At 46.9% G+C, this 72,089-nt stretch overlaps 2 protein-coding genes across 2 annotated transcripts in view; one reads left to right on the top strand and one right to left on the bottom strand.

The window, feature by feature from the left end:
- The first annotated feature begins 1,213 nt into the window (after window positions 1–1,213).
- Window positions 1,214–37,778, top strand: SFTPC (surfactant protein C). Its single transcript, XM_069617745.1, has 6 exons — window positions 1,214–1,348; window positions 3,793–3,945; window positions 17,977–18,117; window positions 24,190–24,300; window positions 27,575–27,719; window positions 37,390–37,778. The coding sequence occupies exons 1-5, from the start codon at window positions 1,307–1,309 to the stop codon at window positions 27,710–27,712; spliced, it is 585 nt and encodes a 194-aa protein (XP_069473846.1). The 5' UTR covers window positions 1,214–1,306; the 3' UTR covers window positions 27,713–27,719; window positions 37,390–37,778.
- Window positions 37,779–57,040: 19,262 nt separating this feature from the next.
- Window positions 57,041–72,089, bottom strand: part of LOC138491306 (collagen alpha-6(VI) chain-like) — a 253,249-nt gene continuing 238,200 nt past the window's right edge. Inside the window, exon 7 of the mRNA XM_069617747.1 lies at window positions 57,041–60,444. Within this exon, the coding sequence (XP_069473848.1) occupies window positions 60,263–60,444 (182 nt within the window). The 3' untranslated portion in view covers window positions 57,041–60,262. The remainder of the gene's footprint in view (window positions 60,445–72,089) is intronic.

A 72,089-nucleotide genomic window follows, 5' to 3' on the forward strand; every position in this document is an offset into this window, starting at 1 on the left:
TAAAAGCTTTATAAAACAACCTAACTCCCTGGTTGACGACCAATGCAACTTTCCTGAAGGTATCTGGTCATTTCATCTAAAGCATTACCATCGAATGCCATTCCATCGACAAAACTGCATCGAAAAAATATGCATCGAATGCATGTTTTCTTAAGGTAAAGGATTTAGTGTTATTTATAAATGGTTTTAAAGTGTAGAAAACTGGGTGTTGGGCGGGACCCCCCTTAAAAAAAAAGGAAAAAACATGCATTCGATGGTCATTTTTTCGATGCATTATTTTAGATGGAATGGTCGTTCGATGGTAAAAATTCGATGGAATGGCCATAAACCCTTCCTGAGCAGTGCCAGTATCCCTTCTGGGGGTTTATTGTCTATTCCTTGCGCTGCTTGAATGTTGATTGTTGATATGTTGCTTTGCTAAACAGGAACATGTCTGCCTAACCTTCATGCGGTTTCACTGGGCTTCCTGACCTATACCTCACATACCCTGGGTGCAGATACCATTGTTTTGCATAGGTACAACTATATACCAATGTATGTGTTGATGCACATCCTCAGCCGTGACCTCCCATACAGCTCGGGGTAGGATCCATTGGTTCTTTTGTAACCTATCTCCTAGAAGTTCAGGCAGTTTAGCGCATGATGCCCTTTACTTGGCATAGATGCCCAGCAGGGATGTTGCTAGGTCTGGAAAAGGTCCGGGGCTACGCTAATGTCGGGGCTGACGGGACTCAGGGCTAGCTATAGCCTTTTGGTTGTAGCCCCTTAGCTTCTATCCAGGGCTATAGCCAAAAGAACTGGGGCTATAGCCCCCCATACCCCAGATCTCCCCCAGCGACATCCCTGTTGCCCAGCCTCGGTCTACGCAAGCAGATGTGGATGACCATAGGGAATTGGAAAGACTTCCCAATAGGCAGGTGGGGGGCCTCTGTAGCCACCCCTGAAAATTGCACAAGTGATCCCAAAGTGTCCTTGAGATTGCAGTGGGTGAGAGTGGCCAGAGCCAAGCCGTGAAGTGTACCTGGAGGGTTCCTGAGAGGCCAGGTGTTTGGGCACAGGAGAAGCCTGCAAACACTCCCGCTCATCACACACACTTCACCGGCAGCAGAACCACTTATGGTCAGGAGGACTTTGAAGTTCTGCCGAAGGACACAAGGAAGCCCCAGGTGGCTGGCGGATTAGGGAGGGCCAGCAAACACCTGACCAGCTCCATGCGCCCTGAGCCCTGCGCTATAAAAGGCACGCTCTGGTGAGGAGTGGCACAGAGCGCGGGCACCCACAGGATCGAAAGAACGTTGGACGCACGATGGGGAACGGCGGCAAAGAAGCCCTGATGGACAGTCCTCCGGTGAGTGCAGACCTCCTCTCTAGGAAGGAAAACCGTTGCACTACTTTCGCTCAAAATATATATACCTATAGTACGTCAGGCACAAAATAGGCCTCTGATCGAGGGATGTGTTGTGCCTGAAGGACAATTTGACACTCCATGGGGAACTTCTGTACTTGAACCTATGTTGCAACTCGGAAGATTATTGGTGTGAGTCGGCCTGAAATAATATTACGCTTCAGTAAGCACCATGTCTTAATTTGAACGTTAAACGTCGCCCCCTTGCTGCTGCTTTTGCCAGTCACTTGGCTGCATGGAGGAGCAACAGCTGCGACATCACACACAATGCCCTCGTGTTGCCTGACAACAAAGGCCAATGCCCTTTGCACGTGCGATGCATTCAAACATCCTAAGGCATTGCGAACATCCGGCAATTCATTATGATTTACAATGCAGCCGAGCACATGTTGCCCGGGCACCTCCGAACTGCGCATAGCTTCCGTTTCCCTCGCCCCACTATTCCAACCCACTCCCTTCTCCCTGGCCCGCCAAAGCGCCTTAGGACGGTCCTAGTGGCATCAGTGAGCTACACAAATCCCAGTAACGTACGTTAATTTAGTGGGATGCTGTGCTTGCTGCAGAAATGGGAGCGTACTTAAAAAAGGCAACGTTGCATTTAAAATAAGGCATATTACCTCAAACCAAATATATATATATATATATACATATATATATATATATATTTAAAGATTGTCTTCGGTAGCACATTTAACGGTGAAGGAAGCAATACCCGCTGTTGTTTCTCATCCCTGGAGATGTGCAGTGAGGCCCGAGAGGCAGAAGCCCTTGACTATAAAGAGTGTAACATTGCATGTTTTCAGCATAGGTAACCTTTAGCTTTGCCCCGCCCTGCGCTTTCCTAAGCAGTGACTCATTTCATATAAATGAATGAGCGTGGTTTGGCTGATTGTGAAGAGCGATTGATTACCCTCTCCCCCAAATCCCCAAAATATTGCAACCTTCTTAACAAAAGCCGTGTCCAACACATTGACGCAGGATGAGCTCTCTTGTCCCCTGTCCTATGTTCAACACCTCTAATTCCAACTCATATAATTTAATAATTGCCTGTATTTCAAATACGACGCTTTTACCATTGCCACCATGCTCACGCGGCCAATGCACAGGAGAAAATGGTGATGCATTGCCCTCTTGCGGCGAAGTGGAGTTATTGAATGTTCCAAGATATTTAGTGCATTCAATATTATACAACACAACTTCCGCTAATGTTCCCGTGTGCTCTTTAACAGTCGAATATCAGGAAGTAACATTTGTTTTGGCACCTGATTGAAATCTCACATTGAAGATGCCTACCTTCCTTTAACTGATTAGTCGCTAATATATCTATTTAATTATCGATTACACTTTCTTTAGCATTCCAGAAACCGCATAAATACGAGGACATGTCCAAAGTGTACCGCTCATTTTGTTAAACAACGCAATTGCCCGGAGGGGGCCGCTTACGTTTGCACTTAGGTCCGCCCTGTGTAATTTTCATCTTTGCAGAGACAGCAAAAGCCTATTTACAGTTGTCCGCCGTGCAAATGGAGTAAACAGCGCCTGCCATATATGCATGGCAGGCAGCATTTACAATGGATCCAGAGTGATCCCCGACATTTGCATGGGCAAGTTACATTCTGCCCCGGCCTCCTCTCTATATTTAGAGGTCTGGGAGGGGAATTTGACAGATTTTTTTAAGCTGGGGAAGTCTGGCGAGAATGTGGCAGAGGGTCATTTATCAGGTGAGAAGCCAGTAATTCTACTGCATGTAGGCAAAGCGATGCAACCCATTGACCATGAAAGATCAGCATCACGTGGATCCGGGAGCAGCCAGATGCATGTCTGCCCGGTGTCTGACATGGCACTGACCCTGCCCAGCTATACTGGCCTCTTATAGACCCTGACCTCTTGGGATCCCTCCCAGTTTCTGATCGTTTATACCCACCTTCCTTCCTTCCTTTTTAAAAAAATGTTTTTATTTTTTTATTTTTTTATTTTTTATTTTATTAGCATATAGCTTCAAGAGAAGCTTTTTACAATTTACACAAAAACATTTTTTTTTATTCAGTGACAGTAAAAGCACATAATACAACCGTTTCAACCAATAAGAAAAGAAAAAAATAAAGAAAAAAATAAAAGGGAAAATAAGAAAAGCTTCAAGGAGAAAAAAAAACACAAGCCAAGGAGAGTTAACTGCTCTTACCGTCCCAGACTCAGTACACTACATGAAAATGTAATCATTTGTCCAACTAAATCCACTTCTTTCCTTCCGGCTTTTGGAAAATGATTGATACGATCTCTAGCAAAGCAAAAGTTACAGATAACCTTGAACCCTGCAGCAATTGAAGCCAAATATCTTGAGTTCGATTGTTCACAAAAAATGGGCCTAATTTGCCTTCCTTCCACAGCTCTACGCAGATTTCCCAGTGCCCAAGATCCCCTGCTGCCCCATCCACTTCAAGAAGCTGCTCTGCATCGTCCTGGTCGTCGTGTTCATCGTGATCGTCATCGTGGTGGCCATCCTGATGGGGCTCTTCATGACCCAGAAGCACACCGAGAGCGTGAGTATGGGCAGGGGTGGGCTGGCCCACAGGGAGCTCTGAATATGTGGGGAGGCTGGTCTTCTGGTCCTCTGACCATCTCTCTCCTAGAGCCCACAGCCCCTTCCTTCCAGGGGTGGACTGGCCCACAGGGAGCTCTGGATATGTGGGATGGCTGGTCTTCTGGTCATCTGACCATCTCTCTCCTAGAGCCCACAGCCCCTTCCTTCCAGGGGTGGACTGGCCCACAGGGAGCTCTGGATATGTGGGGAGGCTGGTCTTCTGGTCCTCTGACCATCTCTCTCCTAGAGCCCACAGCCCCTTCCTTCCAGGGGTGGACTGGCCCACAGGGAGCTCTGAATATGCGGGGAGGCTGGTCTTCCGGTCCTCTGACCATCTCTCTCCTAGACCTCACAGCCCCTTCCTTCCAGGGGTGGACTGGCCCACAGGGAGCTCTGGATATGCGGGGAGGCTGGTCTTCTGGTCCTCTGACCATCTCTCTCCTAGACCTCACAGCCCCTTCCTTCCAGGGGTGGACTGGCCCACAGGGAGCTCTGGATATGCGGGGAGGCTGGTCTTCTGGTCATCTGACCATCTGGCGGCTGGTCTTCTGGTCCTCTGACCATCTCTCTCCTAGACCTCACAGCCCCTTCCTTCCAGGGGTGGACTGGCCCACAGGGAGCTCTGGATATGTGGGGAGGCTGGTCTTCTGGTCCTCTGACCATCTCTCTCCTAGACCTCACAGCCCCTTCCTTCCAGGGGTGGACTGGCCCACAGGGAGCTCTGACTATGTGGGGAGGCTGGTCTTCTGGTCCTCTGACCATCTCTCTCCTAGAGCCCACAGCCCCTTCCTTCCAGGGGTGGACTGGCCCACAGGGAGCTCTGAATATGCGGGGAGGCTGGTCTTCTGGTCCTCTGACCATCTCTCTCCTAGACCTCACAGCCCCTTCCTTCCAGGGGTGGACTGGCCCACAGGGAGCTCTGAATATGTGGGGAGGCTGGTCTTCTGGTCCTCTGACCATCTCTCTCCTAGTCCTCACAGCCCCTTCCTTCCAGGGGTGGACTGGCCCACAGGGAGCTCTGGATATGTGGGATGGCTGGTCTTCTGGTCATCTGACCATCTCTCTCCTAGAGCCCACAGCCCCTTCCTTCCAGGGGTGGACTGGCCCACAGGGAGCTCTGGATATGTGTGGAGGCTGGTCTTCTGGTCCTCTGACCATCTCTCTCCTAGACCTCACAGCCCCTTCCTTCCAGGGGTGGACTGGCCCACAGGGAGCTCTGAATATGTGGGGAGGCTGGTCTTCTGGTCCTCTGACCATCTCTCTCCTAGACCTCACAGCCCCTTCCTTCCAGGGGTGGACTGGCCCACAGGGAGCTCTGGATATGTGTGGAGGCTGGTCTTCTGGTCCTCTGACCATCTCTCTCCTAGAGCCCACAGCCCCTTCCTTCCAGGGGTGGACTGGCCCACAGGGAGCTCTGAATATGCGGGGAGGCTGGTCTTCTGGTCCTCTGACCATCTCTCTCCTAGACCTCACAGCCCCTTCCTTCCAGGGGTGGACTGGCCCACAGGGAGCTCTGAATATGCGGGGAGGCTGGTCTTCTGGTCCTCTGACCATCTCTCTCCTAGACCTCACAGCCCCTTCCTTCCAGGGGTGGACTGGCCCACAGGGAGCTCTGAATATGCGGGGAGGCTGGTCTTCTGGTCCTCTGACCATCTCTCTCCTAGACCTCACAGCCCCTTCCTTCCAGGGGTGGACTGGCCCACAGGGAGCTCTGACTATGTGGGGAGGCTGGTCTTTTGGTCCTCTGACCATCTCTCTCCTAGACCTCACAGCCCCTTCCTTCCAGGGGTGGACTGGCCCACAGGGAGCTCTGGATATGTGGGGAGGCTGGTCTTCTGGTCCTCTGACCATCTCTCTCCTAGACCTCACAGCCCCTTCCTTCCAGGGGTGGACTGGCCCACAGGGAGCTCTGGATATGTGTGGAGGCTGGTCTTCTGGTCCTCTGACCATCTCTCTCCTAGACCTCACAGCCCCTTCCTTCCAGGGGTGGACTGGCCCACAGGGAGCTCTGGATATGTGTGGAGGCTGGTCTTCTGGTCCTCTGACCATCTCTCTCCTAGACCTCACAGCCCCTTCCTTCCAGGGGTGCTCTGCCCTATAGGGTACTCTGGAGATTTCCCAGTAGGCCTCTGCACCCTGAGCCTCTTTTGTTGGATATTTCCAAATGTTCTCATAGGAAAAGGGTTGGGCTTTCTGAAAATGTGTAATGTGGGGCCACTTTGAACATTATTTACAGGGCCTCTTTTGGTTCCCAGTCCACCCTTGCTTCCTTCCAACTCTCCACATCACCCACTTGACCCATGTGAAGCCGAGAATTCATTGTAGATGTACTGTGCCCGATTCTTTCTATGTGTACCTACGTTTCTATCTCTATGTAGAGATAAACATGCTTTAGAATATATTATTTGGGCCCATCTTTCCAAGTGTTCTAGCGAGGAGAACCCACCCAATCCTACTTGGAGGACCAGCGTGCCCTCTAACGCGCTAGTGTGGTGTATTTGGGGTAACTTTGAAAAACGTCTCCAGAGCCACTTTTGGTTCCCAATGCATGGAGACCAGTGGCATAAGGGCCATGCATGGGTGGGGGGGCGTGATGTGGTCCTCAAGCGTGGAGTCACTTAGAAAGTCCCTGTAAACCTTTGCCTTCCCTTTTCCATTGGAAGCCTGAAGGCCAGAATTCTGCCTTTGTGGCCCAACCTCAGACATGCCAAGTGGGACCCGCTAGATTGGGGGAGGCGTGTGAGGGGGGAGGGATTTGTAAACTTTAGGACTCAACAGGTCAAAGCTCAGCAGAGCCCTATCTGTGATTATTATTAGTTTTATTATTATTAATAGGGCCCAATAGAGAGGAAACAGAATCCTGGAGTCCATGTTAAGATATGCTTTATTTACCGCTGGTTCGCCAGCACATAGAAAGTAAGTAGATAAGGTAAGTCCGGGAAACAACCACTGGCCCATACACACCCAGCCAGAGTCCAGATCTAACTGTCATCAACGCAGCACTCACTCAGCCCACTCACTTGCACTCCAATACAACACTGTATACTGACATCACAGGCCCCGCAAGCATCAGTCCAAAAGACACAGACAGCCAACTACTACACCTCTCTCCGCGTGATGCCATCAACAACGAGGAAGTTTCATGGAGGGATAAAACCACAGCTGACCAACAAGGTAAGAGCCCGCCAGATAACACAACCCGAACACCGGTGACAGGAAGAAAACAATATACAACCCTCCAAGCACTACCAACCACAAGCAATGGAACACGCCAGCATCAGGAAAGACACGAGCAACGTGAAGAACCCTCACGCTGCTTTCTGACACATCCCACAAAGAAGAACATACGGTCCCCACCACAGCTCACTTCAACTACACAAGGAAATCCCAAAACTGCGTGCTGTAACACAACCACAAAGGTAATACAATCAAAGTTAATGCCAGGCACTGAGAGAACACATCAACCAGAAGGCAAGCAACATGTAATGTACAAAGTACAGTGCAAATGATCAAATGCATGCCTGTACTGAACACACACTAATAAAAACCCCTCCAACACCACAACAATTAAACAAAACACCTACCCGGGGCATGTTGGCCAGAACCAGAAGACTCAAAAGCACTTCTGTGCACTACGCCATAACCTAAACCCTGCTGCACACCACTACGGGTGATTGATGGGGCAGACTGTTGCATTCTAAATAACACCACATATCCACCACTGGGGGTGATCCATGAAGCATGCTGCAACACCCTAATGAAAACCATGCAGCACACCACCAAAGGTGATACCTGTGGCATGCTGCCGCATCCTAAGCAAAATCATGCAGCACAACACTGCAGGTGATACCGAGGGCATGCTGCAACATCCTAAAGAGAACCATGCAGCACACCACTGCAGGTGATACCTGGGGAATGCTACCACATCCTAAGCAAAATCATGCAGCACACCACTGCAGGTGATAGCTGGTGCATGCTGCCGCATCCTAAGGGAAACCATGCAGCACACCACTGCAGGCGATACCTGTTGTACTCATACGTCGACTAATGACATTATAAGCTACAGAGAAGGTTTATTCAGGAATTAAGTAGGCCATTAGTGGAATTGGGACTTTGTACCTGGAATACCATAGGACTCGTAATCAACTTAATTTTGGTCGCTATTTCACAAGTAGACACTACAAAAGTCTGCAATCATATGCACATTCTCCATCTGCAAAGCCTTTGTCAAGAAAAACAATATCCTGTGAGAACCTCTCACGGAGACCCAACAGCTGGTGGCCTCCATGGTGCACTCCTGCCTGAGGTGTTTCATTGCACTAGTGAATAAGTGTTCAGTGCTAGGGCTTCTGTTATTCCCACCACTCATTTCTGGAACTGAAATTCCTGCCACATTGTATTAGTTTTGCAAACAAATCCCCATATCCATCCCGCACATTCTGGATGACAGCTTTGAGAGCGGATTCTGCGTAGTTCCGGTCGGATTTACTTTAAATATGACATTACCAGCGTGTTTAGCCCCCAAGGGAAAGTGGACAGAGTCCAGTGCTTTTGGCAAATGTGGTGCTTGAACAGGTTGTTGTCGCCAATTTCTATGACAGTCCCCCTGATATTAGTTGCAATGGCATTGACTGCACCGCCAGGGACGTCATTTCACCAAAATGCCAGGGGTAGCGGAAGTGACATCACACGACCCTTGACCCCCTGGTGACATCACAGGACGTGATGTCATTTGATCCCACCCCAAAGTGATATCACGGGATGCGATGGAACGCAACCTTTCACCCGTTGACCAAACAGGAAGTGCTATTGCATAGCATTGTACACTACAATAAATATGGTTACGCTATCACTATAATGTGATGTACATTTCATACAAGAATGGATCGCCATATGTATCGTTAAGATCAGTGTGTATAGGTCCATATTACCAAATTACTGTGAATGCAAGCACCATGACCAAATGATGATGTGTTGTTATGTAGCACTTACGCTTAAAAGCTTTATATAGAAAAAATATACACCCAATATCACCCAACCTGTGTTGGTACTCATGTATCGACCTCAGAAGGATGAAAGGCTGATTTGAGGCATTTAAGAACAGACTAAATCAGTGACTCACCCCCTGAAGTGTGCCTGAAATAAACCTTTAATGAGTATCAATTATTGTATAGAATTCCAGAAAGACACTTTATTTGGTATTCCTAATCTTTCTTATTTAGGGTCAGTGCTGAAAGTGTTAGACTTGTGTCACTCCTTTTCTTCTTTTTCTTCTTTTTTTAAGGGGCTTTAACAAGAAAGCCAGCCACTCCAGAAGTACAGTGCCACATGGTGCTGGCCACAGCCCATGAGCTTGCATTACAACAAAAAAAAATTCAAAAAAAAAATTCAAAAAAATCTTTTTTTTTTCATTTTTTTTCTAGAGGTCGCAAGGGTGACCACAGAGGTCGCAAGGGAGACCTCAGAGGTCGCAGTTGCGACCTCTGGCGACCCCCAAATGACGTCCCTGCGCAAGACCATCGTAAAAGGAAAGCTAGTGTGCTGTGAGAACCTGCCACTGTGACCAGAGTGTGTGCTCAAGCATCTCGCGCTACCTCCTTCCTGTTTGCTTTACAGCACGGGACAGGTGTTCTTTGCCTGGATTGCTGTCATTCCAGAAATATCTGCACATCTGTTTCGGGAGCAAGGATTCGCGCTGCCTTCTTTTACTGCTTCAGATCTATGTAAATAAACAGTTGCACCCATCCCACATACATGCGCCATGATTAGCGAAATGGACGTTCTCCCTAGACGTCTGCTGCACTGGCGTAACTGGGCCCCTGCGGTGCGGGGGGCCACAACAGCACCTGTTCTGGGAGGGGGTCCCACTCCCACTTGGAGAACAAAAAAAAGAAAAAAACCACACACACACACACACACTTTTTTTTTTAATTCTTTTTGATTTCACTCTGCTTTCATAAAGAAATTATTTCTGTAACAGAAATCATTTCTTTATGAAGGCAGAGTGACTACAAAAAGAAACTTTCTTTTTGAAGTCAGGGATCCCTCCACCCCATGTCATGGAAGGCCCTAGGCTGGAGGCCTCCATGTCATAGGGTGGGAGGAGCCTATTAGCTTAAAAAAGAAACAGTTTATTTTTTAAGTCACTCTCCATTCATAAGGAAAATTATTTCCGTTATGGATCGGTCCTTAACGGAAATAATTTCTTTATGAAGTCAGAGTGACTTCAAAAAGAAACAATTTCTTTTTGAAGTAATAGGGCTCCCCTCAACCCCATGACGTGTGTGTGTGTGTGTAAGTTATGGTGAAAGGGTGCACACTTAAATGTACGGGTGACTGCCTGCGTGTGCCTGCATGGTGAAAGGGTGCACACTTAAATGTATAGGTGGCTGCCTGTGTGAGTGTATGGTGAAAGGGCGTGCACTTAAATGTATGGGTAGGTGCCTGGGTATTTGTGCCTGTATGGTGTAAGGGTGCACACTTAAATGTACGGGTGGCTGCCTGTGTGTGCCTGTATGGCTGCCTGTGTGTGCCCATAGGGAGGCACCTGCAGAGGAGAGAGATCTACCCCCACCCCCACTCGCCTGGAGAAGATTCTAATCCTTAGAGAGTTGGAGGTACCTGAGCGAAGGGCTTGAGAAGGAAGGTATTTTGGAAGAGACCATTGGATGTAGTGTAGGCCCGCACACAGAAAGCTTTGTGGACAATGAAAAAGGTCTTGAACTTAATCCTTGCAGCAACCGGGAGCCAGTGGAGGGATTTCAGGGCTGGAGTGATACGATCCCTGGGCTTGAGGCCAAGGATACGTCTCGCAGTCCTGTTCTGGATTAGTTGCAGAGGGTGGAGAGTAGAGGAAGGCAGGTTGAGAAAGAGGCTGTTGCAATAGTCCAGCCTAGCGAGAACCAGGGCTCTGGAGACAGTGAGCTTCTGGGGGAAAGTGAGAAAGGGAATAGTCCCTTTGATGAGGAGCAGCGGATAGACGGACAGGAATAAGAGAGAGAGGAGAGGAGTCTGAGGGAAGCCTGAAGGGAAAGCTGAGTGTCATCCTCATAAGAGGAGAAGGTAGAGATCAGGTGGGCCAAAGGGGCCAAGGAGAGGTTGAAAAATATTGGTGAGAGGATGGAGCCCTGGGGAATGCCACAGGTACAGAGAAGAGAGATGTGGCAGAGAGAAAGGAACCAAGTTGCACCTGGGAGGTGCGGTCCAAGAGGAAGGAGATCAGCCACTCAAGGACCTGATCCTTGATGCCCAGGTTCTCATGGAGTCGATTGATAAGGATGGCGTGGTTGACTGTGTCAAAAGTAGAGGAAATATCAAGAAGGATGAGGACAGACGGAATGCTGTAATGAAGGTTAGAGAGCAGATGTTCACGGGTGTCAGGGGAGCAGTTTACGTGTCTCTGGCAGCTCTCAAGCCAGACTGATGGTCATGGAGACAACCAACAGTTTAAGTGTGGAGAGTAAGCTGGGAGATGGCCACTTTTTTCCAACAGTTTGCCCAGGAAAGGGCTGATGGAGATTGGGCGATAGTTTGCCAGGCAGGCAGGAAAGGCAGATGGTTTCTTGAGGAGTGGGTGCACAAGGGAGTGCTTAAGGGGAGAGGGGAACCTTCCAGTGGTGAAAGAGTGATTACAGAAATCGGCCAAGGCTGGAGCGAGGGTGTCAATATGGTCCTTGATGGTTCTAGAGGAGCACCTGTTTGGACAACACTTTCATAGATCGGACTTGTCTAGAAACCTCATCAGGTATTGTTAGAGAAAAAGAGGAGAAAGGAGGAAGAGAAGTAGAGATGGCCAAAGTGGGACCAGGAGAGGAAGAGGAGATGGAGGACAGGATGTTCTGAGTTTTAGCGGAGAAGTGAGTGAACAGAGCCATACAGAGGGCCTGGGAGGGAACAGGAGAGGTAAAGCCTGCAACAGGATTGACCAGTTACTTGCAGATTTTAAAGAGTTTGGCCGTGTTGTTAGAGGCCATGGAGATGCAGGCTTGAATGTGTGTTCTCTTCTTGATGAGTGTTATTGCTTCGACTGGCATTTTGGTGCAACCAGTCTAGGTGTGTCTAAATGTGGCCTGGCATGCTTTACTGTAATGTTATTACGTGTCTACACTAGTCTACATTGTGCAGACAGTTGGACATGTTTTCATTGTGGCATGGCATTTTTAATAGCAAAGCATTAATGTTCCTGTGAACTGTTGGTGACTTGCATGTATTGGATTGGTGTTACCCTACAAAACCATTGCAAACACTATGGGCCTCATCACGAGTTTGGCGGTAGCCCTTAAATGCGGCGCTAGCGCTTTTACTGACGCATTTAAGGGTCTGCCAAATCATGGCTTCAGCTGATTTCCTCCCAGCTTTGAGCTGGGGGGAAATCCGCCGAAAATGTGCTGATTTTCAGTGCGTTTGCTGCTGGCAGGAAATCTGCCGGTGGTAAAAGCGCTAAATTTCCCCATTGAGCCCAATGGGGAATTCCCAAATGGGCTCAATGGGGAATGGGCAATAACCGTTCTGCCAAACCCATGATCCGGCGCTAATAGCGCCGGTGGGTTTGGCGGTAGGGCTAATAACACCAGCGCTATTTGCGCCGGCGTTACCGCCCAACTCGTGATGAGGCCCAATGGCTTTTTAGCCAATTTTTCTCAGAAAGTGTGCTGTATATGTATATCTTTCTCTTAGTGCAGTGTGCAGTATGCCCATTCAACAGCACATTTGTGCATATTGTGCAAGCGTGATAATCTAGACCGGCCCAGAGTGTGGCACGACCTGTGATTTGTTGCTGAGTTGGGGGAGGGGCCCTCAGCATGGCTCGCAGGGGGGCCCCCACAATTTGTGTTATGCGCCTGTGCACATGTATGCAGGCATGATGGGGCAAATAAATGAAGTTACTCAAGACGACCTTCCATTGGTGCTCTGATATCGTCACCACTCCAGCAAGAAATAAGAACTAATATTTTTCTATAAATTAGCCAATGTTGGTCACAAACTAATGCTGCCTTCTGCTTTCCTTGTACTGTGTTGGCACCCTGCACATACTTGCCAACCCTACAGATTTAGGCAGTAGGCTACTGCTTTTGAAGCAGCCCTACTGCCTACAGATTTCAGTGACAGATCCTACTGCTTTTTTACAGTGGCAAGTAATTTGTGTGATTCTAAGGCATGCTCCAGGACAGAGCATGCAACACATTAATCTGTCTATACAGTGGACTGGTAGGTGATTACTATGATTGCTAATAGTCTAATAGTTTATTAGGTATACATATAACAAAACAAATGTTTTATATACCGAGATTACACATTATTACAGTATTAAAATACAAGATTATATACCAATTTACTAATAACTCACATTAAAAAACACATTTGATTTCATACGACAGTCTTGAGGTACCCTACATAATTATACAATACAATGTAATATCAATACAATTTTCTTATAAAATGTCACCATAAAATAAATTAGATTAATGTCATTACCACTCATAAACAATGGCCACAGTGTCTCAATTTCGTCAGGATTAATGGTATTATTATATGACTTCATATGTTTGTATCGCAATGCATACAGACTATCACATACAATTAGCAAGTGGTGTAGTGTCTCTGTGACATTATGGCCGCACAGTCGACAGAAACGCATGTCACGAGGAATACCCATTTGTGTTCCATGTGTTTCCAATGCCTCAGAAATATTAAATTTTAGTAACAAATATTGCCGCACCGTTTGAGGGCTCGGGTATGCATTAATATAACTAGGGAGTTTGCAACGTGATGAGCGCTCATTATAATAGATTCCACTAAATGTTTTTGTGGATAGGTTTATCATCTGCTGTTCATAGCAGACTTCCTTCAGTACATGCTTTAATTTTAACTTCATGAGGGGCATACTCATCAATCTATATGGGGAATTCTGGCAATCCCATTTGCTATGAAGTTTTTGTAGTTTGCCCATTATTCCAAATTTAGAGTTCTGCACTAGGCGCAAGTAGGCAACCATATATACACCAATGATTGTGTCTATCTGGAGACGTTTCAGCTTCTCAAAGTTAATAACGCAATGGTTAACAAATACATAGGAGATTGCCACCAGATCAAGTTCAAGGTATATGTGTTCCGCACTTACACATTTGGGTAATCGAAGCAGCTTCCTAAGCAAACAAACTTCGAATTTTTCAACAAGTTTGATTAAATTATGGCCCCATATAACAATAGCATACAATAGGACTGCTCTTGTCTTTGCAATATAAATTGTCAGTACTGCAGATACTGAATAGCCACTATTACTTCCGATGAAAATGCTCAGCGCATTGGTAGATACCATGCACCGAGCTTGAAGCATAGACCAGTGTGCCTTCCAAGTTAAGCGGTCATCTACAGTGATGCCAAGATATTTATAGGTATTTACTTGTTCTAAGATTTCACCATTCAGTGACCACACATATTTTTTAGGACACCTTTTTTTTGTGAAGACCATCACTTTACTTTTGTCTAGATTGATCTGTAAGCCGTTGTCGATACAATAACTGCTTAGAGCATCTAGCATCAACTGAAGACCAGCCGGTGTATAATCAAGCAGAATTAGGTCGTCGGCATATGCCAACCATCCAAGAATCACCTCAGTGATCTTCACTGGGTTAGCTGCTGCTATACAGAAAGCTTTTCCCATGTCTGCAAGATACAAATTAAACAGTGTCGCTGCGACCATACACCCTTGTTTGACACCGCTAAAAGTCATCATAGAAGCTGACAATTTCCCCGCTGCATTCAAACGAATACGCACTGAAGTGTCAGAATGCAACAACATTAGCATCCTCAAGAGGCCAGGTGGAATGCCCCAATCAGACAGCTTTTTCCACAGTCTATTTCTCAGCACCGTATCGAACGCAGCAGAAAAATCAATAAATACACAATATACGTCAAGGTTGCGACGACTCCATGAATGTTCAACTGCGGTAGTTAACAACAACTGCCCGTGCAAGGTGCCCGACTTAGCTCGAAATCCAATTTGATTGGGTGGAAGGATATTACATTCCGCAATCCACACAGTCAATTCTTGCAGAATAACCTTTGCAAATATTTTTGAAGACGTATCAAGCATTGCAAGCATCCTAAAATTGCTTGGGCAGTCCCATGCCCCTTTCTTATGGATAGTCAATATATGACTTGTCTGCCATGACTGAGGCACTACACCTGACACACCTATTTGGGTAAATAGGCGGTGTAATGCCATGGCCCAAAGCTCAGGCTGTTGTTTTAACAATATATTGCATACCCCATCGGGCCCTGCAGCTCTGGAATTTTTAAGCTTAGATATAATCAACATTATATCCAATATACTTGCATTACATACCCAAGGTTCGCCAGGGATAGCCAAAACCGTAACATGAGGGATCACCCTACCTAGGGTTTTGGCTATATGACATTGCCATTGTTCTTCCGATATACAATTAATAGATAATGGACGTTGTTTTGCATGATGGAGGAGTTGCCATATGCCAACAGAGTCATTCGACCTTGCCTTCTCAGCTATCTGTTGCCATAATCGGGCTCCACATAACAATTTATGGTTAGATAGCCATTTCTTAAATTTCTTTTTGGCATTTCTAATTTGGATCGAGATGCCCTCTGGATTGGGCTGAGCAGCATTATCCAATAGAGCTGCTTGGATTTCATTTCGCATCACTGTCTTAGCCTTACTAATTGCAACATCAAAACCCACCCGACACCTGACTTGCATATTAGATTTTTCACTCATGCCAACGTAACTGCGTCTAGCAGCCACTTTATTTTTAATTGTTGACATGGTATTAGAAAAATCGGACAGCATGTCAGCGGTGATGTTATCTCCTTCATACTTTGTTTGAATGAATCGCGGCAAAAGCATGGACACTACATCATTTGCCTTATCAATATTCCGTGGATGCCAATTAATGCGATTACCACCTTCATTAATCGTCAGCTGACCATTTTCATCATATTCACTTGCATTTACGGTCGAATCAGGTAACTTTAGTAGCCAGCACATAGGGACAGGGTCACTTTCATATCTAACTACAATGCTCATGTCTTTTATGTAGGTGATCCCGCTGATATTAGTAAGGGCATAATCGATAGTAGATGCAGAACGGCCCTCGACTCTGGTGAAAGCCATATGACGATCACCAGGTGTAATACCATTCAGTTTCACTATCCCATGTGCAGCAAGCATAGAATGCCATTTAGAACCCTGCCGGTTTGACTTCGGCACGGGCCCCACTGATGCTTTGAAGTTCCGATTATCATCATTTATCATAGGGAGATTGCCAATAAGTCCATTAAAATCACCAACAATCCAAACAGGGGAAACCTGATTGTATTGTAATAATACATTGTTGACATTCCCTATATTCGCGAGAGACATAGACATATTTGGTGGATCATATACATTAATTAGTATTATATCTAGTGTAGGTCTAGAAATACGAGTAACCAAAATGGAATCAGAGGACTGTATTAATTTTTCAATCCGCCATGGCGGTGTAACCGACACCAAGAGACCACCTTTCGGGCGGCCCAAAGGACCTTTAGTAGCCCTCTGATGGACTGTACTTCTACCATCTAATTGTACTTCGGCAAGCAGCCAAGTTTCCTGTAGAGCGACCACACCAAATATATCTATCTTGCTCAGCAACCCATCATTTACAAATAGGTGGGTATGCCCTCTGGTATTCCAAGAGAAGAGCATATCCACCTTGCTATATCACTCGCGCACAGCACCAAAATGAGGCTTAAATGCCACGGGTAGCCATTGCCAGTAACCATCTAGACATTGATTGTTTTCTATTGTTATTGGTGGATCAGTGGTTCCCGGTGGTATGACCCTCGGCACAATTGAGAACCCGACAGGTCTATCATCAATTGTCCTATTAGTTACACTAATGGGATCAATAATCTCTTCTTTTTTAGAGTTAGTCGAGCTTTGTTGGATGCTAATACAAGCCTTAGAGGGGCCAGGATTGGGATTACGATTTATCGGAATTTCTACTTGGAGGATAATATATCCTAGTCGAAGAAAGTCAGCCTCAACACTCAAAACATACTTTAAAGAAGCATCCGTTTCAAACCAGATATTTGAGATAAACTGATTCATAGCCTCGACTTGATCGACTATGCGAATGTCATTGGATGTGATAGCCCTCAATGGAACTATAGATTTAAATATGCACAATACCGCAGTGCGATTCAGAGGAGTTGGAATGGGATCTTGGTACAGTTGGACCAGTTGAAGGGCAGATACCATCTTGCTTTGCACATTGGTACTATTTCCATTTTTAAGTGTATCAAATTCAGCTAAGGTACTCTTAGGCTGTGCCCAAACTGCCGGAAGAGTCGGTTGATTGTAGGCATCATTTTTATCACATGCAACTTGCTTGGCTACTTTTTTTGAGACTTTTTTTCTTTTGGGTTTTCGATTTACTAATTGCATTAACAGCAGCTGGATTAAGAGGAATCACAATATCCGCTATTACAGGAGTTTCAATTATTACCAGTGATTTTTCGTGTGATTGCACTCGAACCAATCTACTGACCAGACAACTGCGTGACTCTGTCCTGCACTCTTGCCGGGGCAACCCTTAGGTGAACCACCAGTGAAAACCAGTGGCAGAGTGTAACACTATCTCACAACATCTGCTGACAATTTGGTGTTAGCATTCAGAATTATACATTTTTAACATTTCAACATCTTTCCATGTAAAGCTGTTTGTATGTTTTGTATTTTCCTGTCATGTCATTGTTATGAGAATTATTATTTTTCAAACTTGAAAAATCCTACATCTTTTTGGTCACAGAATGCTGGCAAGTATGCCTGCACCACTGATTAAACCCTGTGCCTCGTGCCTCCGATGTCTTCAGGCCATATCATGTGCATCTCGGCTCTCTGGTGCCTCACATGGCCTCTTCTGTAGGGGGTTGGCTTCTCGCAGAATCACTCTCTGACCTGCCTGTCTTGCAGATTTTCCAGATGTCCCTCTCTGGCCCGGATGGGAAGGACTCGCAGATGAGGCTGCCCACAGACCGGAAGGAAGGCGTCGCCACGTTCTACATCCGCAGTGGAGTCAACAGCTCGGCCACGGTGGTGTACGACTATAACAATGTAAGCGGCTCTGACATGGATTGAAAGCAATATTATTGCGGCGGCGGCGCCGCCTTCATTTGCTTACTATAGCATTGAATGAATATAGTAAGCAAAAAGAAGGCTACAACAACCGAGTTTACCTTTTTGACAGGCGGGCGGGGCGTGTTGGTGGAGTCTTGTGTGGCTGTGGGCGGGGCATACATCTCAGGAATTTTGATTTTCAAATGTAGGCAGGTATGGCTGTGGGTCACAAGAATACGTCGTGCCATTGACGCGACTTGTTCTTCTGGAGCTGTGAGTGCTTACATGTGCAGGTCGCATATAGTTAGCATTACATGCTCTTAACTTCATAGATGGGAATTTTGGCTGTCACGTTTGGTTCTGTATATTTAGTGTGTGTAGATCCTAGATGTCAACAGTTGTTCCGTGCATATGTCATGTGCGGAAGTCACTTTGTCACTTGGCATTCTGTGTGTGTGTGGTGATGTGTCACATGTTGTTCCTTGTGTGTCATTGTGAAAAAAACCTCGCCTAATTGTGCAATGTCTGGTTTCTTCGGCTCTGCGAGGGTCGGCTAAACGCAGCTTCTCACAGAATTGGAGCCATGGCTTGTAAGAAGCAAACTGGGAGATCTAGCACTAGCACACCCAGATGAGTCCCCACAACCCTCTATCAAGCTGATTAGAAACAAAGGTAGGACAAACAATTCCTTGATTTCCCTTTCACAAGACGAGGCCTAAACTGAATTCTTTCTGTCAGATGAGCACTCATGGTGGGGAAAAGGTGCATTTATAAACTTGTAGCCACAGACATGAGGGTGATAAAGGGATAGGAAAGGGCTGTCCTCATGATCTCAAATGGATATTTCATGAAGCCACTGGGGAAGGTGCGGTATGGGGCCTCAGTGGTTCTCCATTCAAGTAAGTGGGACCTAGACCTCAGGAACCCACGCACTGAGGGGTCCCCCCAGTATTTTTAAGGTGATCAGAAGTTCAATATACTTCAGGACACATGGGGGCTGCTTTGCCGGTCAGGAACCAGGTTTTAGATCATACTACCCATGTCATTCGAGATGTCGCCACTGTCTCGCCTGGCAGCTCCAGTTCTTAACAAATGGACTGACCGAGAGCCCACGCAGTAGACGGCTGGTACCGGTGAATGGTTCTGGAGGGAGATGGAGAGCCCTAGAGATCAAAGATGGACTTATGTCACCTGGGAACTCACAATGGGAGCTTCCAATGGTTCTCTGGGTGTGAGGGACTTCTGAAGTCTTGGGCTTACAGTAGATGCCTCATGGGCGGCTTCTGATAAGGATCCCAGAGAGTTGGGGACCGGGGAATGTGGTGGCAGCACGGACAGTATTCTTATAACCAAGCGGGCCCCAGACATGAGCATCGTTGAAGAAGGCTGCAGTGAAAGCAATGTTGTGATACTGCAACATTTTAGCTGCAAAAGTGAGGCTTATTTTTATAGCAGGAAAAATGCCCAGGGATTCAGGGTAGCAATATTTGTATTTATTTGTATTTATTTTATTTATAAAGCGCGGCCAGGCCCAGGGGCATACGGGCGCATAAGTTAGATCTGGTTACAGTTGCAATTGAAAGCAGTCAATAAGGGTTCCGTTACATTGCAGTTACAGGTGGGTACAAACTTTGTCATGCAAATGCATATATACATAGTCTAGTATAAGTACATTAATTACAAAAGTGTACCAGTGACAGTCGATCATGCTGGGATCAGGCAGTTAGGCTGTCATAGAGTCCATGTTGTGAAGCCAACACTTCGTGTTATGTTTAAATAGGTTAAATGAAGGTTCTGCTCACAAAAGCGCAGGTATTGTGTTCCATAATTTGGAGGCTTGTACAGGGAAGCTAGCACCACCCGAGTTATGAAGTTTAAATCTCGGTATGGACATAGTGTTAGCTTGTGCTGCTCTAAGTGGTCTTGAAGAAGTGTGAGGTGTAAGTTGGTTGGTGAGGTAGGCTGGTGCAAGGTTGGCCCTGGCTTTATGTGTAAGGGCCAGAGTTTTAAGGGATATTCTGTGCTTGACTGGAAGCCAACGTAGTTTGCGTCTGGTCTCCGAGATGTGCATTTTCTTTGGGATGTTGAGGGCAGCTCTGATGGCATTATTTTGAATTACTTGCAGTTTGTTGATATTTTTGTAGCTAGTGCCTAAGTAAAGGGCATTACAATAGTCTATCTTGGATAGGACTAATGCTCTAGCAAGAGTAATGCAATTGGGTGAGGAGATGAACGGCCTACATGCAGTGATTAGCTTGCAGGTGTAAGCGGCTGATGATGCTACTGCATTAGTTTGTTTGGAGAAGGATAAGGTGGCATCGATGTAAACCCCAAGGGTTTTGGTGTTATTTGACACGGGGATGAGATTGCCATCTATGGTGAAGGATTTGAATGCGGGATTGAGATTTTTGAGTTTGGCGTGAGTGCCAAGGATGATCAGCTCGGTTTTTTCGTCATTGAGACAGAGTCCATGGTGTGCCAGCCATGCTTGAATTACTGAGTAGATTTCGTTAAGGGTTTTGCTGTCTGTTTCATAGTTCCCCGAGATAGGAATGAGTATCTGGGTGTCGTCCGCGTAATTGGTATACGTGACACCCAGATAGTCAAGGATATCAAAGAGGGGCTTTGTGAATATATTATAGAGTGTCGGGGACACGCAAGAGCCTTGCGGGAGTCCGCAGGGTACTGGTGAAGGAACAGCAGAATCAGTGGGAGAGAAGATCCTCATGGTTCTGTTCTCCAAGAAGGAGCTGATCCAGGCTGTGGCTGTGTCTGAGAAGTGTGCTGCAGTTTTCAAGTGGTGACAGAGTGTTTGATGGTTGACCAGGTCAAAAGCTGCTGACAGATCAAGCAATAAGAGGAGTGCAAGTTTACCATTGTCTTTCAGGATTTGGATCTGGGTAGTGAGATTTATTAATGCAGTTTCCGTACCGTGTCTCGGTCGGAAACCTGACTGCCTAAGTCCTAGGAGATTGTTTGATTCTAAGTAGGCCTGTATTTGTAAGTAAGCTGCTCTATCCAATATTTTTAATAAGAAAGGTACAGTTGTTATTGGTCTATAGTTAGACGGGTTGGCTGGATCAAGAGTAGGTTTTTTAAGGAGTGGGATGACCCACGCATCTTTTAGGTTATCAGGCACTACTCCAGTTTTGAAGGAGGCATTGATGAGGTTGGTTATGAATGGTGCCAGGTCGTGCGCAGCAGCTTTGATGATCGGGGCAGGGCAGGCATCACCTTAGCAATTTGATGGCTTAAGTTTCCTGATGATGTTTTCTACTTCCCAGATTGAGAGGGGTGAGAACCTCTGCCACATTTCACTTTAAACAAGTGCCCTGCTCTCAGCCCCTCCCCCTCCCTAAAACATGCACTGTGCACTCTGCAGAGCCAACACCGAACCACTAATCCTGCAATACTTGGCATGCCAGAATACAGACATGTGAGCGGGCCAAACAGGGAGTCGCTGAGCGTTTGATGTGTTTTACTTGGAAGGCTCTCCACCTGCAATGGTAACTTACTAGGTGTTGTTTTTTGGTTTGAAAAGCATAGTGTGTTCTTAACATAATTATTATTTTGTTTTAATACCTCACAATGCAGTGTCTCTACAGAAAAAGACTCCCCCTTGAAGCAGGTCAATATTCAAGATTTTGTTAGTAGGTTTTACCTTGAATGCTGCTTGGGTTAGAGAGAATATGAACCAGGCAAATCACAGGGAGTGACCCCTTTCAAACTGGGAAGCTAGTGATGGAGAAAGGGGAGCCATCGTCATGGTGGGCGATAAAGCCTAGCTACAGTCCCCGGAGCCTACAACTTGAAAAAGATGATTGTGTGTTGTGTTTGATTGTCTTGTTTATGTCTGTTCAGTGAGCTTGCACCTCTGTATATTACATGTGGGTTGAATGTTATGGGGAAAACTGTGTGTGTTGCTGACTGTCAAGTAAGTGTCACTGGAGTACTAGAAGTGGGTATCTTATTTATTTATATATACTCACAGCTGGAATGGCTTTGTATATACACCAAAATACATGTTAAAAACACACAGACATAAGGCAATGGTTAAAACAGAATTTACACTCCTAAAATACATCAGTCATAACAATCATAAAATCAGAGGTCACAAGAGCTAAAATATGTCAATCATAGTACTATTAAATATCAGTTAAATGAGCATCAAAGCCATAATGGTTTCAGTATTTCGGCCCATTTCCAATAACATTTCACCTTATAAAAAATCAAGTTATGCTCATTCCCCTCCAGAAATCTCGACCAAGCAAAGGGTTCCATGCAATAATGTCCATGCAAAAATGTCTCCCGCTGAGACATTATTACATTGAACAAGCGGGGGACACCCCCGCAAATCCCAAATTATTTTTTGTTTTTACAAGGGCAGAAGGGGACATCCCTGCAACCTGTCCCCATACATAATGTCACGATATATAATGTCGCCAATGGCTTTTCCCGGGGTCATTATGTATGGGGACATCATTACCTGATACCGAGCGAAAGACATGTCAGAGCAATTAATAGTGTTGTCATAAGACATCATAACACTTAATCTGATTTGTTGAAGGCTCTCACATTCAGTCATTAGGTGGACCAAGGTTTCAAGAACAGATGTGCTGCAAAAACGACATCTGTTAGCTCGAGCAATCCCATGAAAAACACCTTTCATTACAAAAGCTTCACTAATGTTGAACTTGAGTAACAGGTATTGTCTCACAATAGCACTGTTGGGATAGGCAAAGATGTAAGTAGGTTTGGTTGAGCAAGCAATTCTATGCTCACAATAGCTACCGCTGTTCTTTTGTGTACAGGTTCATTAGCTATTGTTCATGGATGTGGCTAGTTAGTACATGTTTCAGTCGACTTTTCACAAGGTACACATCCCCCAGCCTAGATTGATTAAGAAAGCCTACATTCCACTTAACATACAATGTGAAACTCGCGCCCACAGTTCCTATAGATCGACAATATCCAAGTTCCAAGAATGCACGTAAAAAGCTCACTATCCTAGTTCCATTATGTAGGGCACGCAGATGCTCATACGACATGACGACCTTAGATATAAAGTCGTATGTTATACCATTGAGCTCAAAGAATTGGGTACCCCGACTGCAAAATGTCGGCAATGTCATCAAGGAGATGATTTTTTTTCCTGAGCCCTAAAATACTTTCCCCAAACATTTTAGGAGGAGTGTAATTTACTATTGTAAACTCCAATCCTAGAATATTTAGGGAAAGTGTTTGAGTTTAGTTAGGGTGCAAATTTGTGGATATGTCGTCCCGTGGCAACATTTTGCTTAACGAGATTTTCACTGGATATCCCTCTCACTGATCCGCTGAAGATCGTTTGGTCATCAGGCACCTGCCATGTTATGCAATGGTAATTTTTCTGCTAATTATCATTCTTATAGTGATGGAGAGAAGGGAACTGGAAACACATCAGTGTTTTGATGTGTGTTGCTTTCATTGCATTCCGCCTCATGTGAGCCGCTTTACTGAAGTCTCTTCCTGTAATTAAATCTCATTAGAAGAAAGCACTCCAGTAACTGCAATTTCATGATGCACACGTGCCTTCCCGGTCAACGTAAGGAAAGAGAATTCCGATCTCCCAAACTGCTCCTTGTTGCTGCTGTGTCCCTCCACCTCCTGGGAATTGGCCTCCCATGCAAACAGCAACAGTCAAACATATTGACATTGACATGTCAATGCTTCTTTTTTCTGTTTACATATTTTTATTAATATCATACATGACATTCCAATGCTTCTTTTTAGGTATTTTTGGCAATTTCTTACATCAGATACTGTGGGTGATATAATGGAAGTTATTCTGTGAAGCAAATGTTTCCCCTCCAAAGCTTAGAAGAATTATACACAAATCTAGCTGTCCCTACATGTGTTGGTAGCTACAGTGGAGTTTTAGCGCTATGCAATACCCCAGGCTAACATAACATGCGGGTGGGTCACTGTAACTTCTGAAACATGGACACGCTGTAGAAGCAGAGACTAATTAGGGCTGGACCGCAAAGCACATCAGTTAAGTGTGTGTTATACAACTATTTCCCACCACAGCTCGTGACCTGCTACCGACCCTGGCCTGGACGGGCGTGCTACATCAGCAAAATGGACGAGGACGACATCCCCAGCCTGGAGGCCATCACCAAGGAATTTCAGAACATGGAGGTAAGATGCAGTGCCACAGGACACATGACAACACACTGTGTTTTAATGCAAGACTTCTGTGACTTGCAGAGGTCTTCACCCCAGCTGCCTCCCGGGTGCAGTAAAGATATTACTGGACCAGGGCTGCAGACAGCAGATCACAGCACTTAGCAATGCCTGGCAGTGCAGAGCTATCTCTTGGATGACACATATCTATCAAGCCCAAGGTTGAAACAGCGGAACTATCCCTTAGGTTGCACAGTGCCCTGGCTCGACCCCTTCCTAAAAACTCAGGTCTTGCCGTGGAGGCTCTTTACAACTATTGCTCTACCCTTGATTTGCGCTTGCCAGGGACCATTTTGGAGAAGCTAGTATTCACCCATTGGGAAATGCTTTCTTCCTGTATGCCTTTTGTTCTGGCTTCAGAGCCACCCACGAGATGGCCGTGTGCATAGACAGTATTCCAATCCATGTTATGTTAGACATGTCAGCCGCCTTCAACACCATTGACCATGGCATGGCGCTGACCCACTTTCTGGAGCTTACGGGAACTCAGGGAGCCATTCTCGGAAGTATCTCCTCCTTCCTGCAGGCCAGGCCTCATGTGAGAACAGAGTCTTGTATCTTGGCAGCAGCGCGTCGTATCGCCTCCGTCCTTTCACCATTATTGGTCACAGTGTGTGCCGGGCCCCTGGGAAGCAGCATCTGGAGGCACGGCCTGAAGTCCCACCTGACAACACTCAGATCTGGGTCTCCTTTCAAGTGAGCCCTGAGATGGCGCTGATGCCCTTGACAAGGTATATGACTGACCTTGTCCACGAGGATGGAGGACAACTGGATACATTGGACCCAGACAAGATGACAGTAATGATTTTTTTTTTTATTACGGGTTTAGGAAAGGCAACTAAGTTTAAGTTAGGGAGAGTGTGAGCTGCTGTTTCTTGCTGACATATAACGCCCCGCCCCCTGCATCTCTGTATCTGATGAATGAAATCTCAAAAGCCCTAAAATGAGTGCACAGGTTCCTCAGTATCTAGGGATGGGGATGTTTATCTCAGAGCAGTCAGGGGCTCATTTTCAGCCTGGCACGCCGTTCATTCAAAGAGTAAAAGTCTTGTGCCCCATTTTCTTTCATTTGTATGGCGGAGAGGACGGGCGGAACTCAACTTGCGTTCCCGATGCTCTCGTCCCCTCTGCCATACAAATCCTCCAGCATTTGCACCTGCATTCATTTTCATGCCGCAGTGAAAATGATGGGGAGACCTATGCGATCCGCCTGCTTTATCTGCCAACAAAAAGCTGTAGGATCCCATAGGGATCCATTGTAAACTCTGTCTGCCACGCATACATGGCAGGCAAGTTAATTTCATTTGCACAGGGAATGCAAAAGGTGATGGCAAGAGGCGGCGTGCATACTTGCACGCCGCCTTTTGCCCTCCCCTTTTTTACTTCGTTGTGCCAATAATGAACATTTGGCAGCGGGGAACTTTTTACGTTGATGTGTCAGTGTAACAGCTCTCCGCTGTCAAATTACGAGCTTCAATAAAGTCAGCTCCAAAGAAACTGTGAGAAGTGACTGAAGAAATGTCGAGTAAGAGTAACAAGAAGGCTCCATTTAGCACAGCGTGTTGGTGGAATCTTAAAATGGCCTCCGCGCCTCTACAGCTCATTGGCTGAGGGACAAATGGCTGAAAGCTGATAAAGACCACACAAAGCAACGCAGTGTTTCTTTTACTGCTATTAAACTGAGACCGAGGATTCCCAGCCTGACGATGGGGAATTGTCAAACCATGTGAGTTGGCGGAAGATGCATTGCTGCAGAAAACAGCTACAGCATGTGCCACGTCCACTCTATGGATGCCCAGGTGTGGTATGGCTGTAGAAGTGTAAGCCCACCTTCCCCCCAAACAAGTACAGCATGGGCACCTGCAGTGCAGTTGCCTCCTCCAACCGTGCCTGCCCCAAATCCGGCACCGCATGTAGCAGCGCAGTGCAAGCCCTGCCCCCTCTTCCCGCAGAAAGGATACAGCATGGGCTCTAGCGCCGCCTCTATGTGTATGTTTGGATCTTATATAGCGCAACCCCAGCTAGCAAGCAACAGACTGCTGTACAAGACAGGAGAGAATGCAGCGAGAGAAGGGAGAGTCGTGCATGGGGCAAGGCACCTGTCAGGGCTTCCTTGAAGAGAAGGGCGCCGCCAGTTTATCATCATGGTTGCCTGGGCAATTTCCGAAGTTCAGCTCTGCTGCCACACTGCACCTGTGAGTCAAAGAAGCGGGGGAGGAAAGGGCAAGATCATCCATGCCATGTGGTGTTAGCAGTCGCACGCTGCAGGGTACCGCCGCACACTAGAGTGCAGGAACACTGCTAGCAGGACCTCCTGTGTTCAACACGGCTAGTACCGTCCTTGTCTAGTCTGGGCCCCATTAGTGTGGTTCGGCATTGGGGAGGCATGGCCCGAGCAGAGGCAGGCGTGGAGAAGCCCAAGGACCTGGAAAAAGTCTGTGCTTGCATTGGTGAATCCAGGAGTGGGCTGTAGGTGGGCTCCAGTCAATGAGCTTCCTCTGCCACGCCCTGCCCATCTCCTGGCTCCTTAGTGGTTAACAAAAGCAGTGCCCCAGGTAGGCCCATTCTGCTGCCAAGGATATGGCTCAACTGTACATGTGCCGCAGAGGCACATACGAATGTCGTACCTATGACTTATGGACGGTTGTCACCTGACTGATCGGGTGTATGTCGTACTCAGCCATCCTAATTGGTTATTATTTGGTTATTTATAGCATGCTTAATACCCAGAGGTTTCTAAGCGTGGACTCGATTGTGTTGCTCCATGTCGTCTTGCTCCCAAGACGAGCATGTTGCCCCTGAGCTATCCTCCCGAGACTAATTATTAGGACAAGTCTTAGGTATGGGCATAATACCACAATCCCTTTCGTTGCACTGTTGTTTATTGTGTTTACTGTGATGTTTCCTTTTTGTTACAGTGAACCAGTTTGGTAGGAAGCCGCCATGCTGGCAATAGAAAAGCACACAAAGATCAGTGATGGAAAGGGGGCATTGATATCCGAACTTCTTTCACCGCCCTTGGCACACAAAGAAGAACCTGGAGCTCCAGGATTAGCCAGTTCAAACATTGGAAATACCATTTGCCTTCTGGAACTGTCCCTTTTCCATTAGGCTTAAGGAGGAGTGGGTGGGTGACAGGAGTGGGTGAGGTTCTCGAAATGCAACCAGAAGCTATTCTACTACTGCGAGTTTGGACAACCCTTCACCTTCTCTTTTACCACCTTTCCAGAGTAAGCCCCAAAGAGAGCGAGGCCACCCCGGTCACCACGCCTTGCCAGACCAAGAGAATACCGCCAGGATGGGAGACTCACTCTTGGGCACTACAGTCCGCGTCCTTTGCAGTGGCCTGCCCCTCATCTGGGCCTAGTGAGCAGGTGAGTTCTAACGTCTAGTGCTACCCAGAGAGCTGCAGGCTCCCTCTGAGCACAAGTGCATACTCGCACCCACACACACGCGTGCACGCACACACCCAGGACTGATATCAACCGGCCACAAAGGGGAACAAGTTGGGTCACTTGGCCATGCAACATCATTCTTTATACATTGGGCACTGGAAAGAGGGTAGTGTTACTAACCAACCTGGTCAACTAGCAATTCAGCAAAATAATTTCTAAAGCACTTCACCTTTTTGCATACCCAGAATGCATTGCTCATGTGGCTCTGGCCTGGAAGTGAACTTCGAGTGGTGGCTTCTTTAACTTTAACATTGAACCTAGAAAGTTGGCAATTTACTCGGCCAACCCAAGTCACTTGGCTATGCAGCGAAATACTGCATTAAATGAGCACTAAAAGACAGCAATTTGATTGGCCAAGACGTGTGAGTTGTGTATGGTACACAATCCTTTTAAAAATGAGTTCTGGAAAATAGATCACTCTGATTGGACAAGCTAGGGTCACCTGGTCATGGAACACACTCCTCAAGCAAGCATTAGAAAAGCCAATCGTTTTGTCTTTTGTAATGTAATCTAATTTGTAAAGTGGTCTTTTACTGTAAACCTCTGCAATTTTGCAGTCTCTTGAGGGAATAAAACAAGGGGTATCAGGAGGGAGTGTTAGTTGCGGTAGAGGGAGAGGCAGGTGAGAAAACAAAGGTGTTGGCGGGTAAATGGTAACTACCCAAGTACTGTGCTGGAAGGATTTGATGTGGTTTGTGGCTGTGACACTTTGGTGCGTGTTTCCTCCGGAGGGGAGAACGCAATGGCGATTGGCTGTCAGTGTTGGAGAGAATTGTCTGGTATTGGGGGGTGGGGGTAGTTTATAGGACTGAAGATGTTGCAGACTGTGCAGTCAGCCCTGAATGGCTCTTCAGTGCTTCATTTGGTGATGTAGGTGCTAGCATGCATAAGGCAGCGAGGGTTGGCATACACACTGTGGAGGAGATAGTAGACTGGAAGGTAAGAAGTCTAGTTGGGAGTGGTAGTTATGGAGTCTCTTGAGGAGCCCTATTCATTGAGTATATAGGCTTCACTGATCCATATGGTGTCAGTCTGCCATCAGAAAGGGTACTGAAGTTGTGGGTAGTAGTCACAACAGCAGGGTTCTTTCTGTTTTCGGGTCTGAGTTTATGATGATTGTTGTGTGATGTGTGACAACATCCCTTGCAAGGGTGACAACAGTGCGTGCATCCTAGGGGCCCTCCAGGATGGCATTTGGGGGATACAGTGGAACGTCACACTGAATCCTGCTCACTAAGCAGATGAGTGTCACAAGATAACTACCCATCCCACAATTCCCCTGTTTCCAGGACAACACATACACATTTCCAAAACACCTACTTTAATTTCCTAGGGTCCGAACCCCTTTAGATTTAGGATTAGAGAAACTGAAGCATACATCCATGTCCCTCCGAAAATGTGTCTTTGGCCCTTTAAACCTGGAATACATGAATGAGGACACAACAATCCCCTGGAGGAAAACCCTTCAGCCACATGGGTCTGTCTGTGCCACAGAACTCCGTAAACCAGCTCCCGCACCAGAGCATTTTCCATCAGAGAAACCTCAAACACTGGATCCACGAACATCGGAGGCCACCCATGGCCTCCGAATGCCCCAGGGAGACGTTTCAGAGTTCCAAGAGATCTACAGACACACTTATCCATTCAACTTAGTCTAAGGGCATGCAACATGCAAACATAGAGGACAAACCAGACGAGCTCAGTAGAATCCAGGATGCCTGCCCCTTTCTTATAGCTTCAATTTCACTAGGCAGGCTCATGGAGGAGCTACTAGAGATCAACCATTCATCATCAAGCCCATTACCCCCTACTATTGATGCGCGAGCCAATGGCCAGAAAGCCAACCAAGGGGAGGGGCCAAGACACTTTAAAAAGCCAGACCAGGTAACCCAGTTTGTGGGTTGTTGCAGTTGAAAAAGTACAACATTTGGAGGGAGTTTGCGAGCAGAAGGAGGAAGAGCATCAGAGGCTGGAAGAGGAGATTGGGTGAGCAGAGTGTGGTGGAGGCTGAAAGGCGAGGAGCTAGAAGTGGAGAAGGTCCTAGAAAAGGCTAACCATGGTCACGGTCAGGAGTAGGAGATTGGGAAACACCAGGAGGAGGACTCTTGAGAGTTATTAGGAGAGGTTGGGAAACATCAAGAATAGAACACTAGAACAGCCTTGAAGAAAGTGAGGAAATATCAGAAGGAGAATACTAGAAAGTAATGTATCAGAGAAATTGGGAAATATCAGAAGTGGAAGACTAGAAAGGTTTCAGGAGAAGGTTTGGAAATATCTCAAGGAGAAGTCTGGAGAGTTGTTGAGGAACTGTTAGAGAAGGTGGGAGGTTCTTTAGAGGAGGTCACAGAGGGATATCTTGAGGAAATAGGTAATCTACCAGAGGGAATTGGGGAGTTGACAGAGAAGGTCGAGGAAGATCAGGTGTACATAGTTGGACTAAAGGTACAGAGGGAGCTCAGGACTGAAAGAGGCAGCAGAAGGACAACTGGAAGACCCAGGACGAGGAAAGAGGGGGAGTAGCACAGGCAGCCATAGGACAAGAAAGGAGCCTAGAGAACAGGGTCAGGTTAAGTAATAGGCCCTTGATCTGAAGAGGAGGAGCCCACAGTAGGGGGTGAGGTACGAGAGTATAGTGTGGCAGTGAGAAGTGTGTGACCATCTAGGAGACAAGGAGGGTTTATAGGGACCCCTAGAACTGGACCCAGTAGACCTAAGCACACTTTACTGTACCAGATAAATTATATTCCACTCTGAAGCCAAACTATTCTGACAACTCTTGAGAAGGAAATACTGGCAGCAGATCCCCGAATCATTCAGAAGGAGATTTACCCTATGGAGTGCTACCCTGGAACTGAGTAGGTGCTCCACCCAGGTTTTGTAAACTACACCAGAAGAACACTATACAGGGATTCAGACCTCCCCTCGGTAATCCCCATGAGAGAATTTCAGAAGAGGCAGAGACTGTTCCCCACCACAGAATCGGTGGGATATCTTGAGGAACATAGACCCTTAATTCATTTGTCTGCAGTCATTTTGATTCATGGTTTTTCACTGATGCCAAGGAACCCTCTACTCCTTTGTCATTACTTAATTAAATGCCTAGATCTTGAGAATTGATATACTGTTTGCCTGGTATTCCTGGTGGCCATCCTGGTAGATGGTAGTAGGTGATGTCCCATGTTTGGGACGAGGAAGAGTTAGAGCGACAGATTCAATTGTGCTCGGTCTCAAGAGAGGTCTTGATTTAAGCATTGAGCACCAGTGTGTGTGAATGAATGGGCCAGACGTATTTGATTGAGTCCAGTGTCTAGTGCAGTTTTGCTTGTGAAGTTTGATTGGACCTTCAGGTCCAAGTCTGTGATGGCTAGTAAGTTGTACTGACAAAAATGTGTCCTTTCTTTGGAGGGTGTGCATTCCTCCTGTTGTCTGTGATTGTGTCATGAGCGGCCAGTTATGGGGAGATTTCCTAAAGCCAGGTGGCCTCCCACTGCATATTGTCACTGGAGCATGGCGTTCCATCGATTGGTTGCGAGGAATGAGATTGAGGAGCCTCTGTGGCATGTCTTCTTAGGTGAAACTACTTGGTACGTGTTACTGGATTGAAGTGTTCTTACAGATGTGTTGTGGATAACCTTTTCTGGGCCCATGTGGTGTAAGGTGCGGCATGCAATGGATAGGGTTCTGAATTGAGTTCTGGTTTAAAAGGGAGCCACTGGAGTGTTTGGAAATCCGGTGTGATGTGTTCCCTACTTTCCAGTCTTAGGAGGTGTCTAGATGCGCGCTGCGTTTCGAGCTCTATCTTGACAGTTCAGCAAATATTCAGGGAGTTAAAGGTAGAAACGTGTGGCACAATCTGATCTCGAGAGGACTAGGGAAATGACTGCCATGGGTCTGTGTGAGAATGTCATTTGTGACGTGACGATGGATCTGAGTCAAAAGAACAGCCTTTTATGATGGCCTTGAGTTACGCTTTGAATGTAAGAGAGCTATCTGTGATGTTTCCGGTTGCTGTTGACGGGGGCAGAATTGCCAATAATTCAAGCCAGGGAATGGTTGTGTGGTGAGTTGTTTATGGTATCACACATCAAAGGTTTCGTTTTATTTGGGTCTAATCTTAATAGATTTGTTGTCATCCATGAGTCCATATGTGAGAGGCAGGTGCCAAGGTCCAGTTGACATGGGGGTGAGGTTTGGGCAAGTTCGTAGATAATTGAAATATCATCCAAATAGTTGTGGCATGCTTTACTCAAGTTGCTAATGAGCTCCGATAGGTAGGATCATGTAGCTGTTGAAAAGAAGTGTTGATCGGCTGAATCCCTGTGGGGGATGACTCAAAGGGACAAATGTAGGTAATCCTCGTCCTGTCAGAGAGGGAGGAAGTCATCCAACATAGCACTGTCACCACTAGTCTTATGATCATGATTCTTTTTAGGATGATTTTGTGGCTGGTAGTGCTAAAGGGCGCCAAAAGGTCCAGGAGTATCAGGTATCAGTGTGCTTTGTATGTTTGTCACAGCATTGGTTTCTTTTGTCTGCCCCATATGAAGCCTGTTATGATTCATGCATGGTGTTGTTGTTTTCCACGTGGTCCTGGAGTTGTTGGTAGATGATATTTTGAAGTATTTCTCCATAAAAGGTGTGTTAGAGATGGGGTGGAAGCTCACAGTCTTTGGGCTTAGCTGTTATTATCTTTTTAGGAGTTTGACAAGTGATTGTGAAGACATGTAGGATGGCACCTTGTTCTCTTAATAAGTTGAGGACTGATTGGTAGAGAGGGTGAGCCCAGATTCTTAGCCTAGGGCCTTTTAGTTGTTAAGAGTTCAAGGGTGTTCAGGTGTTGACTGTGCTTATGAATTCTTTCACTGAGAAGGGCGGAAGGCTCGCAGCTTCTGTATGGTAATTATGGTGGGTTCTGTTCCTTTAATTGGTTAGGTAGTCTATTTCTGTCTTTTTTGCCCAGGAGTACCTAGATCTATAGAATTGTGATGTTGAAGTGTGCACAGATTGAGTCGTAGAGTTGTGGTGATTTAGTCGGTGTGATGTCACAGGCTGAAGATATTTTGGCTTTGATGTATTTTGAACATTTCCTTCAGGGTGCATTAAGTGTACTCTGAGATGTGCATAACAGGCCTTAACTAACAATTTCAGCCCTGTGAATCCAGAGCTGTCAGTAATGTGCAGTTTTGTATGCTTCCAGGTAGATTTTCCAGATTTGCTCTAGTCCTCTGTTCTTTTCCATGATGTGGATGATGTGGGCGGTCAACTATCTAGTGGCTTGCATTTTTGGGGAGTGTTTGAAGGGCCCGTAAGATACACTTGTGCAGGCAGTGGAGTTGTTCATCTGGTGTTCCTGGTTGGTTTGTTGAGGAGAGTTGGTTTTTTAGAGGCTTTCCGTTTTCTGAGGAGCTTCTGTAGCTGACTGTCCATCCATGGTCTGATTATTGTTGATGAAGCCTTGGTATATTTTGATAGAGATGAAGACGAGAAGGATACGGTGAACAAAATAGCGATGTGTTTACCCCAAGGAAAGGTGAGTGGAGTTGCACAAGTAGATCTATCCAAAGAATGCCTGGCTGTGTGGGCGGGTCTTCTGCTGATTGATTAAGGTGGAGGGAATTCAGAGTTGCTGCAAGGCCTTACTCCAGACACAGGCTGAAATCAACCAGTGTGGTAAAATGATGTCGTCGACCGTGAGACCGTGAGGTTGTCTACCGCTTCTGAGGAGGTGTCCAAAAACGAAGGGTGTATGAAGGATGCCCACAGATTAAGAGGCAGGTGGGTGTAGATGTGTGTGTGGTCATGCAGTGTAGCTGGAGTGATTCACAATACACAATTGTGTCTGAAGATGATGCGTATGCATCGTTGGAGACTAGGGCAATTCCACCTCCACCCTGCAAGTGCATTTGGCGAATTCAATCTTTCAATAAGAGGTATGGGCTTGTGTGTGATTGCAGAGTAGTCTTTTGTTCACCATGTTTCTGTGATGGAGAGATGGAGAGGAGATCTGTGCTACCCTCACAGACCAAGTCATAGATGCCTCAGTTTGAGGTATGTTGGTAAGTTAATCATGTGACTGCTTCATGTTTTTAGATACGTGTCTGTTGTGCATGGATTGTTGAGTTTGAGTTCTGTGTTAGATTATCCTTGATGATGGGCTTTGCATGTCTTTCTTTGGCAAGATTTTCCATTTAGGAAATGAGTTTGTGTGATAGAGGTGTGTTTGCCGCTGATTGTTTCTGGCATCTTGGTAGGTATCTTGAGATATTAGAGGTTAGGGGTTTTGGAGGAGGGTTCTTTGCACCCTACTGTGGGTTGAGGCTTCTAGGAATGGAACCTGCCTGTGCTGAGCTTCAATTGCATTTTGATTGTGAGTTTGGCAAGATCACAGGAGCGTTTTTTTTGGGGTTTAGCCTGAGCCCCAGTTTGGTAGATAAGAAAAAGAGGTTTTTTTGCTCCCGGCTATCTTGTTTAAAGATCCGAAAATTATATTCATAACACTCTGGTTAGTACGAAATGATTTGTTTATTTATGATAATTGTCTTGAGTGGTTCATTCCATAGATATTTTTTGTGTTTTGAGAAACACTGTTAGAAACTTGCACACCAAGTTTCTAACAGTGTTTCTGAAAACACAAAAAATATCTATGGAATGAACCACTCAAGAAAATTATCATAAATAAACGAATCATTTCGTACTAACCAGAGTGTTATGAATATAATTTTCGGACCTTTAAACAAGATAGCCGGGAGCAAAAAAAACTCTTTTTCTTTGCACCCTAGTTGGAGTTTCTTGTATAGTGGTTTGTCGCTGTCTGTTGCCTCAATACGGAGGGTTCACTTCTTCAGCCTCTCTGCATCTTTGGTAACGCTGTCTTCACATCGATGTGCCATGTGATATAGGCTGCTGGTGAGGTTGTCATGGCTGGCAAGTAGAGTTGGTCTGAAAGTTAAAGTTGAAGAGGGTAGAGATGCTAGGTGCTCTGACGCTGGTTGTTTGACCCTGATAACCTTTAGGAGGTGTGCCAGGAGGGCAGGATCAGGCCAATGACCTTTGTGGAAGAGCGCGTATAGTAATGCGAATGGGATGGAGCAATTATTACTGAGCTGTCAGCAGGGAGCAGATATTACAGTGGAGGTCTGATTCTGAGCTCCATCTAAAAGAAGAAAAGTGTAATTCCATGAAGGAACAGCACGTTTCTTCATCTCCATAACACATGCCTATACCTATAGAGATCCATAATATGGAGAAAATAGGAAAAGTGTTGTTCATTTCGACAATGTCACTTTTTCCAATTTACGTGGAGCTCAGTTGCAGGCCTTCAGTGGGCAAAATGGCTAGCAAGCCACAGTCGGCCTTTCCAAAAGGCATGTATCACAGTGGGCCACACCCGGAGGCAGAACACCACAAGCAGGCTGGCAGGGAGCCAGGGATATCCATAGTGGGTTGTAACTGGTGCAGAATCCATGGGCTGCACCATGGCTCAAGTCGTGGGTACACATGGGTGGATGGAGACCACCCACTTTTTTCAGAGGGTGGCCTCATCCTCCCCAGCTAAAAGGAGGAACATTGAAAGTCTTCTTTGAATGTATGAATTACAAGGATGAAACCGCAGTCGTCAGGTGGTTTGCTGGCTGGACACTACTCCACTGCTCTATATAACCTGAAGAAGAATAACAAACAACTAAAGGTGAAATGGCCCATTTCGGTTCTGCATGTTCCAGGGAAAACCAAAACATGCACACCTTTTAACGTTTTCAAAAACACTATTAGAAGAAGATATCCTGTCTTGGTTTTGTGTGTGTGTCTTGATTTTATGAAAGGCAAACGCCATTCGTCCTGTGCAATTTGGGGGATTATGCAAAGCCAATTTAATGAAATGTACATATTTCACCTTGATATTTTAATTTCTGGCGACGACACATCCCATTGCGTTTGTCGATGAGTCCACACTTCAATTTTTAAGACTTGACCCCTGGGCTGCACCTAGTTGCAAAATCACAGAGGGAGCTTTATCCAGGAGAACAAATCCAGTGGGCTGTTCCTGGGAACAAAATCAGTGGGAGACGAACATAGTGGGATGCACTGCCCAGGACCAACATCAAAGCGGGCACATAACACAGTTGGATGTATCGAGGGGAAAACTCACAGTGGGCAAATGGCATAGTGGGATTTACACAAGAGCATGTTTATTGAAATTATGTATCTATTGATAGACAGTAGCCCAATAAAAAATCAAGCTACCACTTACGGTTTCTACATCAACCATTATGGTGCCACCACCACAGAATCATCGTAAGACCACCATAACTCGGTCACTGGCAGGCACTGCCCATGAGATGTCTCCCTATGGTAATTATCCCGGGAATTTGGTATATTTAATTTGTGTAGATGTTAAGGTGTATTTTTGTGTTGTACATCACATGAAATGTAAACGGACCATAACGGGTTTTTTTCTTGGCCCTCACAAGAAATATAAAAAAAACAGAGGCCTCTTTCCTTTTTGTTGCTTATGTCCTTATCATTGTTGAAGTCCAATTCAAAGATTGGTTATCACATACATGTCATTTGCATGAGCATATGGGGCAAATCATGAGCAGTGCATGGCAGTAGCAGTGGCAAGTAAAACCTTGTCTACTGAATTGCAATGGTCTTAAATGATATACAAACTATAACTCTATGTCCTGCCAGGCATGGCCAGTAGCAATGTCCAGTGGCCCTTCGCCCATCAGGATAGCCTATTGCAAGCCAGATCAGCACAGTGCCACCAAGACAAATATACGAGGGATGGGAGAGATGAATGGCATGATTGGCATCCTAAAAGCAGCTCGTATTAAACAATGTTGGCACATAAGTACGGATGGTAGAACGTCGGTATTACCCAAATTGACCTTTCACAATTGACCTTTTGTCCTAATTGACTCAATTATAGTGGTCCTAATTGACCTTCTGCACAATTGACCTTTATATTATTTTAGTTATTTTATATATGTATTGGGTTGGTTTTGGATTATAGATAATATAAGGGGATTGGGTCGGGGATTGATTGCAGGGGGGGTTGGATTGGGTGGGGCTTGCGGGGGGTTTCCCCCACAAATATGTCCTAATTGACCTTTTAAATTAGGCACATTCTCCTGATGTCAATTCTCCCGAGGTCAATTGTGAAAAGGTCAATTAGTATACATCCAGAACGTCAGAGCACGTTGCAACTACTAAAACCCTTTATCCCACACCTTCTTGTTCACGCTAGATGCCATGGCAGCGGGCTATATATGAATCCAGTAGGGAAGAGAAGGGATAGCACAGTGGAATCGAGGGCGCTAACCTGATGACAGTCCTGGATGAACTGCTAGAGATTACAACAGAGGCTTTTCTTGTTATTAGAATCCTATCCCCAATGAAAATCTATAGCATGATTCTAAGAGCTGCAAACCTCATTGCCTATGAAGCCTGTTAGAAATGAGTAGAGGCCAATCTGATCTCTCTTAAGTGCATCTGCCTGGTAATGAAGGGGTGGCGTCACTGGCAGGTCATTCTACACTGAGCCAGCTGTCTACAGAGTGGACCCTAATTCTTCCTTTTCATCTTTCAGGTACATGTTGTGGTACATTGTAGAGGGTCTCGTGTCCATCACACTCTGCCTGCTGATGCCCATGAAGTGTCCGCTACTTACAGCTACGCCACAGCACCTTGAGCTGCTATAAGACGGGGGCGGGTGCCTTCTGCCTTACGGCTTTTACACTGGGGTCCTGTATATGCAGCAACTGTAATTGCAATGTGGCTTATTTGCACGGCTCCTCTTCACACATTCACTAAGGAGGGGTTGTTGATAAATATAATCAACGAGGAGCTGTCTGTCTGTCTGGTCATTGCTTCTGTGTCTCTGCAGTACCTCAGCATTAAAGATCACAAGTGATTGCTAGGGAATTGAGCAGTTTACAAACATATTTCTGTTTGAATAAAGTAATCATTTTGCTGTGACTAAGAGTGCCATTTCCCTGCCGTTTGGGTGCCAGAGAGGGCTGCGATCAGACCTCCTGGAAATGTGTGCATGGTGTCACAGTGAGTGCCGAGTGAGTACCCATCACAGATCAATGCTATAAGGCATAACAGGATCTCAATTGGTGGTTCAGATAGAAGCGAGTAGTGGAAGTGGCAACAGATGCCCTTGTGAAGAAAACAACTAAAGGACCCTTCTGTTCAACAAAGGGAAATGTTCCCAAGCTTTTCCCACTCTTCCGCCAAGCAGGACCGAGAGGAACTCAAGCGAGATAAAGTAGAATCTTTCTCTGAAGCAGTCTAGGAAAAACAACAGGCCACTGTGTCTACATCCAGTTGTGCTGAAATAAAGGAAAGGTCTTGCACGGTTTTTGGGTTGGCTCTTGATTGCCCTAACCTACAATACATTGGATCACCCGTGTTTTTGTCTTCAAGGTACAGGTTTTTAGGGTTCCCTGACCGTCTTCTTGTGGCTGTGCGGGAACGTCCATTGACAGTCCAGACAACTGCCAGGATGGCCACTAACATCAGCAGACACAATTGACACAAATGGGTACATACAAAAACACTAAAGATTTGGAGAACGAAAAGGGTAAAGCAAGAATTCCTAAATGAGTCAACCGAGCGGTAATCTGTGGGATGTGGATTAAAGGGCACAGGGGCTTTACCACAGTCTGCCCCTCACAAAAGGTCCTAGATGCAGGCTTGCTTTGAGGGATATTGAATTTCATATTCAGTCCTTCCCTACAGTGTCTACAAGGTCTGGAAGATACCCGGTTTGAGGCTAGGATGTCTGCTGCCGATACAGAGTGCCCTGGGGTCATGGTTGTGATTTTGTCAGACAGGTGTCTTCCCTGTGGTCACTGGGTTCACCGGCAGCAATGCCTTTGTTTCAGCAAAGTATATGGCTGGCTGCAAGGGCTACTGTGCTATCCATTCTCATGAGTTCCCTGACATATCTGCTGGTCCTGCTCTCCTCGTCGCCATGTTACATGTTCATGCCTAGCTCCTCCCACCATGGGCTCCTCCCCTTCAGATTGGGGACTCCTCCCTAACCCAGTCCCTCATCTCTGGGCTTGTTCCCACTGATGCTTTCCTTCTCCTGTTATTCTTTCACTAGACCTCCCACCTCCTCCAACACATGTTCCTTCCCTGATGTGGAACCACCACCTTCCTCCTTCTCTATCTTCTTCCACCTCCAGATGTAACACTCCTCTTTCTTTATCTACACGGAATTCCACCTCCTGATTTTACACACGTCCTTTTTGCTGTTCTCTAGGCTACTCCATCAATCATCCCACCTCCTCTTGTAAATTCACAAACTTCCTCCTTTACTTGCATACCTCTGCCAACAACATGCTGAACTTCTCCTTGACTCTGCCAAGCTGCTTTGACAATACTCTGACCTAATTCTTAAATTCTTCAACCTCATCCTTAAACTCCCCAACCTCCTCCAATAGCTGATCTGCCTACTCCTTAGATTCCATAACCTCCTCTGATAACTTTCCCACCTCTTCCTAAACTCTTCCAACCGCCTCACAACAATTCTCCTCAACCCTCCACCTCGATGAATGGTAATCACTCCTCCAATCGTTTCCTCTGTAAAACCTTCCACAACTCTGCTTATATGATGCCCTTCTTCAAACCAAATAACCACCAATAATTCCTTTCCTACCTCCTTCTCCCTGTAGGATGTTGCAAGCTCTCCACCATGCTCTGCTTCTCCAGTCTCCACGTCTCTGCTTCAAACTGCTCCTTCACACACTATCTGCAACACCCACAAACTGGCTGCAACTGGAGCCCCTTTTATAGTCGCTTGGCCTCGGTCTCAGAATGATGGGTTTCACCTGTGGTTTATGGGAGGGCCCTCTTGCAGCTGAAGCAGCTTCCTTTCGTCAATTCCTGTGGAAGTGAGGGGGGGGGGTTGAGCAAGTGTTTAAGGTCGGACAGCCATCTTGATTATCAGTAGTCTGCCACTAACTCACTGTATTTCGCTGGAATGTCCCCCCCTGCCTCCTATCAACCGCCCCTGGGGTCGTTTTGGCCTTTTTCGATTTTCATTAGGCCAGTCATGATATTATAAGCTTCTCTGGAAAAAGTGGTTGCAGTATTGTCTTCTCTCCTTTGTTTTTAATGAAGGGAGGGGTGTTCTTTCTTCCGTCCGGTTGGCAAGAGCAATGGGGTAGCCTGATCTAGCTTCCCTGGAGATTGAAAAGCACCTCTGTGGGGTGAACTGCTCTCCCCTCCACCCTCACCCCCAGTTCTCCTGTCTGTGTAACCATGTGTGTGGTCCAGCTTTTCCTTTAGAAAACCACAAGGAGCATGGAAGATGTAGTTCTCAAGTTTCTGCTCTATGGACATTCTTTGCTTTCATGGCTTGGGGAGGTATTCCATGATATTCTATTGGTGTTCTGGGGTTTTGCTGGGTGTTACCAATGATGTTTTTTGTCTGGTATCCTTAGTTGCCTTACCTGGATCGAGTCCAGGTTTTGACTTGGGCACGAGTTTCCTGGTATTGATTTTTTCTGGGTCTGCAGGTCTTTCCGAGTGAAGCAGGTCTAGCATTTCTTCTGCCCTGATCTTGACGGTCACGTAGAATGCTTGTCCTGAGGTCCCTTGGGCTAGCATTGTGGTGTCTTCTTTGGCTTGATGCTCAGGTTCCAACCGCCAGAGTGATTCCTCTTCCTCAGTTTACAGAGGAGCACAACCATTTGTGTCCATGCATTCAGGAGGTGGCAGAGTCTGACAGATGCTGTCCAAGCGTCCTAGCTTCCTGCAGGCATAGCACTGTGTGATGGTGTTGATCTAGAGGGGTGGGAACTGTTTTCTTTCTGTCCATTGGTGTCACGCGGGTCAATGCAGTGGGTGCCAGATGGGGCGGGATGGTTCTCCCAATTTCTCAGGGTTTTTCAGGTTTCGCTGGTTCTCCTTTTCATGGTGTTGGATCCCTGGGAGTTACCATGGACTCTGCAAGCTTTGGGTGCTGTGGTCCAATAAAGGGTTCCTTTCAGCTCATGTGGTCTTGCTCTCCAGATTAGGCAAATGGTGGTCTGACCTTTGCAAAGAGTGTGCCAGGGAGTTTCGCATCAGAATGAGTTCTTCTTTGGCTTTGGAAACAGTCTTCTCCCCAAGTCACATTTACATAAAATAAATGCATCCAATAGCTTATTTGTCAAGGTGGCTCTTCTTCCCATAGCCACTGCTTGTAGATTTATTTTTTCTGTCCCAAATCCCAGTGCTCAGAATGCCAATTTATTTATTTATTTATTTATTGTGCATTTGTAAGGTGCTTATACATCAAGTAAATTGGGTTTCAAAGCACCCACAGGGCAACAGGCAGGGAACAAGGGAATGAAAAACAGAATATAACAACGAAAGAAAGAGGCAGACCTACTAGGCCTCGTGAGCATTCAGAATGTGCAAGTGCAGAGACAGAGGAGGGATGAGGGGGTGGATGGGTAAGTGCTAGGTGGCCCAAGAGGGCAGTGCTAGAGCGTGAGCAGCTGTAAGTGCCTAGGTGAGAGTGGTCAGCGTCAACAAATAAGTAAGTGCAAGCCTGTGCTGGCAAGGGCAGTGGGTGCCAAGGCAAGTGCTGGGAGCGGACGAAGGCTGAAGGCGTTTGGAAGGCCAGGACCCAAGAGGACAGATAGGGGCCCTGGTGACCAATCGCAGTAACTGTGGGGTATAGCAGAGAAGGGAGGAAGGGAAGGAGGAGGTGAAAAGGAAAGTCTTGAAGAGCTTCCGGAATTTGAGGAGGTCTGGCTCAAGACAAAGAGGAAGGGGGAGGCTGTTCCCTAGGAGGGAGCCAGCTGAGGAAAGAGATCGCCCACCAGCTCGCTCAAGCGCTTGACACACAGAGAGTTGGTGCCGGAGGAGCGTAAAGATCTGGAGGGAGAGTATTTAGGTCAAGCAACTTGTATATAGCATGGTCCCCGACCCCAGAGAGCCTTATGGATGATGCAGAGGGATTTGAATTTGATCCTTGCAGAAATCGGAGGCCAGTGGAGGGTTTTTAGGACAGGAGAGATGCGGTGCCTGGGCATGAGGCCAAGGATAAGTCTTGCAGCCCTATTCTGTATTAGCTGGAGGGGTCGTTGAGAAGATGAGGGTAGGTTAAGGAAAAGGCTACTGCAGTAGTCTAGCCTAGAGAGAACATGAGCTCTAGAGACATTGAGTTTCTGGGGGAAAGTGTGAGGAAAGGAAGAATTCATTGGAAGAGGTGGAGTTGAAAGTGGGCCTTCTTGGCAAGGTCCTGAATGTGAGGGAGGAAGGAAAGAGAGGAGTCGAAGATGACTCCAAAGTTTCTGGCTTCATATGAAGGAGAAGGGGGAGCACTCATAGAAGATGGCCAGAGTGACGTGTGAGGGAGGCATGGTTTCACAAGTAGACACTGACACAAGAACTGCAAGTTTCAAAACCTTTGTTGATGGTTTAAAAGGGGTTGGAAAACTGGAAAACTCCTATCTTGCCCTATAACTAAGATGGGAGTAGTCTTGTCCATCAAACAAAAAGAAAATACAGTCCTAGTCAAAATAAAATGGCCTATACTAATATACTTAATGACTGTCCTCTTTCTAATACAATCGATGTGTAATTGGAATGTGTAATGCAAAAAGGAAAAAATCAGTGTTCAAAAGAAATGTCAGTATGGCTGAGCAAACTCCCGTCCCCATGTTTTGTAGCACAGGGTAAGGTGACACACTTGGACCTTGCGATACACTCTAGCTTCGGACAATAGGATGCAGTTTGTTTCCTGGACCAGGGCCCACTTGGCCTTTGCACGAAGTCACTAGTTTATCCACTGGACCTTTCGGATTCTCTCACTCCAGCCCAGGTCACCTTTTAGCTTATAATACAGTTCAACAAAAGTGTGTTTCCTTCTGGTTACCACAATTCAGTACAGGTTATCCTCCGCCAGACTCAAAACTTTCAATCACAATTTGTGGGGGTTAGCGTCCCCCAAGCTTCAAATCACACTTTCATAGGCTTCCTGCCATTGGGCTGAAGCCTCCTTTCACCTTCCTTCCGCTGTCGAAGACTTTCGAAACTGTGAGGCTTTTGCTTTTACCTCGGCATGACAACTTCGACCTTCCTTCCTCAAACATCACTTTTTCTCTCCCACACCAAGGCCTCTTGGTAAATGTAGTTTTGAGCACAGTACTTATTTCAAAGTTCAAAGATATCTCTCACATCCAGATTTCCCTCTGTCACAATCAAACCGAACAGTTCAAAGACACATGGCCTCATTATGAGTGTGCCGGGGCCGCTGCATCCAACAGGCCTGACCCTGTGGGGTGCAGCAGCCCTGGTAGGCAGACTCATCACAGAAGCACCGGCACCATAAGTAACAGTGCTGGTGCTTTCACGAACCGATTCCCATACAGTCTTTTGGGACTGCACAGGAATGGGGACTAACATTTTCCAGCGCCTATCTTCCTCGTTCGCCAAGATGTGTAATGTCCCAGTAGCACCAGGAAGCTTGGTGCAGGAAACGTTGTTACGAGGTTGGCAGCAACCCGCAAGTCGCATCGCGGGTTCCCGCCGACCTCGTAATGAGGCCCATCATCTCTCATATCCAGGTTTCCTTCTGCTCGAATTTCACAGAGACTTTCGATTGGGCAATCTTCTTTCGCCGGACAACTCTGTTACTTTGTATCTTTAATGTACAGTTCTTTATAATGTTTTGCTTTTTCTCACGTCTTATCGACACACACACAACCTTCATTTGTCGGATACTGTTGCCGTCAAGTTTCATTTACCAGAGACCGGACGTTCATTGCTTTCTTCAGCTCACTGGCGGTTTTAATTCAATTTCTTCTTTCGTGGCTTTGATCCTGAAGTCAAGGCTGATACCACAATGACTGCTGCACCTCCCCAACTCTGCCATTCACCAGTAGGGTGGTTGGTATCTTTGAGACACAAAGAGGTTTGTTTCTTCTCTCTTACAGGGTTTCCTTGCACAACCTCCAATGCCCATCGGAGGTAACAATCTCTCACTGGGTTGCCCAAGGTTTCTCCATACCACGGTTCCGTCCCTCGGCTCGTCACTTTGCTCTGCCTGGTTCGCTGTCACCCTGGAAGAACTGCTCCTTCTCGTGCACTGCAAAAGTTCAACCTTAAAAAAGTCTCAAGACGTCAAGTCCCATAATGCAATGTTCTTATTTTGCTCCTACTTCGAAAGCTCCCCTAAAACAGCATTCTGGCCATTTTGGGAGCTGTATGTTTTAAATTGGATGTTTCCTGAGGTCAGGGTCTCACCACCTGCCCCTCAAAGGCCTGGGCGTTAGTATCTGACCCAGGAGAGGAGCTCTGGCTTGGGCGCTGCCAGGTAACCCCAGATGGCCCTGGTTTGGCTCCCTGGAGACAGAGCTCCCTTGCCATACAGCAGCCTTCTCTGTACTCACAGATTCAGTATTTTAGCAGTCCTTCTTCCTCCAGGCCTTCCATGGTTTCTCCAGCTGCAGTTCCTCAGCTCGCTCAAAGTGTGCCTGTGTGCTGGCTAGGAGAATTAACAGGAGTCAGTGGAGTGGTTGTCCAGCTCTGCCTGACTCTTCCTGACCGGGTTAACGGGACAAGGTGGAGACTGCTCATAGGAATACATGGAAGTTTGGCTCCTATGGGTAATCTTCATAGCTCCAGTTTGCCTGTTGTGCATCCCAGTGGTTTTGGGAAAAAACTGTTGGGAGGAATTATGGGAGTTGTAGTGTTTCCGAGTGGTGGTAGGAAAATTATAAACAATGTTGTTAGGAGAAGGGGAACAATCTTGCTACTGTAAAACATGGGATGATATATGGGTTCTTCCTGGTCCTCCTACATCTCCCTTTTGTCTTGGTACCTGTTGGAATTGGGGAGGGGGCAACAGTATAGGTTTCATAATGGTGTATGACAGTGGAGGGAATGTCGAGTAGGGAGGTGTTAAGGAAAGGGGACACCATGTCTTACCTTGGGACGCCTTCTCCCTCTCTGATCCACTCACTGGGTCCAGACCCAACAGCAATAACCCCTCGCTAGCCACCCCCGAAGAGTATACCAAGGGGGTTGATAGGGAAAACCCCTTGGGTTTTTCACAGAGGGTAAAAAAGTGGGAGCAGAAGTCCCAATAGGAAGAATCTCAGTCTTGCTGGCATTGAGGCAGAGATCATTGGAAGTGCACCAGGACTGGATGGCAGATAGGCAGTCAGGAAAGATGGAGAAAGTAAGGAGAGGGTCAAGGGAAAGTTGGGAGAAGAGTTGTGTGTCATCTGCATAACACTGGAAGTTGGGGGAGAAGGTGGAAATTAGGTGTGGCAGCGGAGCAAGATAGGTGTAAAAGAACCACGGAGAAAGATTGGAGCCCTGGGGGACACTGCAGGCTGAAAAAGAGTTGGGGGAGGAGAAAGAGCCCAGAATAACCTAGGACGGGCTATCATTGAGAAAGGGGGTCAGCCAGTCCAGTGCCTGCTCCGAGATAACTAGGGTATCATCAAGCCGTTTAATGAGGATGGGATGGTTAACCATATCAAATGCAGAGGAGAGATCAATTATAATGAGAACAGGTTATTGTCTGCTGCCTGACCATCACCATACAGGACCTGGTAAGACTGTTGGGGCTCTCTGGTTAACAACATGGCAATTAAGGACGGAAAATTAGTCCTGTTTTACCGAGCAGCAGTAATGATATGATTGGTTATTTATTTATTTATTGATTGATTGGTTATTTCTAACGCGCTTAATACCCAGAGGTTTCTAAGCATGGACCTGGGGATCGAACCTGTGTTGCTCCGTGTCGTCTTGCTTCCAAGGCAAGCACGTTGCCCCTGAGCTATCCTCCCGAGATGCATTTGTAATTACAGAATAACACTTCAGGATTTTCTTTTTCGACATTTTGCTGAAGTAGAGACATGGGTGGTGCTGGGATTCGACTTTGGAGTCAGCTTATTACCGGGCAATCAGCCCAACAGCAGCAGCTGGTGGACTGATTGCCCGGTAATAAGCCTACCAAGGATGATGGTTGGGTTTTGAATTCTTGGACATAGCTGAAAGCACCAGCAGCATTATCCATGTTTGCAGCTCCTTAGTTAACTTCCAGTTCCAAATGATGGAAAGAAAATTCTGGGTCTCCCTTGCTGGGATTTTGGTCTACGTGGAGGTCTGGAGCTTTTATGGTAGCCTGTCACCCAATCTTGGAACGGTGCTTGCCTCATAAGAACTTCTGCCTAATCTCTATATCTTGACTGCACTGCTGGTGCCTGACGTCTCGCTGTTCAGGATCAGATTCACCTCTCAGACCTGGGGCTTTTCTGATGGCTTCTGACCAGGGGTGAAAGTCTATTGGGCTGCCCTCGCTAACCTAGGTTTGGGGACACTCGGTCTGGCTACAGAAGTAGTCTTTATAAATCCCACCACAGCAACCATTTGTCACAGAGTGCACAACACAAGATAAGGTTTAATAGGAGTTTTGTTGGTGAAAACAAAACAAATATGAAGGTTCTGCTGGAAGTGAGTAGTGGGAGTGTTTATAAGTAACCTTGAAAAGGGAACAACAGAGGAGATAGGACACCTGCAAGGGGCACAGTAACAAAATCCTCCTAATTACCAGAAGGAAAGCTCCATTTCATGGTCACTTCACATGACCTGAATCTACGAGACAGAGCCTATTCATTTGAGGCAGACAAAGACGACTATTACCATCGAACCAAAAGCAGGAAGATACATAAGAAATACAGGTTCAAAGCTGAACATTCTGTTTCAGGGCCTAGGAGATCGGAGATGGTAACTTATTGGGAACACTCAGCACCTTCAGGGTCGTTCCCACTACCTTGAATAGTTGCACTTAGCCTGGTAACTGTCCAAAGCTCCAAGGCTCACAAAACAGTTTCTGTCCAATCCCTAAACACTTTCCACAACAAGTATACACTATGTTGCACCGGCCAATTAACTTTATACTAACCTGTAACTTTGTATTTGTTATATAATAATACAATCGCAGCAAATGCTAAGTTAGAACTTGCCTTTTCTTTGTGGTGTCTTTTCTTCGTAGAAGTCCGGTCCTGGGTTTCAGATGGGAGCGGAACGAGACCCCGGAAACCTCTCCTGTTCCCTGATAATGTAAAGGAGCTGAGGCGGTGCTCCTGGGGCCAAGCCCAATATCTGGGGAAAAAACCCCAAAGGGGGGAAAACCCTGTGGTGTATCCATTGCAGACAATGAGGTCCAGTAGATGTGTAGAGAGCAAGATACAAGTAGAAATTAGGGAATCCAGTAATGATCCTCTTAGAGAATGTAGCACAGGCTCCAGAAAGGCACTGAAGGGTTGAAGTTTCCAAATAGCCAAAAGGAAACAACAGAAACACAATCTTGGCTGTCAGAATCCCACCGAGAAAGAAATATCCAACAAAGGATTGGACCGGCTGCTGGTCCTCGCAGGCACAAATAACAGGAGTGCCGCAGAACCGCAGGAAGGGACGGCAATAGAAACAGCTGTGAATGCAGGTGGACAGACCCGCGGAGAACAGAAAGGCAGGATTTGCCAGTTTCCGCAGGGAAAGGAGCGGAACAGCAATTTTGCAGAAACAGCATGGAAAATGGGCGGAGGCCCTGTGGAAATAAGGAGACAAAGAATGCTGATACCGGGAAGTAAACCGAGCAGCGACAGAAACAGAAAACGCTGCACACAGAGGAGGAACTAGCGGCAGCAGAGAGGAAGAGCCCAAACAAGGTCATGGAAGACTCAGGCAGGAAAAGAAAGTAGGTAGCTTAGCCAGCAAGAGAAAACTTGTGCAGTGCTTTGCAAAGAAATGCACAAAGCAACGCACCAATCCGTCTTTTTTCATGGCTTATAAGGAAGTGAATGAGTAGCCTGCTCATACTTCCCTCTAGTGGCACAATTAGAAGGATATTGATTGAAAATGCACTGAGGACCCAGTCGTCGCCATCTTGGGAAGGTGTGGAAACCCAATAAAGGCCTTCTGCACCAGCGCTGCCAGAGAAATCAGGAGGCAGGGTTCTTCCTAACAGTATGCCCACCCTGAAGCATCCCCGGCCCAGGTTTCCAGGGGTGTAGGCGATGGAATCTATATAGCAACCGGGGCGCATGAGCCCCTGAGGCCAGTCCCCAAGTGCGATCAGCCGGCGTTTAACCTTTCCAGTCCAGTAGGTATTGTAATCTTCATCTGGAGTCACATATGGCCTTGACCTCATACTCAGGACCTGTCTCAGTATCAAGTGAGGAGGGGGTGAGTCTTTCTCTGAAAGAATCGATCAGGATGATATGATTTCAACTGTGATACATGAAAAACTGGATGAATGCAAGACCATGAGGGTGGTAATTGTGATCTGTAAGCCACGGTACCACTATCTTGCAGATTTTAAAAGGTCCAAAATAACATGGTGCCAATTTGGAGGGTACCAAATGCTTTGGTAGAAAACATGAGGAAAGCCACACAAAATCTGCCACAACCCAATTGGGAGAAGGAAGCCAGTGAATGTCCACCAATGCCTTACTGTAGGCCCGCGCCTCCTGTAACGATTTCAAAGCAGTATCCTGCCCCTTCTTGATGTTGGTCACATGTTCATTAATTGAAGGAGAATTTGTGGCTTTGAGGTCTAAATCAGGTGAGCAGACAGGATGAAAACCATACGTACACATAAAAGGACTCATACCCACAGATGAATGCAAGGCATTGTTGTATGCAAATACAGCACATGGAAGTAGAGTTGCCCAGTTGTCATAAGATGCAAAAGAGAAACACCTTAAATACTGTTCCAGGGATTGGTTCAGCCTCTCCATCTGTCCATTTGACTGTGGATGATACCCAGAAGTGAGGGCACGATGTATCTTCAATTTTTCACAGAGTTAGGTAAAATGGGGACCTCGATCAGATAGAATGGTCTCCGGTAATCCGTGGAGATGGAATATGGAGTGGAGAAATAGGTCAGCCAAACCTTGTGCTGAGGTAACCTGTGGTAAAGCTTCAAAATGTGCCATCTTTGTGAAAGAGTCTACTGCGACCATGATGTGGTCATGTTACTGCAAGGAGGTAATTCCACAATAAAGTGTGTACTGATTTATTGCCAAGGACGTGTGGGTAGTATCGGTTGGGTCAGTCTTCCATGTGGTACCCTGCAAGGTGTTTTTCTTTGTTGACATATCACACAAGAGGGCACATATTCTTGTACATCCTTGTGTAAAGTAGGCCACCAAAAATGGCGGTTGATGTTTTAAAGAGTAACTTTTTCTCCTCAATGGCCTGCCCTCGTGGCGTCATGACACATGAGCATAACCTGACTTTGAAGTACAGAGATGGGGATGTATAGGCGGTTCCCATAAAACAACATTTCCTTCTCCAACAGTTATCCATGTTTCTTTGTGACTGCAGTAATATTGGGGTACTGCATCAAAGTAGCTGCTTGTATCTTCTGAAGAAACCCCATAACGGTAAAAAGGAAGGTAGCATTTGGCAACAAAGGTTCTGGAGAGAGTTCTGCTTCTGTAGGGAGCTGAGAACGTGACAAAGCATCAGCCATCTGGTTTTCGACTCCAGAAAGATAAATGAATAGCAGATCATACTGTGAAAAAAATAAGCCCATTGAGCTTGACTGCTCTTTTGGCACTCCTTTTGCTGTAATACCCTCAGATTCCTATGATCCATCCTAATGGTGACTCGATGCTGTGCTCTAATTATCAAATGTCTACACCCAGTGCACGCCTTCTCATGGCTAAAAGTTCATTTTCAAGAACGGTATAGTTTTGCGCTGAGAGGGTCAGGGTCTTGGACATGTAGGCGATTGGATGCTCACAATTGGCTTCAAATAGCTGCTTCACTATTGCTCCTATAGCAGAATTAGAAGCACCTGTCTCCACAATGAAAAGCCGCTGTTGGTCTGGCAAATGTAGAATGGGAGCCTGAGTAAAAAGTTCCTTGAGTTTTTGAAAAGCTTTTCTGGAGGAATTGTTCCATAGAAAACAGAAACCCTTCTTGAGAAGAGCTGTTTCGGGTAGGATCTGTGTGGAAAAGTTGGGAATAAACTTCTGATAGAAATGTGTAAAACCCAGAAACCTCTGGATATCTTTGATGGAAGAAGGCTCCTTCCAATGTTGGATCGCTTGTACCTTGACCAGATCCATTGACGCTCCTTCATGGGACAGAATGTAACCAAAATAACTGATGGAGGGTTGATGAAAAGAACATTTCTCGAGTTTGGCATAAAGATTATTCTTTTGCAAATGATTAAGCACTTCTGAGACATGTATTTAGTGTTCCCCCATGGTCTTCGAGAAAATGTAGATGTCGTCCAAGTATACTACAATAGAATCTATCAATACATCTGCAAACAGATGGTCCATTAATCTTTGGAAAACAGATGGGGCATTAGCTAAGCCGAACGGCATGACTCGATATTTATAGTGCCCGAATGCTTTCCGGAAAGCTGTTTTCCGTTTGGCGCCTGAATGCATGCGAAGCAGGTGATAGGCCCCTCTTAAACCCAATTTCAAAAAAATGGTTGCTCCTCTCACAGCCTCAAGAATATCCGGAATAAGAGGGAGTGGATATTTGTCCTTTACAGTGGGCCTCATTAGGAGTCTGGTGGCCACGAAATGAATGTTGCCGGTAAGGGACCGGCACCGTTCATTCGGGGCCGCTACATTACCAGCTCTGCAGCGGGTCACGCTCTTCACGCCTGGCCAGACCGGACGTGCAGAGCGGGACTCGCTAGCCGACCAGGATGCTAACAACAGGCCCGTCATTAACAGGCCCGTTGTTAGCATCCTCACCATTCCCATTGAGCCCTATGGGGCTCAATGGGAATGGGGACGTACCGGGTCCGGGTCCCGTGAAAGGGAATTACCGGGCCCTCCAAGGTCGGAATGGCCCGGTAAATCCCCTTTTGCGGGACCCGGACCCGAGTTTGGGGGTAGCCATGCCGCTAAAAACGGCATGGCTACCTCCAAACTCGTAATGAGGCCAAGTGATCTGGTTTAGTCCTCTGTAATCTATACATGGTCTGAGTTCTTTTGTATCTTTTTTTGGTATGAAAAACAGAGAAGCCACTGCTGGGGATTTGGACTTTGTGATCAATCCGTTTTGTAGGTTTGCCTGTAAATATGATCAGAGTTCTTCCTTTTCAGGTGGCGAAAGGGTGTATATGGGACCAAATGGTACCTGTTTGTCAGGTACTAGGTCTATATGGCAATCCTCTGACCTGTGGGATGGTAATTCCTTGTATTCGTCTTCTGAAAAGACTTTATGATATTCCTGGTATTCTTCGGGTAACCGTGCGAAGAAAGACAATGGGGGTCATTACAAGTTTGCCAGTCTGGAAACAACGGTATCGGTAAGCTTGCCAGTACCATTGTTTCCAGACCGGCAAACTACGAGTTCTGCGAACGGGTGCCTTTCAGCCTCGACAGATGCACCGGCAACATTCATGAATGGTGCCGGTGCATCCGTCCACCCCATTACCATTGAGTCCATTGAGTGGGACTGAAATGGGAATGGGGAGTAATAAATTCCAGCACCCGGCAATGGGGAATCACCGGGATCGCCAGGCTGTAATGCCCTGGTAAGTCCCCATTGCGGGGTGCAATTGTCCAGTTTATGAAGGGATTGTGTCTTCAGAGCCACAGTATCCCCAGAATGATGGGATAATGGGCTGCCTTAATAATGTCGAAGTTTATGTTTTCCAAGTGAGAGGAAATCTGAAGAGTAACACTTGTTCTTTCAATGATGGGTCCCGAGGAGAGAGGTGTCCCATCCACACCCTCTACCTGTATGGTAGCGCAGTTGGCTGCCGTGATATAAGATGTTCCTGAGTCCAGGTATTATCAATAAATTTACCTGCAGCACCACAATCTATCAGTGCCGGAATGTCTTGAAGATAATTTCTCTTGGTCTGCACATTAACTCTGAGAACCATCGTGGTGGCTCCCTCTGGTATCTGTGTTTGGGAACAAGAGGTTTCTCCCCGCTCCGTAGTTAATTTTAGGAACAGGGTTTGGCATTTCCAGACCGACAAGGTGGAGTAATCGGACAATCCTTTAGGACGTGCTGGTCGGAACCGCAATGCATGCACAGTCCAAAAGCCCTGCACCTGATCCTTTCTTCTGGGGTTAAAGGACCCCTAGCCCTACCTACTTGCATAGGCTTTTCGATGGTATGAGGGCGGCTTGAAGTACAAAAGGTTGCTGTACCTCAGAAAGGACGACCCTTTCGTCTCTCTGATGACCTTTCTTGAAGACGAAAATCCACCTGTAAAACAAGTGTAATCATTTTCTTCAGGTTAGGAGGCCTGGGAATCCTGGATATTTCGTCCTTTGGTTCTTCTGACAACCCTTGCCGAAACATTGTTAATAAAGCATCATCAGGCCAGGCTGTCTCTGCTGCCAAAGCCTCATATTCTGTGATACGAGCCAATATAGACATCTTGCCTTGTTTGATCTCCAGGAGTTTCTCCTGAGCTGAAATGGTGAGTTCCTGGCGACTGAACATCGACTGCAGACTATTTAGAAAGGCTGGGTAGGAATCCAATAACTGATTGTTGGTGACAACCAAGGGAGTAGCCCACGCCAAGGCTCCCCCTGTGAGATTGGAAATCATGTAACTCACTGTCGGTGGGAAAAAAGGCAGGTTTCAATGTGAACTGCACAACGCATGCCTCAATGAACTCCTTCAGTCTTTTGGGATTACCGTCGAATTTTCCTGTAGGAAAAGCTGCTGGAGGGAGCTCAGATCGCCCAAGTCCTGTGGTTACCATTTGCCATAAATTGGCATTCTCGGTCTTTAACTGTTGAACTTCTTATGTACGTTCGTGTAGGGCGGTCATAATTTGCTGCATCCGATCCATCGTGATGGGGAGGCGTTGCTTACTTGTAAGGTTTATACAATAATACAATTGCAGCAAATGCTAAGTTAGAACTTGCCTGTTCTTTGCGGTGTCTTATCTTCATAGAAGTCCGGTCCTGGGTTTGAGTTGGGAAAGGAACAATCCCCCGAAACCTCTCCTGTGCCCCGATAATGTAAAGGAGCGGAGGAGGTACTCCTGGGGCCAAGCTCAATTTTCAGGGAAAATCCCAAAGGGGCAAAGAACCCTGTGGTGTATCCAATGTAGACAATGAGGTCCAGTAGATGTGTAGAGAGCAAGATTCCAGTATAAATGAGGGAATCCAGTAATTATCCTCTAAGAGAACGTAGCACAGGCTAGCAAGCACTGTGTCCGGAAGGCACTGAAGGGTTGAAGTTTCCAAATAGCCAAAAGGAAACAACAGAAACACAATCTCGGCGGTCAGAATACCACTGAGCTGCACAGCAGAGAAAGAAATGTCTAACAAATGATTGGACCGGCTGCTGGCCTCAGCAGGCACAAATAACAGGAGTGCCGTAGAGCCACGGGAAGGGGCAGCGATAGAAACAGCTGCGAATGCGGTCGGAGAGACCCGCGGAGAACAGAAAGGCAGTTTCCGCGGGGAAGGAAGTGGAATGGCAATTTTACAGAAACAGATGAGAAAAATCAAGCACTTTCCCCAAATATTCTAGGACTGGAATTAGAATAGTCATTAATACCCATCCTAGAATATATACAGAAAGGCTCTTAGGGGTGCAGGGAAAAAAATCGCCTACCTGGCAACATTTTCACAGGGGACATTTTCACATAGAACCATCACATCTCAATAGACATCCCTCTCCCCAACCCTCTAACTATTACTCTCTCTTGGTCTGACCACTCTCTCCTATCCGCCCACCTTGAGCTCCCTGACCCCCGACAATGCCTTTGCCCGAACTGCTAGTCTTCTTCTCCATCATTCGACCGATGAAGAGTGTGTCAATTGCTGCATTTGCTGCTACTTTCATCCCTCCTCCCTCATCTACCTTTGACTCACCTACCGACTCTGCGCTGGCTAACCTCCATCTCTCCATCTCTAACACTCTGGACATCCTTGCTTCAGTCATGAGGATCCGCATGAAGCCTGCCTCCAAATGCAACTCTTGGTATGACTCCAACCTGGCAGCTTCGAATACGGAAGTGCAAAACTGCTGAACCAAAGTGGCAGGCCTCAAGTACATCCTCTGACAAACTGGCCTGCCGCCTTCTCCAAAGGCATTATCGTCTCTCCATCTGCTCCAAGAAGAGGGCTCATGTCAAAGCCTGCATCACTGGGGCCACGACCAAACACGGCTGAACTTTTCAAAATCTGCAAGGAACTTTCCAATCCTACTGCAGTTTCCTCCTCTCCTTCCCAGGCCTTCTTCACTGCACTGGCCACCCACTTCTGCACCAAAGCTCAGGACATCTTGTCCCCACTGTCTTTGAATACCCTCCCCACAAACCGTCTTCTCTTGCCTTCCTTGGCCTACCCCCTCCCCACCCCTTTTCTGTCCTCCTTCTCTCCCATTTCACCGGATGAGGTCTCTAGAGTAGTGCGCTCTATGAAAGTCTCCTCCAAACAGGTGCTCCCCTGCTCTTGCTAATGTCCCGCTGCCATCTGAGACTGTTTCCTGGTCATTTATGAGTCTTCAGGGGCCAAGCCCTCCTTTGAACAGTATCCCTCAGCATTCCTAACCAGCACTTGCCTCTGGGCAACTTTCCCGAAATAGCCTTAATCTGGTCCACCATGTCCACTGCACTTTGTCCTCCCTCTCCCTCTTTTCTTCCAGCACTGCCCTCCGTGGCTCCCTTCTGCACTTGCTCAGCTCCCTAAGCCCCCCACTCCAGCACATTACCCACTGCAATCTTTCTACCTTCCCAGCCCCCTTTTCCCTACTTACTCCCCCCCTGCACTTCTTCATCTCTGTACTTGCACGGTAAGAATGTCAAAAGGCCTGGTAGGACCGTTGCTGTTTACTTTTCCTATGTACCTCCCTCCCCTTATAGGACTCCATGAGAAGGGGAAACCTGAAGCATCGGCCCTGTTGTTAACAGTGCCGGTGCTTCTGTGAAAACAATGCCGGTAGGGGCCTGACCTCCCGGGAGGTTAGGCTTGCCAGGAGTTCTGTGCCCGTACTGGCAAACTCACAAATTGGCAGTCCAGAAAGGGTGCCAGTACATTTCTACAGGCACCTGTATTTCCGGAATACCAAACTTATAATGAGGCAGTAGGGAAGGTAATGGAGTACACAGTAAAGTAAAAATTCACTGGTCCACGCAAAGGTTTCTAGCAACATATAGATGGAAAGCTGTTGGGAAACCAGTTTTGATTTGTTTTGCTGACAAACAGGGAAAAAAGAGCAGGGGAAAGTATAAGAGGAACTTTGTTTTTTAGGTTTGTGAGTAATGGCAAAACGTGAATATTAGAGAGGGGGCCTAAAAACACAACAAGGGGATGGGAAACACCAAAGCACGAGAAACAACTACAGACAACAGGGTTTAAAACAGGGCTCAACAAGCACCACAGACACTACAAATGACTAACAAGCTCTTCCAGCACTCGCCTAAACTGGCCAGAAACACTCTAACTTGAGAACCTGTCGTATCCACCCTAAACTCGACAGTGAAACAAAACTCACAAAGGAATCAGGAAGCAAGTTCAGGGCCTCAGAATGTTTTTAGAATGTCTCAACAACGCTAATTGACTGCTTGAACTCTCCTCTGGGCCTCCTGGTTGGACAGTGAGACTTGAGCCCTAAGGTGGCGTCCTCAAAGGATTTTTAGAATGTCTCAGCAACTCTAATTGGCTGTTTGAACTCTCCTCTGGGCCTCGTGGTTGGACAGTGAGTCTTGAGCACAAAGGTGGGATCCGGCCCTTGGGAAAATCAGCTGGAATCCCAAGGGTCATGTCCTACCTGCCCATGAATGTTCAGGCTTTCCTTCGGTCACATTTATGGAAATGTGAGCACCCCGAATATGCAGACAAGCATAATTAATCATGTTCTGCACTTATGCCGTACTTTATAAAAGCCCTTAAGGCCAAATTAAATAGCTTTTTGTGCTTTTTCATTTCTTGCTTACTGAAATGTGTGCATATGTATTGTACACATTAACCTAATTACTATTGTACCACTTAGCTCATCATTGCTTCCAACAGCATATCTCACAGCATGTATATGGGAAGATTAGAAAACAAATACTGTGCTTCACTAAACACTTGAAATATTAAAAATTCAAAAGAGTGTGGAGCACTTGTACAACACTATACATCGTCCTTTAAGGGTTGACAACGAATGAAGCATTTAAATGGCCACCTCCCCTCACCTTTTCTAGAATTTGGAGATTAAGGCATCTCAAAGACCTCAAAGAGGTTACATCTTAAGTGGCATCGGGTTTCTCGCCAGGGAATACAACGAAGAGCAGTTCAGCAGGACGCCCTTCTATTGTCCCATCAATCTCAGAACCCTGTTATGTGGCATTTCTGAATGCATGGGTGTAATGTGAGTAGCACCCAGAGGTCACTGGCCTGCAGCAGAAACACCTCAAAAGATTCTTTCATGCACTGTTTGAAATGAGCGACATCATTGCAGAATGGGACCCTGTGACACTTGCACCTCCATGCAGTTTGGATCATCTGCACAACCAAGTGCAAAAGCACTCAAACATGGAAAATCCCCTTTAATACTTCTTTTTGCACTTCATAGTGCACATTCTGTAAATGTTGCCTGCCATTTACACATGGCAGGCAGAATTCAGGATGGATTCCTATGGAATCCCCCTGTTACTAGCAGGTGTAAAAAGTATGCAGATTCCATAGGAATCCAAAAAAATACTGCCTGCATGAAAATCTGCTGGCGAAAATGCATGCTGATTTGTATGGCGGAGCAGATTGGGTGACAAGCAGTAATTCCACCCTCCGCCATACAAATCAGAGAAAATCTAGTGGCACGTGAAATGAATACATAACATTTGTGCACATGCTTTTTACGTTACGTCTGAGGGAAACTGACCTTCAATATAAGCTATTTAACAAATAATGGCTCTGAAATAATTATAAAGATTTATTGGGAAACACAAGTTTAATGTTTAAATCTTTATATGAGTTTGTCATAAAAGTAATTTGAAATATGACAAACTAATATAAATGTAGTAAAAAAAAGAAGCTTTTGTTGCGAACATGTAAAGGAGGTGTTTATCCGGTTAGGCAATCGCCCCCCCCCCCCCCCCCCCGAGCCTGAAGCAGCCCCCCTGATCCATAAACAATGCCCCCGATGTGGAAGGCGGAAGCAAATGTTTCTGAAATGGATCCACGTGTATAGCACATTCCCTGAAGCAAAATGCAATTCACCAAAAGCAAAAATACACAAACTCATCTGAAATAACTGAAAACATTGAGAAAGGGGAATGCATTTTAGCTCAATGATACATTTAATAGAGGTTTTTTTAAAAACATGCTTCCAGAAATCATACTTTCTAATTCTGCAACGGTACAATTGCTGTCCTTGAAAAAAAATCAACATGCATGGAATCAGCTCCAACGTCCATCCTGTGTCCCAGGCACTGCTACAGTACTTACTGCAGGTAAATTAGAAAGATGTTGGGTAAATCCGGCCAATGGTGGGCAGACTCCGTTGTCTTAGGTGGTATGTTGTGTGATATGTTCTTTATGTCCCACTTTGGTCAAATGGCGGTATGTGGCCGGGCTTGTTCCTAAAAGAAAATTCTTAGCGCATTTTCACAACAGGCCAAGGCATGTCCAGGGCTGTTGTGTAAGTGGGGGCAGGTACATGTTTGGGTATGTTCAAACACTGTTGGGCTATTCACTGGTCTTACAAAGGTACAACTGAAGATTACACATGTTTTGAAGGGATGGCCATACTAATCAAACACTCTTTCTAAGGAACGTGGTGTTTTACTCTGTTAAAAGTGCTAAACACGCCAAACACACAGAATACATTGGAAGCTTTGGCTGGTATGTAGAGTGGGGAGTAGAGAGAGGCTGTGCAGTGTCTTCATACGTTTAGTGGGCAGAATACATGCGGCACATGTGAGGGAACCCTCTGTGCCTCCAGAGCGGAGTACACAGAAATAGCCTCGCTTTTAGAATGTCGCCTGGCAAAAAAATCGCCAAAAAATGGCCGTTTTTTGCAGGGACATTATTACATTGAACATGCGGGGGGGCACCCCCGCAACCTCAACACTTTTTTTTCAAAGGGAGCAGGGGCCATCCCCTTGACCCCCGCTCCCCTTGAGCCCCCATATATGGTCACCATATATAATGTCACCACAACCTTTTCCCGGTGACATTATGTATGACACCATATATATGGAGACATTATTTCCACCTCAGGGTCAGTGGGGGAATGAATATGTAAACTGTGCAAAGTTTCCCACCCTCAGAAACCCACACAATGAGATTTGTGCAGCACGACCTTGAAAAGGCAGCCGCACCTATAGTGACTGATAGACCAGATGTGCAAGCGGCTGGAAGAGACAACCCAACTATGTCCAAGAGGATCTCTGCACCTTACGCCACTTCCTGGGTTACTGCTTTCTGAGGTTGGGTTCTCAAGCCAAAAGGGCCCTACCCACATATTCTAAGAGTGGCAAAAAATGACTCTTCCTCCACACTCACAGAGACTCTGGTGAGCCGGAATGGATTCTTTAGGTGGGTCGGGAGTGCTACTGGTCAAGGTGTACTCTGATGCAGCCCTCTGACTCACTACTTCCATGAATGCAGGCTCTGCAGAGAGAGGCTAAGGACTGAATAGCCGCAGGGGGAACGACCTTCACTCACTCCATTACTCCATTCCCCTCGAGGGTGGCAATGTGATGTGGGTGGGTGTGCTGTGTGCGAATACTGGCGACTCTAAAGATTCTTACTGGTTTGCAGATGTCTCATTTCAAAACAGAACCGAAAGCTCAAATATTAGGCGTTAATTAGTTTTACGGGCATTACGTTGCTGGCACCTGATCTTCTACCAGACTGAATGTTTGTCTTTAGCACGTGATCCAGCGGGCATGCAGTCATCATCAACAGAAAGCATGGGTAGTGTGCTGGCCAACAGGCCCTTTAACCAGCAGTGGAGCAAAAACCTGTGTCACCTTTCAAAAGAGGATCATTTTATGTGAAATGCAAATTGTATGCCAGGGGACCACCAACGTCTGCCCCTACATGCTGTTGGGGGACCTGCATGCAATCATAAACATTTACAATGCGCAGGGTAAAAGGAAAGAGTAAAACTAGTTGAAATTGCTTTCATTCTTTCCTTTTATGATCCGTCTTGTAAAACAATAAATACAACCTGCAAATTACAATCTGCAAATTACAATTTGCAGGGGAAATGCATTCACGGATTCCTATGGAATCTGCCTACTCTTTAGCACGTGTTAAATCAAGGCAGATTCCAAAGGAATCCATACATTTTACATCTGCATGAAAATCACACGCAGGCATTAAATGAAGTGCGCTCACAAGACAGGGAAGGATATCATGGCCGAGATCTTAACTCCGCTTTGTGTCCCTCATCTGCCTCGGTGGTGCGCGAAAAGGGCAGAAGAGCCGAAAATGGAGGCGCAAAAGCATTATGCTTTGCTTTTACGCCTCCATTTCCTGCAACGCCCCATATAAAATTAACCCTGCAATGTTTTGCAATTGCACCTCCCTTCACAAATGTGGTTTTCACAATAGGTGTGCAGCACTGCGCAATTTTCCGGCTTGAGAGGGCACACCCTACAGCGTCTACGGGTTTGGCAGACGGCAGGTCAGCATGACCCACCATGAGCAGAGCAGCATTAGGACCACTCCTGGTCAATAGACTGCTCAGACAATGCAGAGGCCTGGTCTCTGGATGCTGGGCAAGAGCATGTCATACATACATGCAGGGGAAGATTGCCCTGCATGGAAACCAGGAGATTTCCTGACCGTCCAACAGCACCAGTTATTGGGAGAAGAGTTTCTTTCATGTCCAGCTGCTTGTCAGAGGCATCACCCTTTCGAAGCCTTCAGATTTTCCTGCCAGCCTTTCTGCTTCTGTGTGAATAGAATGGACAGACCAATTTGACATGCTTTCAAGTATTATTTTGACCACCAACAAAATGGAGGGACATGAATCATGAATAACGGCTGGAGAAGCCTGGCCAGCCCACTACAACACCCAGTTGAAACTTAAGGACTCCATTCATCCTTTCCAACCTCATCACCCATTAGCATTGCCAGCAGCCTTGATACACACCTACACAAAGAGGAGGGCACAGGAGACACAGCACGCTCTGCTGACCATTGTTTTCATGGGGCAAAATTGTCATTGGTGCACTCTCGCTCAAAAATGAGGAAGGCAGGATGGCAGAAGAGGCTGTCTCTCAAGTAGGTGAACTTTGAGTAGGCCTTGTTGTCTTCTGTTTCATAGTAGGGTCTTCTGCAAGCGCTTGCCCAGGTTTGGTCACACTGCAATCATCTAAGAAAAGTTCCTGTGGAAACCGGAAACCACATTAAAAAAAGGTTCAAACAAAAACGAATGGGACTCTGCCCAAATATTTCAGCACTGTCTTGCACTATGGCAGTGTTCTTAGTAGAGCATTTGTTGGTCAGTCACCCCAGGATGGCCACTGCCCGGAGACAAAAAGGTTAGGGATGGTGCAGTGCGTTCAAACAGGCAGACTTGCAGCGCTCCCGGTTCTCAAACCGGTTAGTGTTCCCACCACAGCCGCCATACCAGAAGCGCTCACAGCGGACAGATGTGCTGTTGAAGAACCACCTGGGCTGGAAAGAATGGCACGGCCCAACGTCCCACGGCTCTGTACAGGCAACTGCAAAAGAAGAGCAAGAAAGCGGGATGGATTAGAGACGGAGAACAAAAAACGCAAAGGCGGCCATTTTAAATGGAGTAAATCGAGGCCCAAAAGCAAGATCTCACGTGTTTACGCCTTGATTTACTGCTGCTCTTTCTAATTTGTAATCCCTTTGAAGGAAGAGAAGCCGCAAAGAGCGGAATTACCATTTCCCCTGTGCTTTTCTCCTCTTGTCTTCAAAGTCCAGTTTATTTTAAGCATGCCTGAGATTTTAATGCATTGGCAAAACAAATGGATTCCTGCTAAACGCAGGTTGATACCGTCAGTAAATGCTATCTGCAAAGCGTAATTTGTAGGTGGAATTTACATTTGCTAATAAACAGAGCTTAAAAAGAAAGAGTCAAAGGCGATTTTGCCTGCTTTTATGCTTTCATTTAAAATGTTCATAAATGCATGCATGATACCCTTTGTTAACGTTGGTGGCCCCATTCATGCAATTACCACTTTTTATAAAACTACCCTCATATGTGAGGTCTCTGATTTTTCTACCACTGGTTGACACAAGGATTCCAAAGATGGGACTGGTTTGAACTTCTGCTGTCCTTTGCTATAAAAACAGTTATATCAGGTTATTGGAATTAATGCACAAACACCCTGAAAAATATCAATTGTGTAATGATGCAATAGAACAAATGACTTCCTTCTCTGTAATGTTGTTTCTGATGGGTGTTCCCTCCCACAGATTCCTCATCTATAGATAGCCTACTTCCAGCGCCACTGAGTGCTGTACATCACCGCATTGGGTCCGCTCAGAGCCACTGCCTGCCGGACACAGAGTCGGGCCACTATATATGGAGCCGTCGTGTTCCATGATCTCAGTTCTGTCCCTTTTTCCCAATCACTCAGTCGCTGCTGCACTGCAGAACAATGCGGTAAACGCGCTATCCGCCAAGAGTGGCAGGTTGAGACGGTTGAGACAACGATGAGGAATATCTGGGAGGAACATCCATCAGAAAGAACGTTACCAACGGGTGAGTGATTTGTTCATCTGGATTCCTCATCTATGAAAGGCTCCCATAACACAACGTACATCTGTAGGAGGGAGAAGGGCGAGAAGATACCACCTAAAACAGAAAACTTTGGGGGAGTGCCCAAACAAATCAACCGTCAAACATGTGCAGCGAGGCCCACGTTCAGCGCTGGACTGGCCAATAGGGAACTCTGGCGTTTTCCCAGTAGACCTCGGCATTCTGGGCCTCTTTGTGTTGCATTTCCAAATGTTCCCATATGAAAAGGGTCAGGGACACACCTCTGCAAGGCAGAGGCAGCAGCAAGTCCTCTGGTTGAATGAGCCCTGAGACCCCCAGGCACATCTTTCCAGGTCAGAGCTTAGAATTCTGAGACGCAGAGGATGATTCCATGTGACTTGGTCTCTTTAGTCACAGCCTGCCAGAATGAGCACCAGCATTCCTACAAAGAGCTGGTCCTTTTCATTTACGTGCCCTGTCCAAGAGACGTATTAGCTGAGGGCCTGCACTGGTCCAGCCAACGGAATCGATCCTCCGTCTTGGACGGGTGAGGCAGAGGAAAAAACACACAAAGATGGATCTTCTGAGAGATATGAAAGTCTGAAACAAACTTGGGATAGAAGGACGGTCTCACTCTCAAGTAAACTTTTTTTCTTGGAAAACGCCAAGAAGGGGGTTTTAATGTATAACTTCTGGAGCTCACTCACCCCTCTCGCAGGAGTGATGGCCGCCAGACAAATCACATAAAGGGTGAACCACCTTTATGAAAATTAATGCAGGGGCTCAAACGGTCCTCCACTGACGAAAGACAACACTAAATTCAAATCTCATCCATGAACAACACACTGGCATGGGAGAAACTGGTTGCACAAGCCCCACAAAAATTGCATAACAGTGGATACTGCGAAGGAAGACCCTTTCTCAGGGATCACTCTGAAGAGAGACAAACAAGTGACTTACCTCAGCTAATGTTTTTTCTGTTCAGCTTTAGCAGATTTCGCAAACTTTTTCATCAGCAGGGGGTGCCATATGACAGTGAAGTCTAGGACCCACGACACGCTCTTCCATTAGGCCAGATGTGACATAAACGCATCTGTAAGTAGCTCACACCGCGCGCCATGACTTCAGTTCTATCTTTTTTTTTCTCTGTGCTCAGCGGCATTGGTGAATCAACTGACATGACAAAAAAATGTTTTTGTAAGAGAGAGCTCTTTTTCGGACTAGCAGGATGGGATGGCGATGAGGAATCCATGGCACAAACATCCATCAGAACGAAATTTATGTTAGGTGAGTAATTTGGTAAATTCCTCATCTTAGACAGACTCCCAGCGTACCCTAAGGAAACGTCAAATCAAGATATCTTGCAAAACTTCCCTACCAAAACTGGTATCCTGCCTTGACAGAGTATGCAGGCAGTAATGCTTTGTGAAGCTATGTAGCAAGGACAATGTTGCGGCCTGGCAGATGTCCAACGTAAGGACTCCTCTTTGGGTGAACTGAAATAGCAGCCACTCCTCTAGTTGATTGTGCTCTAAAGCCCTTGAGAATCTCCTTCCATGCAATGAAGACGCATTGACACACATACCACTTTCCATCTCTGTATTGTTTGTTTTGTCACCCCTTTGCCTTATCCAGGACCGGTGTATGCTACAAAATGCTGGTAATCCATCCTGAACTCCCTGGTTGTGGAGATATAAAAACATAATGCCCCTTTAGGGTCTAGTGTGTGCAGTCTCTCTTCCTCTTTGGATGAGTGGGGATGAGGATAAAACACTGCCCATTATTGACGAGCTGCGCTACTCCAGTGTAATCACTGAGTCCTGTGGGGCGCTATTGAGCCGCAGTGGCGACAGCTGCTTAAATTGGCAGCACCGCGTCCGTGCAAATTCTGGCCTGAGAATAAACTTCTTAAACACTGGGCAGAGCACCAAACTGGCAGCATTTGAACCCTGAGGGCAGTGGCGAGCAGCTGACCGAGTTCCGCCGTGATCCGCATGCTGGAGCCCTCTGTTCTCACTGAGGTTGATGTTGTGGGCTGTCACCGAAGATCCTGGGTTCGGACTGCGGCCTGGCGGGGAGGCAGGCCCTGAAGACTTGAGACGATCTGGACTCGAGGTTGACACCCTGTGGGGCTGCAGCGGCCCCGACTGTGATCTCTGCTGGGCCTGCTGTGAGGAGCTGCAGCCACTGTCGGTCCTGTAAGGAGTAGGGTGGCCAACTTTGTAACATCCTTTTGGGGGACATAAGGCGGTGATGACGTCACTGCGTTATTCACATTTGGCTCGCCCCTTTCCGTGCACTACCACAGAGCACCGGGTAGAATCAATGCATTGCACCCGCAGCTGCTGACGTCACAGGCCTGGATTCCAGGTGACGCACTTATAGTGAATCTGCACAGCAGGCCTGCCACGTCAGCAGCTGCGGGTGCAATGCAATGCAATAGGACTCTTATTGACAGATTAGCTGTCACTTGTCAGCCACTATTATTCTGATTTAGCGGGAAATGTATGTATATGACCCCCTCCCTGCTCAGGGAGGGGGTCATATACATACATTTCCTGCGGCCCAGCCCTATCACTGGCCATCCCACCTGGTTACTCCATCTTCAGGAAAGACCGCACCTCTCAGAGAGGTGGAGGCGTCGCCCTCATCGCCAAAGACACCCTGTCCATCAGAGAAGTTGAAGGCATTCTTGACAGCAACAGCGACTACCTCCCTTTAAAAATTAACGTCTCAGCCAACTGCACTATATCCATGCACATTGTCTACGGACCTCCAGGACCGTGCATCGACTTCCACGACACCCTTATCACTGCACTGTCGCACAACATCAAAAAGACCTCACAGGTTCTACTCCTCAGTGACCTCACTTAGGGCTGAATGACCCCAAAGACTCCCCTGCGAAACACCTTAAGAAGGCACTCTCCAACCTAGGCTTCACACACTCCATCTCCCAGCCCACACACATCAAAGGACGCACCCTTGACTGGGTCAGCCATCACAACTGCTCCCTTCTCATCAAGGACAACAACCCTATTCCTTGGTCCGACCACCACTACATCCAATTCAACCTCAGAACTAACAAAGTGGCTCTTTCTCCGCCACCACCATGCCCTGCCATGTACGCCAGAAGCTCACGCCTTCTCACAGCTGAGAACCTGGCACCCTACCTCCTTAACCCAGCCCTTCAAACCCCCTCTTCGAACAACCCCGATACCTTAGCTAACACCTTTAACGATGTCATCACGTCAGCTGTGGATGCTATTGCCCTCCTGACTCTAAAAAAAAAGCTAAAAAAGCCAAACATGCCAACTCTTGGTTCTCCAAAGAACTCCTTGACCAACGTGCGCAGAAGAGGATTGCACTATCCACATGGAAAGCAAACCCATCTGAAGCCACTAAACAGAAGTTCAAAGCCATCTCCAAATCATACAAGACCAACATCACTCTGGCAAAGGCTGCTTACTTTAACACCCAGATCGCTGACGCTAAATCAGGATCTAAGGAACTCTTCACCATTTTCAGGGAACTCGAAAAACCATCTGCCCCCCCTCCTCTATCATCAAAGATGACAAATGGTGTAATAGCATTCAATCTGCCATGCTAGAGAAGCTCAACACCATCCAAAGTAAAATTCGTGGCCACCAAAAAGCCCTCTCCGACATTATAGCGAACATGCACGCTAAGCCACCCACCAAGACCACGTCCTCCCTGCTGTTCGAATTCAAAAACATTACCGAGCAAGAGGTCATCACCCTGCTCAATTCCATTAAACCCTCCAATTGCAAAGGTGATGCCTGCCCCGCCAGCCTCATCAAAGACTCCGCACCCAGCCTAGCCCCCTTCCTTACCGCCTTTATCAACTCATCCTTCCAATCAGGCCATGTCCCATCAGGACTTAAGGAAGCTTGGGTACGCCCACTTCTCAAGAAACCTTCACTCGACCCAACCATCCCGGGGAACTACAGGCCCATCACGACTGTACCGTTCCTGCTCAAAATCTTGGACAAAGCAGCTTACCTGTAAGTCCAGAAGTTCTTAGAGGACAACCGTCTCCTCGGCCTACGGCAATCTGGGTTCCGCCCCCGCCCATGGCACTGAAATGGCCCTCCTAGACCTTAAAAACCAAATGGACGATCTCAGAGACGCAGGCAAACCTGCCCTACTACTGCTCCTTGACCTCTCTGCACCGTTCGATTTGGTTGACCACAATACTCTGTGTCACCACCTAGCCACTCAAGCCAATTTCTCCCCTAAAACCTGCCAATGGATCACCTCCTTTCTCCAAGAAAGGGCCATGAAAGTCTTTTCTGAAGTTGCCGCCGCCAACCCCAGCCTCCTCACCTGTGGTGTCCCCCAGGGATCCTGTATCGCACCCACTCTTTACAACTTCTTCACGAGGCCCCTGTTCAGCATCCTGGACTCCCTTGGTATCTCATATACCAACTATGCGGACGATACGCAGGTACTCATCCCACTCACGGTCGACTACCTAGCAGACTCCAACACCCTCTCCTCTATCTACTCTACCATCCAATCTTGGATGGCGGAGAATTGGCTTTGCCTCAATGGTGAAAAAACCAAACTCCTCCTTATTGGCTCACCTTTCACTCTCGGCAATCTTGGAGAACAGTACGCCTCCTTCACCATTGACAATATTCCAATTAAGGTCTCAAACCATGTTAAGACACTCAGAGTCTACCTTGACTCCGACCTATCGATGGACAGACAGGTCAATGCCATCACCGCCTCCTCAGCCTACTACACCAAAGTCCTCAACGCAGCCAGGCCCTTCTTGGCCCGTCAAAGCTGCCTCACGATTGCCAGGGCTATCATCGGGTCAAGACTTGACTACTGTAATGCCCTTCTCGTTAGACTTCCAACAAAAACCTCGCCAAACTTCAGCTAGCCCAGAACAATGCTCTAAGGGCAGCCACCGGCACTGCAAGGAGAAACCACATCTCCGAAATCAGAAGGCAAGTACACTGGCTCCCTGTTAAAGAAAGAATTGTCTTTAAAACTCTTGCCCTCACCCACAAATGCATTCACGAACTTGCCCCCCCTACCTGACTAACAGAATTACCAGGCACTCTGCCACAAGACCGCTCAGATCCATCTACGCCAACACCATTGTTAGGCCTACCTCTCGGAAAGTGCACGCTGGTGGCTCCAGCCACCCTAGCAGCCACGCATTGGAACGCCCTGCCTTCTCACCTAAGACTCATTGAGTCCCACCTAGCCTTTCGTAAGGCTATCAAAACCAGACTCTTTGTGTGACTTAAATCTGTATCCTCCACTGCCTATATGCCTGCCAATTTGTAACTAAGAGCCTCTGGCACCCGTTTGTAATCTTAAATATGTGTATTCTCTGTAACTAAGAGCCTCTGCCACCCGTATGTAATCTTAAATCTGTGTATCCTCTGTAACAGCGCCTTGATGCCTCTTGGGCTGCAAGTGCGCTTAACAAATGCAAATAAATAAATAAATAATAGTGGCTGGCAAGTGGCAGCTAATCTGTGAGGCAGTGCCGAGCAGCGGCCGGCCCCAGCCCCCAGCATGCACAATTCTGCTCAAACAGAGCAAATCGGGACAACCCGTGTCCCGCAGGGCCACTCGGCAAACTGCGGGACAGAGTCACTAATTACGGGACATTCCAGCAAATTACGGGACAGTTGACCACCCTTGTAAAGAGCAGGCAGGGCTCCTGTCCCACATCCTGGTGCACTGACCAGGGACCAATGCTGCAGGCTCTGCTCAGGGGCATCACATCCAGCAACCCACCTGTTGAAAGAGGTTAGCACTGGTGGCTGGGCAGTGCTCCCCGGTGCAATGCTGTTTTTTTTTTACCCAAACTGTGGCTGGGCCATGAGAAAGATGACATTTTAAGGGGACCAGCAGTGTGCATTTGAGACCACAGCACAGTCCATTTCTCCCTAGTTTGGGGTGGGGGCTATATCCTAGTTTTACAGGCTGTTTCTGTGCTTTGTGTGGTCACAGTGTGCTATACTATTTCTGTGCCAGGATTGTGTCGTGGCCCTGACATACTAATATTAAAATCTGTGGATTGCATTTCCAAACATACCCTTGGAGAATTCTGCTGGATCCCAAGCAAAAATGGCCTAATGAACTCCTTCACAAGTACCCCTCAAAGGGATATCCGAGGGCTGGCTGCGCCAGTGGGCGACACGGCAGTTGATACTCCGAGAACTGTCAACATGGGCCCCTACATGACAATGATGCAGGCGGGGTTCGCCTCAGTAAACTCCAAGCTCAATGATATCGTTGCTAGCATCAGCTCCCTCCGCACGAAACTAGACAAGGAGAACAGCGGTATTACAGACGTGGAAATGCAAGTAGGCAGATTGGAAGATACCGTGGGGGAGCATAGTCAAGAGCTTAAGGCCCTTAAGACAGGTCTGCGGGTGGTGCGCTCTAAGTGCGATGATTTAGAATCCCGCTCTCGATGGAACAACGTCAGGATAGTGGGGGTCCCTGAGAAAATGGTGCATGGACAGATGGAGCACTTCGTGGAGGGCTTACTCAGATCATTGTTCACTGATGCACAATCCTCTGAGAAATTCTTGGTAGAAAGGGCACATCATTCTCTGGACCCACTTTCGAAACATGGGGCGCCGCCGCGCACGATACTTCCTTGGCTCCTAAATTATTGCGACTTTGACTTGGTCTTGAAGTCACATTGACACACACAACACTTTCCATCTCTATATTGTTTGTTTTGTCACCCCTTTGCCTTAACTAGGACTGGTATATGCTACAAAATGCTGGTCCTCCATCCTGAACTCCCTGGTTGTGGAGATATAAAAACATAATGCCCCTTTAGGGTCTAGTGTGTGCAGTCTCTCTTCCTCTTTCGATGAGTGGGGAGGAGGATAAAACACTGGCCATTATTGACGAGCTGCGCCAGTCCAGTGTAATCACTGAGTGCTGTGGGGCGCTATTGAGCAGCAATGGCGACAGCTGCTTAAATTGGCAGCACCGCGTCCGTGCAAATCCTGGCCTGAGAATAAACTTCTTAAACACTGGGCAGAGCATCAAACTGGCAGCATTTGAACCCTGAGGGCAGTGGCGAGCAGCTGACCTAGTTTCGCCGTGATCCGCATGCTGGAGCCCTCTATTCTCACTGAGGTTGATGTCGTGGGCTGTCACCGAAGATCCTGGGCTCTGACGGCGGCTTGGCAGGGAGGCAGGCACTGAAGACTTGAGACGATCTGGACTCGAGGTTGACACCCTGTGGGGCTGCAGCGGCCCCGACTGTGATCTCTTCTGGGCCTGCTGTGAGGAGCTGCAGGCATTGTCGGTCCTGTAAGGAGTAGGGTGGCCAACTTTTTGACATCCTTTTGGGGGACATAAGGCGGTGATGATGTCACTGCGTTATTCACATTTGGCCCGCCCCTTTCCGTGCACTACCACAGAGCACCAGGCAGAATCAATGCATTGCACCCGCAGCTGCTGACGTGACAGGCCTGGATTCCAGGTGACGCACTTATAGTGCATCTGCACAGCAGGCCTGTCACGTCAGCAGCTGCAGGTGCAATGCAATGCAATAGGACTCTTATTGACAGATTAGCTGCCACTTGTCAGCCACTATTATTCCGATTAGCGGGAAATGTATGTATATGACCCCCCCTCCACGCTCAGGGAGGGGGTCATATACATACATTTCCTGCAAATCGGAATAATAGTGGCTGGCAAGTGGCACCTAATCTGTGAGGCAATGGCCTGCAGCGGCTGGCCCCAGCCCCCAGCATGCCTAATTCTGCTCAAACAGAGCAAATCGGGACAACCCGCGTCCCCCAGAGCCACTCGGCAAACTGCGGGACAGAGTCACTAATTACAGGACATTCCCGCAAATTACGGGACAGTTGACCACCCTTGTAAAGAGCAGGCAGGGCTCCTGTCCCACATCCTGGTGCACTGACCAGGGCACAATGCTGCAGGCTCTGCTCAGGGGCATCACATCCAGCAACCCACGTGTTGAAAGAGGTTAGCACTGGTGGCTGGGCAGTGCTCCCCGGTGCAATGCTGTTTTTTTTTTACCCAAACTGTGGCTGGGCCATGAGAAAGATGACATTCTAAGGGGACCATCAGTGTGCATTTCAGACCACAGCACAGTCCATTTCTCCCTAGATTGGGGGGGCTATATCCTAGATTTACAGGCTGTTTCTGTGCTTTGTATGGTCAGAGTTTGCTATACCATTTCTGTGCCAGGATTGCGTCGTGGTCCTGACATACTAATATTAAAATCTGTGGATTGCATTTCCAAACATACTCTTGGAGAATTCTGCTGGATCCCAAGCAAAAATGGCCTAATGAACTCCTTCACAAGTACCCTGCACAGGGATATCCCAGGGCTGGATGCGCCAGTGGGCGACACGATAGTTGATCCTCCGAGAACTGTCAACATGGATCCCTACATGACAATGATGCTGGCGGGGTTTGCCTAAGTAAACTCCAAGCTCAATGATATCATTGCTAGCATCAGCTCCCTCCGCACGAAACTAGACAAGGAGAACAGCGGTATTACAGAGGTGGAAATGCAAGTAGGCGGATTGGAAGATACTGTGGGGGAGCATAGTCAAGAGCTTAAGGCCCTTAATACAGGTCTGCGGGTGGTGCACTCTAAGTGCAATGATTTAGAATCCCGCTCTCGATGGAACAACGTCAGGATAGTGGGGGTCCCTGAGAAAATGGTGCATGGACAGATGGAGCACTTCGTGGAGGGTATACTCAGATCATTGTTCAGTGATGCACAATTCTCTGAGAAATTCTTGGCGGAAAGGGCACATCATTCTCTGGACCCCACTTTCAAAACCTGGGGCGCAGGCGCACAGAATAATTCCCTGGCTCCTAAATTATCGCGACCATGACTTGGTCTTGAAGCTGGCAAGGGAGAGAGGGACACTTCAGTATGAATCCGCCAGAGTGCATATCTATCTGGACTTTTCAACAGGGGTCCAGGCGGCCATGAGAACATTTGATCAGGTTAAACATTTTATGCGGGACAGATAGGTGCAATATGCCATGATGTTCCCAGCCCAGCTGCACATACAGCATGGCAGGAGAGCGCATCTTTTTTGAATCGCCGGAGGAGGCAATGGCGTATATCAAAATATCCATGCCTGCCCCTGCAGCCTGTGGTTCGGTGGAGGGAAGGAAAGACTGCACATCAGGAACAGCAATGGCATAGTCTAATAATTGAAAATGAGTCGCTTAATCTGGACACAGCTATTGTAGCTCTGTAATGGGTTGCTCTGCCTAGCATATGCGGAAGCTCTGTGGGGGCGGTTACAACTCTAAAGGATAGTTGCTGTTCGCATAGGACTCCCCAATGTTTTATCGATGGTGGTATGGGTTGGGGTACACCATCAAGTTGGGGTGGACGGTGAGGGTTTGGGGTGATGGGAGGGATGGGAAAGTTCAAAAGTTAAAATGTTTGACAGTCATGCGGAAGGCAGCTGCAAGTGTGCAAATGAGGGGTGTTATGAGTGCAGTGAGGTTGTGCTTTCATATGGTGAGTGATGGGACAAGTGCGAGGGGTCTCTCAATAAAGTTGCTGACATGGAACAGTCGGGGTCTTAATAACCAGGTTAAGGCCGGGAAGGTGATGGCCTATGTTGACAGACAAACCACTCTCCTGTGCCACTGACACTGTGATTTAAAGGGAGCCCTAGGCCATGACTCCTGTGGAAAATGGCCCCGGCCATGCTCAAGGATACGAGTGTGGTTGAGAAGTTGCATATTGATATAGCAGAATTGTTTACAATTAATGATGGGTCTGTGCAAATGAGCTCAACGCTATAGGAGGCGTTCAAGGTATGGGGAGAGGTGAGCTGCTATCTACATCAACTGGTACCCTTAAGAGCCTCAGACGGGACTTGAAGGAGGTCTAGGGCCAGCTAATGAAGCTTGAAAATGAGCATGGTAGAACGCATAGCGTTTGCTGTTGGATGGATTAGAGACAAGCTAACGCAGTTCCAGGAGTTGGTTGACCGGGAAATATTATATATGTCTAAACCAATACGAGCCCAGCGATATGGGGAGGGAGATAAGGCGGGTCGACTGCTTGCTAAACTTGCTAGATCGGAAGGCTTTAGGCAGCCCATCACTGGGATTAGTGGTCAGGATGGCACGATAGTGGTGACAGACAAAGAGGTTAATGACACCGTCCATTCATACTATTCACACCTTAATGCTAATTGCGACACTACAGCAGATGAGGATCTCATCCGGTATTTAAATGACATCAGATTTCCTGAGCTGTCTGAGGAGGCGTCTCAAACCTTAGAGCAACCCTTGATGGTTGAAGAGGTGGAGACGACGGAAAAAGGCATTGGCTTCTGCAAAGGCACCGGGATCGGAAGGTTTGGAGACAGAATTATACAAGGAATTTGGCCAAGAATAAGCCCCTAGATTACTGCACGTATGGGAGGAGTCTCTGGTTAGTGGATGTCTCCCTCCGTCTTTGCAGGAGGAAGTTATTGCAGTGTTCATGAAGCCCAACATGCCCTCACATGATGTAGCCTAATACAGACCGTTATCCTTAATAAATTCTGATGCAAAAGTGTTTGCAAAGATTCTAGCTTTCTGCTTCTGCACATGCCTTCTGTGGTACAC

This window comes from Ambystoma mexicanum, chromosome 10 (genome assembly GCF_040938575.1).
Source record: "Ambystoma mexicanum isolate Mex_15411 chromosome 10, UKY_AmexF1_1, whole genome shotgun sequence".
Taxonomy (NCBI): domain Eukaryota; kingdom Metazoa; phylum Chordata; class Amphibia; order Caudata; family Ambystomatidae; genus Ambystoma; species Ambystoma mexicanum.

Excerpts from the sequence above, each read along its gene's own strand:
- SFTPC (XM_069617745.1), top strand. The coding sequence starts at position 1,307 with ATGGGGAACGGCGGCAAAGAAGCCCTGATGGACAGTCCTCCG. Across the intron at positions 3,946-17,976 it reads CCCAGAAGCACACCGAGAGC|ATTTTCCAGATGTCCCTCTC; the intron begins GTGAGTATGGGC and ends CCTGTCTTGCAG. Across the intron at positions 18,118-24,189 it reads TGGTGTACGACTATAACAAT|CTCGTGACCTGCTACCGACC; the intron begins GTAAGCGGCTCT and ends TTCCCACCACAG.